General features: G+C 38.7%; 1 protein-coding gene across 3 annotated transcripts; it reads right to left on the reverse strand.

Moving 5' to 3' along the window:
- Positions 1-8,534: 8,534 nt before the first annotated feature.
- Positions 8,535-40,532, reverse strand: lrrtm4l2 (leucine rich repeat transmembrane neuronal 4 like 2). Of its 3 annotated transcripts, none has more exons than XM_084086796.1 (3): positions 40,265-40,532; positions 31,828-33,440; positions 8,535-8,632 (listed from the first exon to the last, which is right to left on the reverse strand). In XM_084086796.1, the coding sequence occupies exons 1-3, from the start codon at positions 40,266-40,268 to the stop codon at positions 8,582-8,584; spliced, it is 1,668 nt and encodes a 555-aa protein (XP_083942922.1). In that variant the 5' UTR covers positions 40,269-40,532; the 3' UTR covers positions 8,535-8,581. The 3 variants fall into 3 exon arrangements, with proteins under 3 accessions (XP_083942922.1, XP_083942921.1, XP_083942923.1); XM_084086795.1 differs by lacking the exon at positions 8,535-8,632 and adding an exon at positions 9,443-14,747; XM_084086797.1 differs by lacking the exon at positions 8,535-8,632 and adding an exon at positions 9,443-14,747 and having other exon boundaries at positions 31,779-33,440.
- Between the last annotated feature and the right edge of the window lie 31,557 nt (positions 40,533-72,089).

A 72,089-nucleotide genomic window follows, 5' to 3' on the forward strand; every position in this document is an offset into this window, starting at 1 on the left:
ATTGATAATAATAAAAAATGTTTCTTGAGCAGAAAATCATCATATTAGAATGATTTCTGAAGGATCATGTGACACTGAAGACTGGAGTAATGATGCTGAAAATTCATCTTTGATCACAGGCAGTGGCGTAGGTTTGATTTTGAAATTGGTGGGGACGGGGACATCAATATAAATATATTTTAAGTTTTGATCGAAATTATTGCTAAGGATATATCAGTGTCACTGGATATTGGTAGGGACACGTCCCTAGCGTCCCTACTAAATTCTACGCCCCTGATCACAGGAATAAAATACATTTTACTATACATTCAAATTAACGAACATTTCACAACTGTATTTTTGTTCAAATAAATGCAGCCTTGATGTTTTAATAGAAAGTATTTATTTTGAAAGTATTATTTCTCCTTCTTTCATAATGGAATATGTACTGTGTGTTGCTTCCATTGACTGAATTCACTTGTAGCAAAAACGTATGTGAGAACATGCCGTCTGTAAACTTAGTTAAAAATACTCAATCTAAAATATTCTTGTTATTGCCCATTTAACATGGTAACGTTAGCCACCCTAACTAGGTTCGTAGAATAATAAGAGGAAAAAGGAAAATGAGTGTACATAATATAAGGAATAAAGCAAACATATACAGTCCTGGATAGGTTTGTGATTGGCCTGTTTCTAAAAATAAATGGTACAAGACATTTATAAAGCTCAGGACCGAAAGCACACGACGCGTTGGAGGATAAGCCTGAAAAAGTTGCTCAAATGTCAGGGCTGATGTCAGTTGTAATGTTTGGTAAACGGCAGTGTGTCGCAGCACAGTCTTTGACACGTAAAAAGCTTTTGGAAAAGGGCATTATGGGCGACACCACCAATGACAGGAGCACCAGAAAAAAAAACAGCACTGAGGATGTTCTGTGCAAAATACTGAAGGAGGTGTTCACAGCAATGCCATTTCACAAAATAACCATTTTTCAGAACCTTTCAGTAAACCGTTTTTTAACGCAAAAAAACAACAACAACATTTTAATAATCTTTTTCCATTATAAAGAACCTTTTGCGCAATGGAAAGGTTCCACTGATGTGAAAGGTTCTTCATGGAACCATCAATGGTGATTAAGAACCTTTATTTTTAGAGTGCAAACAGTGAGACAGTGAGTTATAAGAGGCATTGTGATTAGTGTTGAACATTGACCGAAGGACCAGTGATTTTAAACTCTTTAACCTATATTTGCAAACCAATACTTATGACATAATTTCATAATAGATTGAGATATTTCCCCAAATCTTCCTGTGCGGGGGAGAAAAATCCACGAGAGGACACAATAAACATCATGCGCTGCAATTACCCGAGTTTCCCTTCAGGACACCAGAACTGTTTTCTGCGCAAATTTTCTCTCCTTTTCAATTGAAGGAGGGAAAGCTGTCAGACGAGAGTTTGGGAGGCAGATAATTGCATTGAGATGTGGATTCAGCAAGTTCCAGCCTCTATTAAACTGGATATCAGATAATGGTATGATAAATGAGCACTGATTTGATTTAGCCACAATACGTTCCGGCAGAAATGCTACATTTGATTTGGCCACAAAACTATTGTACAGCCATGCCTTTTAGTCATATAAGACTGTACTTCATAAACACAATGGATTTGATAAGCGTAATTGGAAACCGCATGCTTGGGTGCATGAAGAGTGGGTGCACATCGTTTGCATGCTGATATACTTAATTCTTTTTTCAAAGCTGCTATTTATCTTATTTTTGTCAAAACGCCTGAAACCGAACAGATTGTGAAAATCTGGTGATGTTCAAAAGCTTACTACCACACTACTATTTCTGCAGTATGTATAGGCGGCTGCATATATGAAAAAAAACACCTAACCCTAAAAAAATTCTAACAAAAGGTTTCGCAGCTGTTTTTTGTAGTATTAGGTGTCCTTAATAACATACTAAAGGTTTACCAAAGTTTGACCACTAGAAAGGTGTAATTTTCAAGATGGCGTCCAAGATGGGCAGGAAGCCCTTAAAATATCCTAACTCCTTCATTATTTGACCTAGCCAAGTAATCTTGGTGTCTAACCCCATGTTTTCTGGGTCTATGAATCCATTGGACTTGTCTAAATTGCACTGACATGATTACATACTTATGGAATACATGATTTTGTGAGATAACTGTAAGGTTTTATCTTTGTTTGGGGTGAACCAGAGATATAAACGATTTAGCCTATGTCATGTAACTCCTACTCAGTACGTGTTTTTGGACACATACCCTTTTTTTGCTAAAACACAGACTTGACATTCAATGTAAAAGTTATTGCACCCAAAAGTAACTTAAATTGGAGTTGTATAACATATAATCATTAACTTTGTATAATCATAAACAACTCTGAATTAGCCCGAACAGAGGCCTGTGTGTGAACTCTCTAAAATGGTCACTCATTTCAATTTGAATAAGGCAATACATATGTAATACATCCTCTATAGATGTTTTTGAGTATAAAGGTGGCATTATACTAAACCTCAGGTTAGATACGCCTTTGGGGGAAAGGCGTATCAGTATTGGGTCCTTCCATTTGGTCCAGCTTTGGCTCCGCGGACATTCTCCAAGTGCATGGATGCAGCTCTGGCCCCCTTGAGGCTCCAGGGCATCCGTCTACTAAATTATCTAGACGACTAGCTCATTCTGGCTCATTCCAGAGAGTTGGTGTTTCGTCACAGGGACGTCATTCTCCACCACCTCCGGTCTCTTGGTCTCAGGTTGAATGCTCAGAAGAATGTCTTAACTCCTTCTCAGCAGACCACTTTCCTGGGTGTCCAACTCGATTCTCTCTCAAAGTAGGCCCATCTGGCCCCTGCTTGAGTTTCCAGTCTCCGTGCATGCTTGGCCCTTTCAGGCTCGGCCATCATGTAGCGGTGGGCATATGTCGCAGGCTTCTGGGGCTCATGGCAGCAGCCTCTCCTGTGCTGCCCTTGGGTCTCCCTCATATGAGACCATTCCTGTGCTGGATGAAACTCAGGGGCATCCGCCCTTCTTGGCCTGCCTTCCGCCTGCTGAGAGTGTCGTGCAGTTGCCTTCACACTCTTTGGAGGTGGAAAGACTCCCCCTTTTTACTTCAGGGGGTCAAGATGGGTGTAGTTTGCCGTTGGCAGGTTGTCACGACGGACGCCTCTTTGACTTGTTGGGGTGCGGTCTTCGAGGGCAGACCGACGTACGATGTTTGGACGGGCGAGCTTCTCTCGTGGCACATAAATTGTAGGGCTGGGACAATAAATCGATTCATCGCGATTTGTGGATCGATTCCAATTTTTTCCGAATGCATCACGATTCTCTCTCGAATCGATTCTGAGCTTAGTTTTCAACAGCAGATGGCGCTCTAGGCTAGTTTATAACGGCACGCTCAAATGCTCACGAAGAAGAGCGCTCGTGCGTTCGGTTGAGTCTGAGAATATATTTGCACCTCAGAATGCTTTTATGACGTGAGATTAATCTATACAGCCTACTGCAAACACCCTTGTAATTCGCTTCAACCTTTTTGAACTTTATGAATGATTATTTTATAGAAGGTTCAAGTGGTGTGTGTGTAAGGAACTGGAAGCCAGCAGATTATGGCTGTTTCCAAAGCACGCAGTGCCATCTGTTGTTAAAAAATAAGCTCAGAATCGATTCAAGAGAGAATCGCAATGCATTCGGAAAAAATTGGAATCGATCCAGAATCATTTCTCGATTCACAATGCATCGATTTATTGTCCCAGCCCTAATAAATTGCCTCAAGTTGCAAGCTGTCTCTCTGGCCCTGGATCAATTTCTCCCGGCCCTGATGGTCTCATGTCATTGTCAGGACGGACAACATGGCAGTGGTGTCCCATGTAAATCGGCAGGGGGGCTCGTGGTCGCGCACCCTCGACAGGCATGCGCACCGCCTCCTCCTTTGGGCTCAAGACAGGTTTCTTTCGCTGAGAGCAGTTCACGTTCCAGGGGAGCTGAACATCGCAGCGGACTTTCTGTGGAGACAGAAGCTCAAGTCGGGGGAATGGATGTTGCACTGCTAAACAGTGGCTCTAATTTGGAGCATGTTTGGCGAGGCAGACCTCTTTGCGTCGCAGAGCTCGACACAGTGCCCCCTATGGTTTTCCCTGTCTCAGCTCATCCGACACCTCTGTGGATAGATGCCCTCGCTCATCCGTGGCTGGAGTTGAGACTGTATGTATTCCCTCCGGTCAAGCGAATCCCTGCAGTCCTTTGCAGAGTGAGGGAATGTGGGATCTGCCTCCTTCTGGTAGCCCCATTCTGGCCATCCCAGACATGGTTCTCGGAACTGAGCTCCCTGGTGGAGGAGTCCCCTTGGCAGATTCCTATCAGGAGAGATCTGCTGTCTCAGCTCCAGGGCAGGAATTGGCATCCTTGACTCGAGATATGGAGGCTGTGGGCGATAAGAGGCAATCGCTAGCGACAGTGGCGTCTGGTCTTCCCGCTGATGTTTGGGAGACCATTGATAACGCTCGTGCGCCTTCTACTAGACTGCTGTATTTCTCTAAGTGCAAAGTTTTTGAGTCTTGGTGTTCGGCTCATGCAGTGAAACCTGTCAGCTGCCCGGTCGGTTCAGTGCTGGAATTCCTGCAGGATAAATTTGTGGCTGGAGTGGCTGCAACTACCTTGAGAGTTTATGTCAGCTATCGCTGCCTATCGGGAGTCAGATGAGGTCCCCTTAGGTAAACACTGTCTGGTTTCCTCGTTTAAGCGTGGAGTTAGACACTTGAGGCCTGCACGTCCTATTAGTGTCCCCACCTGGGATTTATCAGTTGTTCTGGAGGGGCTATTAGAGCCTTCCTTTGAACCCTTGGATTCAGCTCCGGACCGGATTCTGACTCTCAAGGTGGCACTTTTGTTAGCGTTGGCCTCTCTCAAGCGCGTGGGGGATCTGCAGGCTCTTTCTGTGAGTGAGCCTTGTATGGAGTTTGCCCCAGGTCTTGTGAAGGTGTTTCTATGGCCTAGACCTGGTTATGTCACCAAAGTTTTGTCCACGTCATTCCGCTCTCAAGTTGCGCCACTGAGGTGGCGCCCGCGCCATCAGCCAATGAATTGGTGTGATTCTATACGGGTTCAGACAATCAGCACATGCCTTCACGTGGCTGCCCTGTTTTGACTAATTTGACAGTACCACACAGTTCTAATGAATTTATTCTTTATTGGAATCAAAAGAATGGTTATGAACAACAGAAACCTCCAACACTAGGCAAAACTATATGAGAAAGGAGAAATATGCAATTACTTAAGGCGAGACACGGCAGGCAAAAGCATAATTTTTTTTTTCACTGGTCAATTTTGAGCTTTTGGGATATTTGTCTTCAATAACATTGAAACAATCTTCAATCATACATGTGGCGAAAAAGAGTCTGAAATACACATTTAGGTCTTTATTTTACTACACTTTGTCTGTTTGCGTCTGTAGATTTCTCATAAATTCAACAAAAGTTGGTGTTCTAAATCATCCCGCTGCTCCGCGACTGCTGGAGCACCCTGCACCCTGTCATCACATACACCGTAATTTTTTTCCCATCTAATATGTGAACACAATGAACAAATTATTTTGAACCTGGCTTTATCCAATACTCAGATTTCGTTTTTTTTATGCAAATAAGCGCATATTTAATTAGATAATGCCTAATTTGCATATTTAAACATTAAATTACAGAAAACTTGTAATACATTTTTTTCTCATCTTAATGTAGACAATCAACTGGGAAAGTTTCATGGTGATATCTGCTAGTTAAAAATTTTACCCTATTCACCTGTAGTGTCTCGCCTTAAAGGGAAATTTGACTTATTTTTCGCATAAATATGCTTGTAACCAATTGCTTTAATATATAATTGTACTTGTAATCACTTATCTATCATGCAAATATGTTAATTAGAATATTACATGACCAAAACATGTATCAGGCACCAGTATTCCTGGTCTAGGAGGAATACAAAGGAGTAATGGTCATTTTAAGCATAGATATCATATATAAACGCTAGATGTCTTATGGCGCAGTCACTTCCGGCATCACCGTTCGGCCATCTTGTGTCAGTGCTCTGTGCATTAAGGTGAGTGATCAGCATGCACACAAATCCTCATATCTCGCTGAAATATTGACGGATTTACAAATGGTTTGGTTTCTTACAAACGTTATTAACGTGGCTATAATTCCGAATGCTTGAACATGTATGTTATAATTTTTCATATGTATGCAGTGTATGTATGTAGTGTCATAACTACATCTCTGACGTTTATAACAAACCAAACCGTTTGAAAATCGGTAGAAAATTGGGCAAGTTATGGTTATTTAAAAGTATTTGCACCATTAAACGAGTGAGCGAGCGCACTGCCACAAGATGGCCGCCACGTGCGGACGTCGACCTCCATTGGCCAGCAGCGCGCACGAGACATCTAGCCTTTATATATGATATCTATGATTTTAAGGGTCCTGGCGGCCGCCATTTTGAAAATGGGGCCTTTCTTGGAGTCAAACTTTGATAACTTTTAGTATGTTTTTAAGTACATCTGATACTACTGTAAACCACTGAGAAACCTTTTGTTAGAATTTTTTTGGGGTCAAGCCATATTTGCAGCTGACTAGTATTATTTTTCCAAAATGTGCAAAACAGAAGATCGCTGCACAGCATGCCATATCCCACAATACACTCATAGAAGAAATGGTTCTATATAGAACCTTTACGGGTTCCAATCAAGGGAATATAATTTTATGGGTTTAGCTTTGATTAATCCATTTTGATTTAATTCATTTTTTTAATTTTGATTACATTTTATGAATCAATCAGCTCGTGATCAGGAATTTAAATAAATTATTGCATAATCATTTCATAAGACATTTCTCCTTATACAGAACCAAAGGGTTTTCTAAAATTGAACCCCATCAAACCTGACAATGTTCAATGCGACGTTCCATTTCCAGTGTGACAAATGCATAGGAATAAGCATACAAATGCTTATTTCAGCCACAAATTCTTCTCGTCTGCTTATTTGATCAGACATTTTTTACACAAAATTGGATTTAAATATTTTTTCCTAATGAACACATGCAACTTAATAAGGCCCTTTGACAATGCACCACTTATCTCTATTTCAAATACAGCAATAGTAGTCCGTATTCTATCATTTTATTTAGCAAAATATCTCACCATTCACTCACCATTATATGTTTGGTCTAAAACGCAACTGCTTTCATGTTGTCGCAGGATATAGCAATTGTGAGTAAATTTTCTGTCATCTTTGCTGGACTGCGATATGAAGAGTGTACAAAGTAACACCTTTAGCTACAGTGCAAAGTGAATAGCACATAACGGTATAAACATGCGTATCTATCGGTTCAATATGCGTCACATGCCTAAACATGCCATCTCAGTGTGGACGGAAGGCCAAAAGGTGCATTTTCCAATAAAAACATGTTAGTGTGGACAAGGCCTGAAAGGAACTTCTGAACTGCACATGCAAAAGGAAAAACATTTACATAACCACTAGTAAAATCAATTCTTTAGGTGCATTTTACTCGCAAACAAAGACCACTTTCATTGTCACTGTCCCCCAAAAAAGAGCCATATAACTTAGTTTACATTATAAAAATTATCATTATGACCTGAGTTTCATCAGATCTCTTCTGACGATAACTGCAAGAGCAGGATTAAATGAGTGACACTTCATGTGAGGTGCTTGTACAAATGAAATCTTTCTGCAACAAAATGAAATGACTCAGCAGAGCAGGGCCCATCATCTTAGATGAAGCATGGGAGGTATTTAACTAATACACGACGGTTTAATTCCACCCTTCACTTCCGATGAGCACTGTAGAAACAATTTGTCTGCACAGCAAAATCATGCACAGGCAAATCATTTGCGTGAGCCGAATAATTAGTTTCTTGCTGCAAGAACGTAAAGGAAAGGCGATTCCTGTCTGTTCTGTTTATTCTTTTGTTGTTGTTGCAGCAAATACAATATTATGTATAAAATATACTTTTGATTGGTAGTTCATCATGGTGTCTTGAGCAGCAAATCATCATATTAGAATGATTTCTGAAGGATCATGTGACACTGAAGACTGGAGTAAAAAAACTTCAATAAATTGTAATAATATTACTGTTATCAAAAGAATGCATCAATGGTGAGCATAAGAGACTTTCAGAAACATTACAAAATCTTAATTATTCCAAACTTTTGACCGGTACTATATATTGGTGGGATGTGGCGTAGTAGATCTGCACTGGTGTCCATCCACCTGACCAATTGTGATCTTTTGTGATATAACAAAAGGTCAACACGTCCTCTATCACAAAACCATTACATCCTTTAGGTTCCTTTAAGGACACGTTGTGAGAACATTCACACGCAGCAGAAAGCAGCGCAGTGCACGACTTCATTACTGCTTAATCCACTAAGAAACTAAACCGCAAGCCCTGCAGATTAAGAGGAAGATGTTGGAATGACTGCAACTGTGTCACTCATATGTCTCTATAATGACACTCGTAATTAAAAGCGCATTAGTGTCCTCTCTTAAGGATGCGAGCCAGTGACAACGACAGCTTGGCAATCCATTATTCACACACCACTGCACCCGTAACTCCAGCCTCACCGTCAAGGAGAAACTAGAGAGAGAGAGCTCAAACTACTCGTTCTTGCTCTTGAACGGACACACAAAATTATGTCAAAATACCCGTCACGACAAGTATTCTCTCAGTTATGTCAGAGATACACAATTTCTTCTTTCCTTTGCTATTATGAAATACAGAATGGGACTGATTGGATGCCTGCCAGTCATTCTGATTAAACTTTAAATTAGGTCTACATATAAATACAGCATTTCAGGGACAGTGCCTTGATTACCAATTCACAATTCATTTATGCCACATCCATCCATCCATCCATCCATCCATCCATCCATCCATCCATCCATCCATCCATCCATCCATCCATCCATCCATCCATCCATCCATCCATCCATCCATCCATCCATCCATCCATCCATCCATCCATCCATCCATCCATCCATCCATCCATCCATCCATCCATCCATCCATCCATCCATCCATCCAACCTTTTTCTTTCTCATTTCAAATCTTTCTATGTAAATTATTGAATTTAAATAATAATTATTAATCATATATTTTTAATTCAATTATATGCATTCCAATTTTGTGTAAGTACACTTCATTCCCAAGATCTACAAACAGTATATGTGCATTTTAAGACATCTGGAGGGCAAAAATTGGGTGACAATATCTAAAACATATGGTCATAAATTTCACGAGATACAGCATTTTGGAATGACACAATTTAAATTATTATTTGTTTTATAAGCACAATTTGAAATAAGTGAAACGTTATTGACCTGCAGGATTCAAACCTGCAATATTTAAGTCAGCAGCTCATATTTTTAACATTGACAAATCACAGTCTTTCAGGAAAAGTATTACTTTTATTTTTCTAAAGAAAGAGAGCAACATACATACCGAGGATACAGATAAAAATACAAATATCAACATATCTTTTACCTCTGGTCCAGGAGTTAAGTCTATACACATGAACATGGCAAGCATTATGTTTTTTTTTTTTTGTGTGATATTTGTATGAAATGCACACTGCAAGGCACAGCCAGGTGCGGACTAAGATTACAGAAAATGATGAATGTACAAAAGCAGAGTTAGTCACAGTGTGCTCGATGTATCTTTGTAATGGGTTCTTAATGAAGGAATGTTCCAGGTCCAATAAGTAAAGTTACTGTATATGGATAACATCTGTGACATGCTGTTGATTACCAGAGAAAATCTTCACAACTTCGAACCTTCAGTTTGTATAAACGAGCACAAGGTGCATTTACCTTAATGCACTTACACTGGGCACTGAACAAGGATAAACTTTAATGTACACCATTTTTTAAAAGTATGATGACAAGACGTAAACATAATGTGTTACCTACTGTATGTATGTTATGTGTTAATGAGAGATAGTGTGATTAAAATCACGTACAGACCTTTTCTGTACAAAGTCATATCCAATATAAAACTCCTCAAACCTTCAGAATGATTTCCACTGTAAGTGCATCAATGTAAACCATTAAACTGGTCTCATGTTGTTAACCAAGGTCAATACTGCTGCTCCCTATGCACAAATTACACATTTCCAGGGAGCAAAATTCATTGTTTTAGCTATCTTGCTTTCCAAGATTATGTTATGAAAGAAAACATTGGATGAAAGTGGAAAGACGTCAGATTTTGTCACTATAGGCGACTTACAAAAGAAGAACCTCACAAGTAATTTGTCATAAACCTTTGTTTATTCTTCCTTTGGAACATAAAAGGAAATTAAAAAAAATTGTTTTTAATTTCCCACGAGTGAGAACTGGTGCTATTGAGCTCCAAAAAGGAAATCTGAAGAAAAAAAAAAAATCAAAGTCAATCCATACGAGGTATAGACTGGTATGTGTGCAATATCCCAACATTCAAAGTCCTCTCCGAAGGCTCGATGATAATGCACCATCCAAAAGCATCAGAGGAACTTGAATACAAAGTGCACAAATCATATTTTGGAGCAGCAGTTCCGATTTGAATGAGCCAGCTCGATATCTTACAGTTTTGATCTGGTTAAATTTAATCAATTGTACAAATCAATGTCTTTCTGTGGTTAAGATCATGTCACAGAAGCTATCGATAGACTTTAACTTGTCTTGAACCCGGAAATATTCCTTGAACTTACTTTCAAATGTCTCTTCTGTCAACGTGATCCTGTGAGTGTTGCATATGATACGGGTATGATATGATATACTGTTTTCCTTGAACTCATGCATGATGTTTCTGGTATTACAGTCGAGGAGGAGCAGTTTATCCTTTGCACAAACACTCACAAGCATAGATTCAGATTGTCAGTGCAATTAACCTCCAACCAACCCATATCTCTCCTGGTTTTAATGTCCATACTGGCTGGTACTGGCTTGCTTTTCATTGGGATCCCAAATCTAACACTACAAAGAGATTTTTCTATTTTGCATTTTTAGTTTAATTTGGTAAATGTTTTTCATTGCAAGTGACATTATCAGCATGACAAATTGAGTGGGAAGTTTAAATAAAAAGGTGATCTGATATATTAACATGGATTTAAGGTCAATGTCATTATCTTGCATTAATGACCTGGAAATAGGTGACCTGATGAAAGTAATGGACGAGTATGTTTTGTTTCCTTTGACTTAATTCCTATTGAAACAAGAAATCAGGATGGGACGTACTGAAGAGCTTCTCTCTCTTTTTTCCAGGATTTAATGGGGAAAATAATCCCAGGATTTCATTGTGAACTTTTGGACCTCCGAATATATTAGCAATAGGCAAAACTTTGGGTTAAGAGTCACTTACATAGGCTACATTGAAATACAAAACATCAACAAATGGAGTTTTCTGATGATGTTGGATTTCAAATTTCGAATAACAGTTTATAAAGACAAATCCATAAAATATAACATCACAGTGGTTCTATGTTTAAAAAAAGAACCTGAACAATAACAATGCTTTGAAAATCCTCATTTTCACACAAAACACCAACAAATGTCCTTAAATTACCTTAAAATGTGAGGGTTACTTGAGAAAGCAAAGCTAGGCAATTTGTCCATGACCCTGTTCCCACATGAGCTCTAAATAAAAATCTTCTCTGTCTGTCTACTTCAAATCAGTCATAATGGTACAGAACCTTGAACATGTTCATCTAAAAGACGCCTCTTAGAGAAGCAAATTGCATTAACTGCCCAGTTTTGCTTTAGAAACCTAAAATCATTGTACTTACTGAGAAGTGGATGGGTAGCAGAAATATGCATTCGTATTGAGCGATCAACATGTGAAAATCCTTAGAGAACTGAAAGATATTTAATCTGACCAAAAAGGAGACCAGTTCTTTTGTGGGAGGTATGAAGACACTATATCACGTTTTAGATCGAGACGCATGATCTGTTTTCAGTTTTTTTTGTTATTACTGACTTGAGGATTTCTGAAGAATCAATAAATCAGGGGAGAACCATTCTCCTTTTCTGAGATCTTTAAAAGATTTGGCTTGTTCTTCAAGAGGATGTTGAATGTTACTAAGTAAATTGCACAGAAACCCCCACCGTCAGACCATCCTGCCGGTGACATTGATAAATTGTGTGTTCTTGGCAGACGCAGTTCTGCCTAAGAGGATCTGATAACAGAAGAGTTTTAGGGTGGGCATTTCTCACTAAAGGACACATGATAGCACCTTTCAGTGGTTTGCTTTACATCTTTTCTCAGTGGAGTTTGCATAGGCAAACATAACTATCACTATTGCTCAGAATTAAGAGCGTTTTAGGGCGTGGCTCATCCATTTGTGGTTCATCCGCAGCATTTGTGCTTTGGACGTGATACCACAAATCATGCAGCTCGTTGAGGAGAGATGTTCTATTACTTTTCGAAGTGATCTGACTTATGGTTTCTGTCTGGCAAAACATTCCCACAGAAACAGAAGGACCCAAGCCTTCAATTTAGAGCTCAGAAAATCATAAAGACTTGCATGTGGGCCTTTTATGACAGTACAATAACCCAGAACACCATAGCAATGCACTAAAACCATTCAGTACACCTTAGCAACTGCATAGCAATGCCCTTGCTGGGCAGTTTTGCATGTGCAAGCATCACGTTTTCTCTAACTCAAATCCAGCTCTCTTTAGCCAATAACCTTGACCGATAACAATAACCGTTTGTTTTGCTTTGGCAGGTTTCATTCTCATTCAGCAAGTTACTTGCTAAAGACACTGCTATGTTAACCAAGTATGATGCATGCAAATATAATGATTATACAGCAATTAAGGGGACAGATGGATGTGCATGTGCATATGTGCATAATCCTTCCAGTGGCTTTCTGTCCATTTCCATTTATTCATTGATGTACTGGTTACACTTAGCTACATTAATATGTGTTTTTTTCCCACTCCTGTTGCAGAGACACATTTGTTACATGTGGCTTTTTTCAGCTAATACACTAGCATTTAAAAGTTTGGGGTCGGCAAAATTTGTCACATGATCCTTCAGAAATCATTCTGAATTGGTCCTGTACATCTCCTCATAGTTCAGAGAAGGGAAATACTAATGTGATGAATGTAGATGGTTGTAGTGTGGATTTGTGTCAGTGGTTCTCAACAGGACCCGGATTGAAAATCAAGTGGTGACCCGAAGTGATATCTAAATTGTTTATCGTACAAAAAGTAAAAAATGTCCTTAAATTCAAACTTTAAAATGTAGTAATATTTCCAAGAAATGCTAAGGCCTGACAGTATGCTAAATTATTACCATGACAAAAGCTAACAATTTAGTTTTCTAAAGTATGATGCTGTCACCAGACAAATAATTCATCATATAAAACACATTGTGGTCAATGCAAACCCTGCGAACCCGTATTTAACAAAGCCTAGGTCGCATTTTCTTTATGTTCAGTAGTTTTGTTCATGGTTTTTCATGTACCCTCTCCATTTTGGCTAGTAGATGAATTTGTGCCAAAATACTGTGCACACATTTATTTTGCTCTCTTGACAATGCATGATTATATTGTTAGCTGCATTTTATTATTTATTGTCTACGACCCTGATCAGAACAGATCTGCGTCCCATCAGTTTAGACCCACTGTTTTATGCTATGCCAAGTTTGCAGCACAAAATAATGACAGTTCTTTTTGTTGTAGAAAATGTCCAGTTTGTTGATGGGTTGATCAGTGGCTTTAGATGTCGGGCGACAAGAAGGAATCCAGATGCGAGTGTTTCAAAAATGTGAAGGTATCTCAGAGTTTTTAAAGTCGATCTCTCTTTGATTACTCTCGTAAGGATGATATGGTGCTCATACAAAAATAGTCAGGTAACTTTTCGGTCTGAACAAAGAGAAATTACTCCTAAACAAAAATTGGAAAGCATGGAAATTCCAGATTTAAACAGAACGGAAAAAGAAAACAAAGCACATCCACAACACACACACTATAGCCACAATTCAACTCTCTTGTGGTGAGTCCACGTTCAGCCAGGGTTGAAATCAAATCACAGTGGGAACTCGCGGTGAGGTTACAGTCCTTACAAACAGGCTTTTTTCATTATGTTTTCACAGCAGTCAACAACATCTTCTGTTTTGTTGTCCTCGTGGGTTGTGCTCAATTGAGCAATTACCGTCCACTGATCATGAGAGATGTTTCCAATGGATCGGCATGAATACGTCACTACACAACACAAAGGGATGAACAGGACGGGAGTTTGGAGGAAGTCGGACGGTAGGTGTCGATTCCGTGGGGAGAGCAGGCAGTAGCTTTCATACAGCAACAATGGCAGCGTCGAGAAACATTTTGCTGGTTCATTACGGATAGATTTGCCTTGCGTGCTTGCCAGCCCCATTGTGGGGGACGTTTATTGTTGGTCGAAGTGACTACCAAACCGGTTCGACTCGAGGACGGGGTGTCAAATTGATGCCGTATCCACTTGCTCAACTTTTGAAAGGGCCCCAAATTAGCGTTTGAGGATGTGTGCCGCCCATCCAGCCTAATTCTTTTCAGATTCCGCTCCTTTTGTGTTGGAAAATTCTCAGCGCTGAAGCAAAACCCAGGAAAGGCTTTATCTGAGCCACTGCAAATCATAATGGGCAGTGGTGTATTTTCTCAAGGGCCCCCTCAGTGAATTGTGGGGATGTCTCCCATCCAGGTCCCCGGTAGCGGTCTGGGATACGTGTATGCATTCTGTGAAAACAACCAAGAAGGAATTAGGTTTACACAACAAATATAGCATTGTAATGGGCACTTTTCCAGCACAATTGGAATGCACTAAGCATGTTGTTTACACCCAGACTCAATGCAGCCTGACAAATTAGCTTTCAAATGTGTTTAATTTGATAGCGTTCCCAAGATGATGTTTCTTGTGCAAACAATCCTTTGCTTTTAATCGAGCTATGCAGTCTTAGACTCTCATTGAGGAATCAATTAACTGTCACAACTATATATTTGGTATCTTTCTTCACGCAGCCAGGAACATTTTTAAAAAGCATGCCTTTTTCCAATTAACTTCTAAATGGCGTGTTCGCCAGCTGAACGGTTCACTTAATTCACATAAACATGTTTCACATCCGCTCATCTTCAAATAGAAAGTAACCTATGCTGTGTGGCGAACTGCTCTTCATGTTTAAAATAATAATTAAGCATTAAAACGGTCCCTTCTGGTAAAGAAGCCATGCATGCTTGGTCATTTTGCACTAAGTGTGAGTTATACATACAGATCATTTACAGTGGTTCCACGTCTGCTCAGAAAAGTGTAGGTTGTTTCCTACAATGTCCTTTCATCCAGCCAACAATCTTTTTGTGTAATCATGTGCCAAACGGGGGAGTTTACATGCTGTTTATATTTTGCAGTTGAATATATGATATTCATTCTGTGTGAAGGAACAAAATCAGTAGGGGTCTAATCTCTCAATCGCGGGGCTCCACAGAGTTGTAATTATTGAGCTTATGAATAAATCTTCTTTCATGTCTCACAAAGTTGAGCGAGTGGGATTTATTTTCCATGTTTATCCTGAGCTGTACATGGTGATGTAGCAAGCAAGAGCATGACTTTGTTTCTAGTGTTATATTGAATAAATAGGCAAATGAAAAAACAGTTATGTGCAGGAAACATACATGCATTATATGTTGACATGATCAAAACAACTTAGGAAAGTCAAAAGTTCAATTTTTTTTTTAATGACATTTTTACAAAACATTTTACAACAAAACTCTTTTCATAACTGGCATTGTCAAATCCAGTTAGTGTTACGGTGAGTCTGTTGACTGATTTATTTAGAGAGAACTATTATAAAGGCTGTATTAGCACTAGCTATCTAAAGGACATGATGTGGAGTATAAGTGTTGTGAACCAAATTCAAACTCTTATTGCTCATATAAGCACCACTGGAGTGTGTCAGGATATGTGTGTTTACTGCTCTGTGTGTGTGTTTTTTTTTTATCTTGAGTTTTGAGATTTCTTTGATTTGTTATAAATCACTCAGACCTCAGAGATAACGACTTAGCCAGGGACTCACTCATGTTCACCGTGGTGGGAGATGCTTCACTAATGGCTTTTTAATTTGCACCTCATCAGTCCTGCAATAGAGGTTTCCAGACAGGGAATGGATAGCGCTCACCTTATCATTGATTAGTCTTCCTCAGAGACTCTAAATGAGCCTGTCCATCAGAGGTACTCATTTCTATACAAAATAGCAATTATTATCATAATGCCAGCTCTGGATTGTTATAAATGCACCTAGCCTAACTGCCCTTTCCACACACGTCTGCACTCGTGCGTGTTAGCATGTGCATGTGTTTGTAAGCAAACTTGCCCTTGATTTATCAGCCCTTGAGGACAGCAGCTCCAAGAGAAGCGAGCCAAACACTGTGACACATAAACGTGCGCACATATAAATCTTGATGGCCACTCTACCTCCGCCTGTACAATAGAATCATGAGTCATGCGGTGAAGCAAATTAACTGATGGGCCACATAAATTCTTATGATGACAAATAAAAATGTCAACATCAACACTTGGCTAGGTTTGAACACATTTCATATTATATGGCAGATGGATGAAGTGAATCGAACAGTAGAGAGACAAAAAAAAGAAAAAAAAATCTTATCTTTCATAGCTCAAGAGTCTTATAGAATTTTTTTTTATGTATGTAATTGTTAGTCATTTTATATGTCGACATGCATCAGACGTTTCAATTCCTTAGGAAAATAAATTTACGTGTTGAATCCACATGTACCAGATGTGGCCCGGATTGGGGATGAAGAATCTTCATGCAGTTCTTTGCTACACAACGAGAGTTCATAATGGACAAATTTGACACCATTAAATTGGTAAATATGGTTCTTTCTTTCATGCTATTGCTCTTCATTTACTTTTCATTTACTTTCATGTGATATATTCCAAATCTTTTGAAGTCAAATGATAGCATGTGCAAGGAAAAGATTTATAATCTTCCCCTCTAAAACTCGGAAAATGGAGCCATATAATCTAAGCATCGTTTCGTTTCAGAAGACTTGATATAACGCACAAATCACACGGACTACTTCTATGGTTATTTTAAGGTATTATACAGCATGACACACGTAGAACATGTAAAAGAAAGAAAAAAAAAGATGTAAGAAAGTTCTTTTACTTTCCTCTCGGAATGAACGGGAGAGGATTTACAATAAAAGAGTCTGGGAAGAAGAATGCATGTGCATTCATACCTAATTTGTAACTAGTTTATTGTTTTACATTATACCAGTTTGAATCAGATCCCAGAGGTGATTGCATGTATGTGGACACGGCGTTTACACACCCACCCACAATATTCACTCATACTCCCATCAGGTAACATGGAAATGGGAAAAACCTGCGGAGTGAAAGGAGCATGTAGGTCATGCAACAATTTCGTTTTTGACGACTGTGATGGCAGTATGCAAATGCACACCCAGAGGAGCCAGAAAGGGTTTGGATCAGTATAATTGTCTCTATTACTAGCAGGAGAATGACTTTTATATGTCAAATGTTGGTAATTGCTAAAAAAAAAAAAAATAGACAAGCATCTGCTGGGAGAGATGGTGATATCTTCACAATACTGTGACATTCTCAGAGGGGAAATTTCAAGAGAAAGTTTAACTGCACTTTTAAGTTCCCCCTTTTATGAAAAAGGGCAACATGTGGAACAGCTTGTTAGCTGTGAATAACCGAATCAAGTTAAATAAGTTCTACAATTGCAGGCGTATTGATAACTGAGACATAATTTTGACCTTTTAAAGCTCTCTGCAGGAAAGACTCTTTTGCTTGCTGATTAGACTGCAATTTGGTTTCTTCAATGCTGTTTGGATTTTGGAAGCTGGCTATGTTTGAAAGGGCATACTAGCATTCTGTGCTGTTGGCACGCTACTGGAACTTCGATGCAATAACTTGAAAAATATCAATATTTGAAACCACAATTATTATTATTATTATTATTATTATACACAGGTTAGACAAACAAAGAAAGTTCAACATCGCTATTATGTACTGATAATATCTTAAACTTAAAATGCAAGCGTATTCAATTTGTATCCACTATAGTAAAGAACATTTATTGTTATTAAGTTTATAGAATTGCTTATATTATGTTTGATGAAAGCACAGAACAACTTTAAATCGATACAATTTTTTTTCTCCAAGTCCTGAAGTCGGTTGCCTCAAGTTTGAGTTTTTTAACTTCTTATCTTGTCACAGTGTTCAACATAGCATGCTTTTATACTTCACATTTTGGTAGGTTTTGTTGTGGTTTAAGAGCCCCTTCAATGGGCACATAAATAAAACCCCAAATGAAATATACTTCAAGCGAAATCGAAAAACAAACTGGTGTGATGTCATTTAGAAAGAAAGCTCTAAACAGTTTGCCAAAGCGAACTTCCCAGACAAGTTTGTTCTGGCTGGTAAACACAATCGAACTACCATTGGTCTGTGGCGATGATGTAATAGATAGCTCTGAGACTCCGCCTTCTTGGATGTGGAAATCTTCTCCGGTTCATTTCTTCTGTTTAGTCCATCGAGGTCAGACGTCAGCAAGTAAATTCACTGGTGGAGAGTCACTTTATAGTAGAAACTGAAGTTGTAATTCTAATTGAATATACACTGACACTGTTTTTTCATATTTGATGCTGTAAAGCTGCATGCTTTGAAACAATCTATTGTATAACATGCTATATAACTAAACGTGACGTGACATTACTGGACTATCGAATTGCGGAGCTCAGGCAAACATGTCCACATCACTATGATCAGTTGCTTTCTTAACTGCCGCTTTTTTACTAAATTCAATTTACAATTGAATTTACAGATTCATCTAAACGTCGCTTTCAGCAGCGTGGGTGGTGTCGGGATGTTCGCCAACAGAATATTGCTGGTCACGTATTTCAAACTTCTTTTCACCCCAATGCATAGAACAAAACAGAACTTTACCATGAGTATATCTGGCCTTAACCGGGTAATGTGTGTTTTAGCTCTACAGTAGTAGTTCTATGGTAGTAGTTCTAGTAGTAGATGAGTTTTATTTTTTTGTCATAAAATCCTTATTTCTTCTGTGGAACACAAAGGCACTTTGTCCTAGCTGCTCTTTTCATGCAATTCAAGTAAATGAGGACGAGGCATGTTGAACTTAAAAATGACAGTATGAGCACCACGCTGTCATTTGACTTCAAATGACTTGAAATGTAGTATATGGAAATGTAATGTATTTTTCCCATTTTTTGAGCTCGATAGCATCTGTTGAATGATGAATGGGTAGGCAAAGGTTCTCTTTAACAAAATGTATCTTTACTTATCAAAATGTAGGAGTTCAACAAGCATTTGTGAAAATGTCTCTATAAATAAGCTGAAAGAACTTAGTCGATTATAGGCCCTGAGAATATAAAGCAACAGCACATTATTATGTTCTACAGCATTCACTTTTATTGAATGGAAACATTCCAGTCATTCAGGGAAAAAAAAAATCATTTGTGTTCCATGGAAGAAAGAAAACTAAAAGAGAAAACTCTGAAGGAACTACAAATCTGAGAATTACCCTTCTGTTTAATTAGCCACTGGGTCGAAGGTTCAGACAAATTCTTCCTTTCTCTGATGAAGTCTCATCGCAGTGTGATATAAATAGCCTTCACATTCAGCTGCACAGTTTGTTTTTAATCTGCACCTTTAATCCAAGATGGATTCTGCTCTATGCTTCTCTGCTCACTTTAATTTCCTCTCTCACTCCTTAAAGAGTGTAGAGAGAGAGAGGAGACCATAAGGGCAGTAATGAAGCGATTGTGCCAATGGATTTCTTTAATAAGGGAGGACTACCTCTAACCTCTGAGCTCAACCGTCCCTCAAACTCTGCACCTCTGCAGACGCACTGTGTGTGTGTGTGTGTGTATGTGCATATGCCATCTTTAACTGATGGAGACATAATGGAGGAGGAGAAACAGAAATGGTTGCATTATGTCAGAAGGTCAAGAGAAGCGAGAGCTACAGCAAGTACAGAAACGTTGACGACTCAGCATTGATACAATGAGTGCATTGGCAAAAGATTTCCAGATTAGTGCATCAAACATTTGAAAGATACTCCTGTGTATTGTTTGAGACAGTTGTTGGAAATTGAACTAGATGTCCATGAAAAGAACTGCTTATTTCTAGGCTTGTTTCTGTGAAATAATCACTACTAATTACTTTTAGAAAAAAAAATAATAATAAAAAAAAAAAAATGACTGCACACATTTCTGTAGATTTCTTTAATGTTTTCTGTATAAGCACTCACGGGCCAGCACTGCTGTGCAATTACAGTGTTTAAATGATTGGTCTAGTATTGTGATATGAGTTATTTCAGATAAAACACCCCTAATTAGAACATATAAACAAAAAGAACTGTGGTTTGTCATCTTTATGGTCAGATAGTCTCTTCCTTCTACGTTTGTGGTTCCTGAGCAGAACCCCCCACAGGTCTCGATGTGACTAGGTGCAATTTGATGTGATCCTTTGGGAACAGTTTTGGGGGTAATGGCAGAACCTGATTTCACCAAGTGCAACGTGTTCCTGGATCAACAACTTTGTTGATCCTGGAACAATATTCCGATCAACCAATCGGATTTGAGGGGCAAGTTTACAGTTTAAGTCACGTTTAGGCTTATAACAAGGTGCTTCTACATCAGTGTTATTCATCTAACATTTGGTTATTCATCTAACCCTCTGATTTTAGGGATAAATTATGGGTGGGGTTAGGTTTAGGGGTAGGGATAGGGTTAGGATTACATTTTCTGACAGGAATGTTGTTCCAGGAGCAATAAAATATTTTAACCCAGGAACGCCATCTAACTCGGCAAAATCAGGACGTGTGTGGGTAACGCATTACAAGTCACGCATGTTACGTAATTAGATTTACCTTTTTCAAGTAGTAAAGTAACGCATTACTTTTAAATTTACAGCAAAATATCCAAGTTACTTTTTCTAATAAGTAACGCAAGTTACTTTGTTTTCCCATTTATTGACTGACAGCTCTCCTGTCCTGATGTTGAGAGAAATTGGGGCAAAGGTTCACGCCATGTTGTATAACCGTAATTACAAGATTCATGTCCTCATAGAGCTCGTAATTACAGTATGTAAGATGGGAATTTTCGGGGAGCTCCTACTTGTACCACGTGACCTCTGCAGATCCATTCAGGCATTGCTAGTGTTGCCATAGAACATAGAACAGCTCCAAATAGAACATCACGTTGTTATCTCGAGACTTCGGTAATTATGACATGGCGTGAATGCAGCGTAAGTGCAGAGGTGTTGTGTGCGGTGTGTAAACATGATGGATATTGTAGTTCTGAGCATTCATTAACTCATCTCACATGCACAAAAACAGATTCAGTATTCCTCAAAATGAAGAAAAACAATGAAATGCAAATTCAAAATATTACGCAAACCTGCTATAGTTAAATAATGCAAATATACTTCATGTATTTAATCTCACTTTATTAACTTTGCTGCTGACCTTTGATGATCCAATTAAACCATACGAATAAGCAAAAATGATTTGAGTTAAACATCACATTTGTGTTTTATTTTAATTGCTGAAGTAAAAGTGTTGAACATTCTTCTGTCATCCAGAATGGCAGCACCGCTGAAAGGTTTGTTTGAGCTGTTCATAAATTTGCATTTCCTGCAGCCTGAGGCTTATTCATTTCACTTTTGGTTTGAAAGGGCCTTTACATTTTTTCCTAGAACTTTTTCCATAAAAACTAAGTAACACAATTTATTACTTTTTTAGGGAGTAACATGCAAATACATTCTTTTGAGCTTTCTGTTCACTATTCATACATTGATATGTTTCTTGAGCAGCAAATCAGTATATTAGAATGATTTCTGAAGGATCATGTGACACTGAAGACTGGAGTAAGGATGCTGAAAATTCAGCTTTGATCAATAAATTACATTTTAAAATATATTCTAATACAAACAGTTATTTTAAATTGTTGTAACATTTCACAATATTACTGTTTTTACAGTATTTTTGATGAAATAAATGCAAACTTGGTAAGCAGAAGAGTCAATACTACTAAATACTACTTTTTTTCTTTGCAATAATATGCACTGAAAAAAAAATATTTTTTATGATCGATATTAGATTTTATAATGTTAAGAAAGTAAATAGAGTCAGTTTGGATATCATGTTGACTTAAAAATTGCTTTTGATCCGAGTGAAAACAAGGGGTGTGCATCTTATTGTCACGAAACTGCTCAGAGACACGAAGTAGGAGATCCAAATGCAGCTTTATTGGCTGGGGCAATCCAGAGGCGTAATCCAAAGTACAGGCTAGGGTCATACACAGGCAGGTAGTCAAAACAAAGAAACAAACAAAACAAACAAACAGGCAGGGACCAGAGGCAAGAGAGTAATCCAGGGAACAGGGCAAGATATCAAGAACCAAGAAACACGAAAACTAGGAGAATGCTCAGAAATGCAGTGTGACACAAACAAGACTTCGCGGTGAGTGAATGAATGAACATGGTATAAATAGACAGACTAACAGGATGAGACACAGGTGAATGCAATCAGTGAATGAGGTACAGGTGAATGTGATCAGTGATAATGAGTCCGGGCAGTGAGTTATGGGAAATGTAGTTTGTGAGTGATAGTCTTATGTGGAGTGCCCTCTGGTGGCTCTCAAGGGCACTCCAGCTGGTGACCGTTACATAGCCCCCCCTCTAAGGAGCGGATTCCAGACGCTCCTAACATTGTCCAGGAGGGAGGTGGAGCGGAGGCGGACCCGGGGGCGGGATGGAGGGCCAGGCCCGTGGAGCGGCAGAGGACCTGGAGACTGCGGCAGGATGGGAGGCCAGGGCGGATCAGGCTGTGCAGGCGACCAGGGCGGATCAGGCTGTGCAGGCGACCAGGGCGGATCAGGCTGTGCAGGCGACCAGGGCGGATCAGGCTGTGCAGGCGACCAGGGCGGATCAGGCTGTGCAGGCGACCAGGGCGGATCAGGCTGTGCAGGCGACCAGGGCGGAGCAGGCTGTGCAGGCGACCAGGGCGGAGCAGGCTGTGCAGGCGACCAGGGCGGAGCAGGCTGTGCAGGCGACCAGGGCGGAGCAGGCTGTGCAGGCGACCAGGGCGGAGCAGGCTGTGCAGGCGGCCAGGGCGGAGCAGGCTGTGCAGGCGGCCAGGGCGGAGCAGGCTGTTCAGGCGGCCGTGGCGGAGCAGGCAGTGCAGGCGGCCGGGGCGGAGCAGGCTGAGCAGGCGGCCGGGGCGGAGACGACCCTTCAGGCGGCCGGGGCGGAGACGACCCTTCAGGTGGATCCAGCGGTTCAGGAACATGAACGGGCTCAAGAACAGGAACAGGAACGGGCTCAGGGGATGCGGTGGCCATCTTGTCCGAAGACACAGGCGTGGAGTCGGCCATCTTGTCCGAAGACACAGGCGTGGAGTCGGCCATCTTGTCCGAAGACACAGGCGTGGAGTCGGCCATCTTGTCCGAAGACACAGGCGTGGAGTCGGCCATCTTGTCCGAAGACACAGGCGTGGAGTCGGCCATCTTGTCCGAAGACACAGGCGTGGAGTCGGCCATCTTGTCCGAGGACACAGGCGTGGAGTCGGCCATCTTGTCCGAGGACACAGGCGTGGAGTCGGCCATCTTGTCCGAGGACACAGGCGTGGAGTCGGCCATTTTGTCCGAAGACACAGGCGTGGAGTCGGCCATCTTGTCCGAGGACACAGGCGTGGAGTCGGCCATCTTGTCCGAGGACACAGGCGTGGAGTCGGCCATCTTGTCCGAGGACACAGGCGTGGAGTCGGCCATCTTGTCCGAGGACACAGGCGCAGGAAGAGGAACAGATTCAGGCTCAGGATCAGTATCAGATTCAGGCTCAGGAACAATTTCAGTCTCGGCGAGACGAGACTCTGGACGGGCAGACGTGACGTGAAGCTCTGGCTCGGCAGGACTGACGTGAAGCTCTGGCTCTGGCTCGGCAGGACTGACGTGAAGCTCTGGCTCTGGCTCGGCAGGACTGACGTGAAGCTCTGGCTCGGCAGGACTGACGTGAAGCTCTGGCTCGGCAGGACTGACGTGAAGCTCTGGCTCGGCAGGACTGACGTGAAGCTCTGGCTCTGGCTCGGCAGGACTGACGTGAAGCTCTGGCTCTGGCTCGGCAGGACTGACGTGAAGCTCTGGCTCTGGCTCGGCAGGACTGACGTGAAGCTCTGGCTCTGGCTCGGCAGGACTGACGTGAAGCTCTGGCTCGGCAGGACTGACGTGAAGCTCTGGCTCTGGCTCGGCAGGACTGACGTGAAGCTCTGGCTCTGGCTCGGCAGGACTGACGTGAAGCTCTGGCTCTGGCTCGGCAGGACTGACGTGAAGCTCTGGCTCTGGCTCGGCAGGACTGACGTGAAGCTCTGGCTCTGGCTCGGCAGGACTGACGTGAAGCTCTGGCTCTGGCTCGGCAGGACTGACGTGAAGCTCTGGCTCTGGCTCGGCAGGACTGACGTGAAGCTCTGGCTCTGGCTCGGCAGAAGCGACGTGAACAGTCTCTGGATCAGCAGAAGCGACGTGAACAGTCTCTGGATCAGCAGAAGCGACGTGAACAGTCTCTGGATCAGCAGAAGCGACGTGAACAGTCTCTGGATCAGCAGAAGCGACGTGAACAGTCTCTGGATCAGCAGAAGCGACGTGAACAGTCTCTGGATCAGCAGAAGCGACGTGAGGTGCGGGCTCAACCTCACCCACTATGAAGGGAGACCCACAAAATAGCAAAACAAAATCTATATATTGAGCCAGAGTCCATCTGGGGTCAACCTCGGGCAAATAAAAACTCACGTCCTGATCCAGTCCCATCCAAAAACAATCCTTGAGTTCCCTGTCGTCCAGTGGGGCCAGGTGGCAACAAGCCACAAACTCACCCACATAGTCCTCTATGGGGCGACCATCCTGGAAGATGGAGCAGAGTTTAGTTACTGGGTCCATGTTTGTCATTGCTGCTGGATCTGGGTGTGGCGAAGTCTTCTGTCACAAAACTGCTCAGAGACACGAAGTAGGAGATCCAAATGCAGCTTTATTGGCTGGGGCAATCCAGAGGCGTAATCCAAAGTACAGGCTAGGGTCATACACAGGCAGGTAGTCAAAACAAAGAAACAAACAAAACAAACAAACAGGCAGGGACCAGAGGCAAGAGAGTAATCCAGGGAACAGGGCAAGATATCAAGAACCAAGAAACACGAAAACTAGGAGAATGCTCAGAAATGCAGTGTGACACAAACAAGACTTCGCGGTGAGTGAATGAATGAACATGGTATAAATAGACAGACTAACAGGATGAGACACAGGTGAATGCAATCAGTGAATGAGGTACAGGTGAATGTGATCAGTGATAATGAGTCCGGGCAGTGAGTTATGGGAAATGTAGTTTGTGAGTGATAGTCTTATGTGGAGTGCCCTCTGGTGGCTCTCAAGGGCACTCCAGCTGGTGACCGTTACACTTATGCATAGAGCGTGAGTCTCAGGAGGGAGGATTGAAGAGCATTGTTGGATTATCTGTAATGTTTTCTCTCCTCACACGCATAATACGCAATATTCTGAGTTCATATGAATGGCTTCCTCAAGATATGACAACGCAGGTTGATATTTTTATGTGAAGCCATTAATATTCCTCAGAATTCAGCACATTTTATTTGACAGTTCTGAGTCACCAAACCCCACTGCAGATTTTACAGTATTACTTTTTAAATGTGTAATCTTGATACAGAAACCCTTTTTTTAATTCAGATTGATCTTTATGATTTGATTATTCACAGCTCATGAAACAAATCCCTCTTCACCTTGCAGCACAATCCCTTTCCCATGTAATGCACATATGCATAATATTAGTATCTTCACTCCGATCTGTCAGTCTGCAGGCTCCTGACACAAAACAAGCACTGCATTCTCCCTCGGAAAACGCCGCAGGCTCAGAAAAATGTGCCAACTGCAGTCTATTAATACACTTTGTCTTTTATCTCATCCATTTAGCCTGTTTTTTTAAGATTGCTAATAAACGTGATGTCTGTGTAAACATCGTTGGCTTATATTCATGGGAAGAGAGGCGTGCAGTTTAATTCTGAGTGCAAATTTCGAACAATTATTATTATTAGGCCTGTTTTGTTGCAGGAAATGGAGTCATCAGTTCATTGATAGTGTTGTTGCCTAAATGATCAGCATGAGCCACAATCACAATCAAAGTAGGCCTGTTCACACGGCTTCCCAGTTTTGATCAATATTGCTAGGATTTTAAAATAATTATTTTAAAATACAAACAGTGTTGGGTGTAATACATTACTAAGTAATTCATTACTGTAATGGAGTAAAGTAAGGAATTACTTTTGATCTTTCTGTAATGTAATTACAGTTACATCTGATGTATTAAATAATGTAGAAAAATTCTATATAATACAATAGCGTATACTATCAATATCAAAATTTAATGTCTGATGTTAAAATGTATGTTTTTAATGTTACCTTCTCCCTTGAAATACTTTGGTCAGTTCAATAATATTTTATGCATTTTTATATTATTTATTTGACAGAATTAAAAGAACATTTTCATGCCTATCTTTGTATTGTTCAACTGGTTGAGGTTGATAAGGGATTTAGAAAGTAATTAGAGATGCAATACTAGACAGTAATTAGTACAATAATCGACTTACACGGTTGAAGATGTAATTAGTAGCTAGTTATTAGGCTAATTCCTTTTTAGAGTAACTTACCTGACACTGTTTATAAATGATGTTTTGCATGAAGAAAATTATGTTTTTTTTTTTTTTGTATAAATCAGCCATTTCTTCCACCCATGTTCTCATTGTGGTAATGAAAAAAATGCACTGTATGTTATAAGATATTCACTCATTCCTGCAGAGACGTTTTGCTTTTTAGCGGTGTGTTGGGGTTCCGGTACACCAGCCATGTCAATGAAACGAATGAATGAAAATTAGCTTATCAATGCATATCTAAATTCGCGCCTACAGTATCTTTGTAGAACCTCAAAAAAAGAAACAAAAAAGATGCTACAGCCAATGACGACTCAACCTCCAAGGACAGTTTTTAATGTTTCATCAGATAATAACTACTCAAGATTTTGCTTTAGTATAATTTTCAGGACAATTAGGGCCGGATTTGGGATTTGGGACAACAGCTTAGATTTCGGGACGCCTGGTCACCGTACGACCTGCTGCGTATGTACCTTGAAAACGCGCTACCTGAAATTGCCCGAAGAGATGTGCATTCAGTCTAAAAAATAAGCTCAAAATTACAACTCCCAAGTTCACTTCACGGTTCTGGAGGCAAAGCATCCTTATCTGCAGCAGTAACAAGCAAGCAAGCATCCACTTATGAACCTTCAGCAGGGATCCGAAAATGAGCAATTTCATGCTGAGATTAGAAGTGTGAAGCCAAGGTGGAAGTGTCATTGAAATACTAGGAAAACAATCTCGATTAAAGGGTCACCAGAAGATTGGAGAAGAAGTACAGATTAAAATAGAGCTTGATGTACAGTGGTTATGCCAAGACATTTGCCTTTAAAATTCAAGATGCCTGTTCCACCATGTTGTCTTAATGAATCAAAACATAAAGGACCGACAGCTGGTTTTGAATTGCGAACTGTCAACCGTACGAGAGATCTACTGAAAAATTAGCACATGAACAGCATGAGAGTATGATGTTTACCCAAATGCAAAATTTATTCTGCCCATGGTGTTACATTTAACAATTACAGTACTGATCCTAAAATACTCAAGCCTCCTAAAAAACATACACAATTTTTGAATGGGTGAACAGAGAGATGAATGACTGATAATTCAGGTATAAGCTCTAAATGCCTTCAGCATGATGCATATGAGCATATGCCACACTGTATATTTCTATAATTTGGGAGCTTTTAAGGCTGGTGGGAAAATGATTGACATCTTTATGGAACTATCAAGCACAGTAAAATTCTCTGAATGTCACACATCAGCACTTTGGAGACAAGCCAGTATAGCATCACCATCATCATTATGGTGACAAGTTAAGGCAAAGGTTCTCAGCTGGTTTTGCTGCATTGGGCGTCAAGAATGGGATAGGAATAGGACAACGTTCAGTTTTTAGTTTCTAAATGTCTTCTGAATTGCAATGGATTTATGCTCTCTGCAGATATTTACCTTACAGTGTGTAATTTTAGTGTATTTGTGGTTTTCATGGATGAAGGCATTTCATGCATCTGCTCATTTTTGCATCTGTGTAATTTGGCTAGATTGTAATACACCGATGAAATAGCACAGAAATATAATTTTGATAGAATGGGAAGTGTTTTCTCCTTCCTTTTAATAAACCTATCTATTGCCCTGCCTTAACTATATGCACAATAATGTGGTTAGTTACTTTTACTGTAAATAGGGCTGTGCATCAATTTAAGCATGCTAATTAATACATTAAATTAATTGATTTGTGAAAAATCATCTAATGAAAATGATACCATTGAATTTCAAAAGTGGCTTTAGAAGTCAACATATCATTAAATAGACTGTTTTTCAATAATATAGAAACAAAGTATATCATTGACTTAGCCTAGGTAACACTTTATTTCAGTGGTCCATTTTTGACATCCTTCCAACTACATGTCAACTATCATAAGAGTATTAGTAGACCGCCTGGGTTAATATCTGCTAACGCTTTGTGACGGCCCCCCCAAAGACATTCTAATTACGTCAACTTATTCTACTAACCCGAACCCTAACACCTAACCCTAACCTAACAGTCTACTAATACTCTAATAAGAGTTAGTTGACATGTAGTTGCAAAGTTGTCAGTGGAGTGTCTAAAAGTGACAATCGAAATAAAGTGCAACCCTGACCTAAAGTCCTCAGCAATTATGTCTATAGCGGCTATTTATGTAGGATATAATAGAAGCATATGGGTCTGGTCTGACTGCAGACTCGCAAAAGCTAGACTGAGATACTTCAGGCTTGAATTTCCATGGTAAGAAAATCCCTTACTACGGAATTCACATGAGTATTAGGAGGCATGATAAATTGCATTACTTATTAATTATACTAAATGACCATGTTCAATTGAAAAGCCTATTTTTATCTTTTGCACTCCCTTTCTGTGACCCTATTCATACAGCCCATCAGTTGAGAACCACTGTGGTGCACAGCAGAAAAGTGTTTCAGCCTGAAAGATACAGTACCGTGAGGATTTGATAGAGCCAGCCAGTGCGATCCACAATTGCTGTGCTTTGTGTCAAATTACAATTACAAGGTAAAATTATAGGCCAGACATCTTCCCCATCAAAAATGTCATGCAGTTTTTGGTTAGGTTTTTAAAAGCTTTCCAAAATAATGAGAGATTAAACTAGAGCCAGGTCAATTTGACAAAAACACAGAAAAAAACGCTCATTAAATGTCAAAACTAACACGTGATGACCCGTTACAACACAGAGCTCCAAAGAAGTGATCAAATAAATGATGTAGCAGCCCCAAGCAGGAGTTGAAAGACTAGGCAATAATTGAAGGTGATGGAAAACATGAATATGTACATTGATTTCCAACAGCTGGTACTGGTAAAGGGCAAAGAATGTAGTCATGCAGCATAATGCATCTATAAAAACAAAAAAATAATGCTTTGTAAAATAAAGCTCCATAATTTAAGTACATAATTACTGAACGCTATTTCAGTTCCTTCTCGTTCCATGATAAACACAGGGCTGATAATAGTGACTCACAAGAATGCCATTGTGAGTGTTGTTTTGTGTCAAAAGGCTTAGTTTCTGTAAGGCTACTAAAGATGACAGAACTCTGCTGGGATTGTTAGCTATGAATTAGGTTTAATTGAGGGAGACCATCAAGAGAAAATTATAGAGTCAATTTAAAAGCACTCAAGGGTTGTAAAATTGAACAAACTACTATGGTGGTCAAAGGATGAACTTGTTTACAAGTTTTCAACTGTCAATGTACGAAACAAGGTAGCAGAACAGATTGTTCTATGAGCACATGCTCTAATAGTCACTTTGCCACGGCTCTAACCACTCCAGCATGAAGGGATAGCTCACTTAAAACCAGTGAGTCTTAGTTATATATTTATTTATTGGTTGGTTGGTTCAGGTGTTGTGATGTCTAGTAGTATAGTAGTATGACTTTCCATTTAAAGGGAGAGGTCATCTGATTACAAGATAAACAACAAGATTCAAAGTTAATATATACTGTATACTCTCTGACTTGATTGATCTGACTTCTAACATCCCTAACATCCCTCTTTCACTTTTGGCTCCTTGCTTGCAGATCAGGAGATTTTCTCATGATCAGATGCTGCTCGGTTACCTGTCACGATAAGACATATTTACATTTACATTTATGCATTTGGCAGACGCTTTTATCCAAAACGACTTGCATTGCATTTCAAGGTACACATTTACATTCTTATCTGTTCTTGCTTTCCCTGGGAATCGAACCCATGTCCTTGGTGTTGCAAGCACCAACACTCTACTGTTTGAGCAACAGGAAAGCCTGTAATTCTCATTTAAATCTCAGTGAGCAGCCTCAATCCTTTACTGTTGCTGTGAACCACCACTGATTTACTTTCATACTTTTCACTAATAGTGACTATCATCCTGTGCAGTGTTGATCATAAGGGGGGTGTGGACTGTTTACAGTATAAATCTTTGGAGGGGTCCAAAAGCCTCCCATCAATTCAAGCACTACCCAAAATGCTGAATGTTGCCATTATTTACTCTTTCTGAACATGTATGCTGTTATCTTTTCTGTAGAACATGCAAGGGGAATCTTTTGAAGTCTTTTTTTTTTCTTAATTCTTTCCCCGCCTTTCACGATTTTCGTAATTTGTGAGACAATGCTTCCCAGCCATTGACGGAAATGTCCAGCTTTCCGTGTTTTCACTGTAATGTGGTAGGGGGCGCTATTAGGCATCTTCTGAAAGAGTACTGAATCTTCTGATCAAACCACATGCGAAGAAGCAGCAAAAACAAGCAATATCATATGTAAGCAGATGCATGTGTAAAATAATGCAATCACCAACAGCATATAAATCAAAACTGCCTAATATTACCAAATGAAATGTCGACCCAGGACGAGGTATAGGACTGTGCAACCTTAGGGGGTGTTAATGGACTTGATCTACTCAATCTATGTTTTGATCATCGTTCTGAATCCGATCTGGATGTAGTCTTTGACAAACGTGATTTTCTCAGCTTTTTGCTCAAAACATTTTTTTTAAGCATGTGGGTCTGTTATTTCTTGTGATATATTGAATATTCAGATATTCATACAAGAAAATAATATTCTGGGGGCCATGAAACTTTTGTGAAGGGAAACACAGGGAACAGCCATAGTGGCAATGTCTGTCAAGCTCGAAAAATAGCAAAACCAAAATAGTTTTTCATATGACTAAAGCTTCAGAATATTTGGAATATAGTGCACGAGTCAGATGGACTGCATTTATGCTAATTTCATGAAGAGCAGCTTGACAGGCTATTCTTGTATGAAAAATCTTTGCGTTAAGATTCTCATTTGGGGAAAAACAATAACAACATGCATGTTTGAAATGACCTGGTGAATAAATAAAAAGATAATTTTAGTTTTTAGATGAACTATTCTATATCTTAGAATATACTACTCGTGCAGATATATGTGAGCATTTCAAAGTAACGACAGTGCAAAGAGAAGAAAGAATTATATGGGCAGTCATGCTCTTAAAAAAGTTTACCTCTGACTCCCCGGTGCAGAGAATGCGTTTTTTTAATGGTAGGTCATACCTCGCACTCTCTGGAGCCCGAGATGGTGCAGGTGCACGCCCCGTTAACCAAAGAGTCCATCGTCTCTGCATTGGCATGGTTGTAGCTCAGATAATACTCTTGCAGTTGTGAGTTGATGTTATGTTCAGGCTCTCGAGTCTTTTTCCTGCGCTTGCGTCGGATAGAGTGCTGCTGGAGTTGCCTCATGCTGTTAGGGTATCGTCGCCACGACACGTAAATCACTAATAGGATTAATGAGACAGAGAGAAATAGGGCAACGCTGCCAGCGATGATCTTGTGGAAGGTCATATGCTCAAACTCAGGTTCGGGGGTGAAGGGTAGGGTGCTAGGCGTCACTGTTAGAGGTGCTAGGACTTCTTTGTCAGACTGAACAGGGAATAAAACTTTTGGGGTGAGTCTTTGTATGTGAGTAACTTGGGAAAGCTGTCTAGTTGAGGTGCGTGGGGTTGTAGTGGTGGTTGTGGGTGGCTTTGTCACATAAAGAGTTGTCATAGTAGTAGTCAAAAGAAGTGTTAATTCCGTGGTCGGTTCTACAGTAAATATCTCCTCGCACACCGAGTTGTTCCTCACTGCCTCCATGACTCTTTCTCCCTGAAGAGATTTGGGAGTGCTGCAAATGATGCTGGCATCTCTAGTTCCCCTGAAGTTTCTCAGCCAAGACACCAGAGGGCAGATACTAGAGCTACAGTCCCATATGTTTCCTGCCAGGTTGATGGTGCTAATGGAGATCCATGATGAAACCACTTCCTGGGACACATTACTGATCTTGTTAGACTCCAGATTGAGAGTATGCAAATTGGGCAAACACCTAAAAATAGCAGGATCCAAAATTTGAATCTCGTTGCCTGATAGATCCAATTTTTGTAAGGTGTGCCAAGTCCAAGGCGAACCTTGGACGACAGTCCGTATGCGATTCCATTGCAGATAAAGAGCCTGTAGATTTAAGAGGCGTGGAAATAGGAAAAAGTTAATCCTGGAAAACTGATTGTGTTCAAGGTGAAGTTCTGTCAGCCTGAGCAGTCCCAGAAAGGTTGTACGAGTGATAGTCCGCAGGCGATTGTAACCTAAATCTAGAAACTCCAGGCTCCGACATTCCATAAACGTACGGACAGGGATGCTTTTGATGTTGTTTGATCGCAGGTGAAGATTCTGAAGCTTGCGAAGTCCATGGAAATGCCCTGGTGTCAAGTCCTGCAGCTGATTGTAGGACAGGTCAAGGTTGCGTAGGTTTGGGACAGTCTCAAAGGTGCCATTTTGCAACTGCACAATCTTGTTAGAGCTTAAGATTAGTTCCTTTAGCCGACGAAGTCCCTGGAAGGCCAGTCTATCCACTACGCTGATGGAATTGTGGTCCAGATAGAGCCAGACCAGCTGGTTGAGGTGAGCAAACTGGTAAGGTAGCAACAACAGGAGGCTGTTGTACCGCAGGGATAGACCCTGGCACCCTAGAGAGATGTTCTCCGGGACGTCTTGAAAGGCGCCAGACTCGCAGTAAACAATCTTGCCTTCGCAGCGGCAACTCACAGGGCACATCCGCTCCCCCTTGCTGAGCAGCAGGAGAACAGAAGCATGGAGAAGAAAACATGACAGGCGCCCTTCCCAGAGTAAGGGCCCTGCAGAGAGACACAGACAGAACACAGACAGACAACATTTGAGGTCAGTTTTAGTATTCACCCTAGAGAGCACAGGCTTGCAGGTGACTGAGTACATATGTGCGCAGCACATCCATTATGCACAGCCTCACCTTTATCATCAAGGAAAACGATTCATGACTGTGATGGATGGGGAACATCCTGCAGAGTGTGGCGAGTGTTTTCAAGCTATTAAGACATAATGCATGACATCTAAAAAAACGCACTGGGGACCCTCTAATTGAATACGAGGATTCGAGTGGATTTATCCATCATTTAGTGCTACACCTTTTAATGTACCCTGGTTTCAGACAAAATGGAAGCGAGTGGGAAGCGAAGAGAGTGTTTTAAATGAATGGAAATCAATGAGCTCCACTTATCAGAGCGGAACTAATCAGCATACGTCTAACTTACGCACAGAGCCGTCCGTCGTTGCTTGTACACCCCCTCAAAAGATTTAACTAATGTTGGTGATTAAAAATAGCATGCCTTCACAATCTATGTAGCTCAAAGCAGCCAAACACTGAATGCATCTTAGGCGCCATGCTAAATTAAGAGTGAGAGAAAGGCAACATCAGGGTCATCCGTCTCAAAGTTTGTTTGTATCATTAGCAAGGAACACATGACAAATAAGATTCCTGCTGTTCTGCTGCTTTGCGCTGATGCTTTAACAAGAAGAGATGTGCAACAGTAATGGGGCTTACCAAACGGTTTACACAGTAATCAATTTTATATAATAGTGTCCTATTGGGGCAGTAAATATGTTTTGTTCTGTGGCTAAAGGCCAGTCACCCATCTCCTGCTGACTAGTTACTGGAACAGAGATATGGTATTGAGAGCACATCACTTCCTTTAGCAGCAGAGATCATTAGCGACATGGTCTTAATGGATAAAGACCCCATAAGAATGTGGTAATTCTTCCAACATGAGACCGCACTGGCTAACATAGCTGCCTCAGAAGACAACATTTTTAAAATAATTATATGACCCATTAATACTGCACATTCTCTTAATTGGGGGCAAAAAAATTGATGAAACCTGCACTCTCACTAAGATATGGATAGGTTTTTCTCGAGGGTATTTCATGAGCAACTCGGTGGATTTGAAACATTTTCTCTAGCTTGTTATTAAATTGGTACAACAGGAAAAAAAACTTTAAAAAAAGACTGCATGTGAACCTATGCAATCAATCTCCAGGTCTGGCTGTTAAAGAAATCAATGAGCAAATTAAACCTATGAGAGTCATTAGAGGCTAAAGATTTGCAGAGCTGATTCGCTTAATGTTTTCCTCTCACTTAACTGTTTAAAATCAAGAGCAGATAAGGCTGTTTTTAAAAGCATAGCCACCCAATGTGTTCTTCATGGAGGGAGAGTTTTATCAAAGCTGTAGTGTGTGTTCCTGACTGTCCACATGCTACATTATTTGAATCCTGGTTGTAAAGGTATAGTTCACCCAAAAATGAAAATTATGTCATCATTTACTCATCCTCAAGTTGTTCCAAACCTGTATGAATTTCTTTCTTCTGCTGAACACAAAAGAAGATATTTTGAAGAATGTCGGATAACCAAACAGTCTATAAATAGAAGGAAAAAAAAGAAAAAAAACTATGGAAGTCAGTGGGGCCCATCAACTGTTTGGTTACTGACATTCTTCAAAAAATCTTCTTTTGTGTTCAGCAGAAGAAAAAAATTCATATACATACAGGTTTGGAACAACTTGAGGGTGATCAAATGATTTTCAGTGAACTATTCCTTTAACGAGCATGATTCCTTAAAAAAAAAAGTCATTTTGGCTTACGGCTTCCTGTTTCATTCTGAAATTCATCACATTACTTTTGGTAAAATTGTGTAGTAAGCACGGTTTCATCTTGTCTCTTCTTGTTGCTCCCTGTCCCTTACCTCACTCAATGTCTCACTATGGAGGCCATAGTTGTGATCTGATAGATGCACCAGATAACATGAATAATTTAATGTAGAACTGTGAACTTTTCACATGTGTCACCCCCACGTTTTAACAGACCTCTTTTTTTGGGAGCCCAAGGAAAACTAATTGACATTCAAGGACACTCATGTTCATGATTCTATGGTTCAGAAGGCCATTAACAGGGCTTTCGACATCAGGACGGGGAGAGAGGGTGAGAGAACGAGAGCTGCCATCTCCTTTGGCAAAAAGACAAGTTGATATTTCAAATGAATCCTGCACTGTTCCATTACCCTGACATGGAGAGTAATACACGGGCCAGACTCAGCAGGAGATGATTAAGAAGCAAGATGAATGCAGTGAGGGTTTGAGAAATAATGTAGCAGGGTAACAAAACAAATAAAGCAAATGTGTCAAACAAGCCACATTTATCCATTTCTTCAGGTACACAAGAGTACACATCTTTGGTGCTAGCAGAGACTGCCGTCTTTTTATCCAAAGAACAAACAACCACCAACACCGCCAGAAATGCAGCAGATGGAGAAAGGAGTTGCTCTATAGTATGTGTTGTGTTTAAACTATGGCTGTCAATTGAATTAGGTCAATTAACTGTATTTAATAAACTGAACTTGAATTAATGCATTATCATTTAGGAGATTTCCTCATCTTAAATTGATATATGCAATCAACTTGAAAATTATTAATTAAACGGCGTATAATGCAATTAATTCAATTAACATTATTAATAAATTGACAGCCCTGGTTTAAACTTTGAAGGATATTGCTTGATGTCATGCTTTGTGGTAGATTAACTTTCACTCAAGATTCAATTCCCAGCGCACAGAATGAGCCACCAACACTTTCCAATTGAGGTAAAGGTTTCCTTTTTTTCAGACTCTCAGTCCACAGGGACTGCCTTTCCCAATGGACTGCCCCTGCAGTGCTATTTATAATGTTTTTCCTCTCTGTCCTCAGTTTAATGTTCAAGGGAGTAGCTAATCCTAATTTGAGTCTATTTTGTGTCATCCGATCATAATCTGATTGGAATACAAGCCTTGTCAAGAGCCATAGGGGAGAACTAAACCTTGCCAGAGGAAAAGGTAAAAACATAATGTGGTTCTGAGAACTTCATTATTTTTGTCAGTGGCGATGCTGAAATGAACAAGCATTCAACCTCATCTGTTCTCTGTGCAGTTGCTAGCTCAACTGGTGCTAGCAACGTCAAGGTTAAGGGTTCAAATCCCAGGTAGAACATAGGTCGAATGTAAGGTAAATTACTTTTTTTTTTGTAATCAAAAACATGAAACCTTATTGACAAGCCATTTGTTTCCGTAGTGTGTTTGTATTTAAAAAAAACAATTATATATATTTAGTGAAACAGGATATCCAATGCCACTAAAACATGGGACTTGATTTTATCCATCAGAATTGATTCGATAGTTTAAAGTGGGCATTCAAAGCTGAATGGAGTTTGCAGTGGGATGTGGAGGACTACTCTCCTCCTGAAACACTCACTTTGGAGGAGGCTTTTGAGGACTGGAATGTGGAGGCGTGGAGGTCAAGTTTACTCTACAGAGCATCTCTGTTTATCCCAGTGGAAAAACTGCTGTTTCAAATCCATCATTATTTGCTTTCATTGTAAATAGGCAGCATTAACTAAAACATTAACTTAAAACTATGTATGCTTAACAATTTGACTATTGGTTATCATTATTTTAAGTCTAAGCCAAAAAGCCTAACCCTAATCATGGATGAATACTTCATTATATTAAAACTACTACTAATAAAAACAGGAAAGTATTAAATAAAGCATGTTTTAAGAGTATTGTGGCTGCATGTACAGTCGTGGCTATTTTAATACTATATTAAAGGTAGTTTGGTGTGCATGACTGGAATTTCTGAATATTCCTAATGTGGTTGGACTTGTGCCATATGGACAAAGCCCCTCTTTGCCCTGGAGTCCTTAAGATAATGCACTTTGTTAATAATATTAAATTAGATTAATCTTGATAGAGCATGCAGTTATCAGCTGGTATTTTCTCATAGTTATTCTGGCATACATTAAGTGTTTGCTCACATTAACATATCTGTGGTTTGAAAATGCATTATTCATGTCAACATACTTAATTTAACACTGTTTAGCTCTTAGATTTAAAATGGTCAAGTCATTTCTTCGTTTAGCATTATAGGATGATCTTCAGTTCCACACAATATGCCAAGTAGGGAATTCTCTGGTTTTCAGATGTAGTTTCTGTAGGAGAACTTCACATGCTCCTCTCATAGATGGCTGGAGTTCTTCCAGCATTTAGTTCAACTTAAAGGGTTAGTTCCCCCAAAAATGAAAATTCTGTCATCATTTATGTTGTTCCAGACCTGTAAGACTTTTGAAGATATTTCAATGAAATCAGAGCGATTTCTGTCCCTCCATTGACAGTCCACACAACTACAACATTACACTTCAAAAAGTTCATAAAGTGATTGTAAAACTAATCCATATGAATTGAGCAGTGTAGTCCAAATTTTCTGAAGAGACACGATTACATTATATGATGAACCGATTGTATTTAGGCTTTTATTCACATATTAACATTCAACAAATACATCAGATATGGTAAAGGGAAGCTTGCTTGCTTGATGTGAAAGAACCAATGAGGTTCATTCTCGTGTTACGCAGGACGTTTGAGCTTCAGCGAGAACCAATGAAGTTTATTCTCGTGTTACGCAGCACGTTTGAGCTTCTGCGAGAACCAATGAGGTTCATTCTCGTGTTACGCAGCACGTTTGAGAATCTGCAAGAACCAATGAGGTTCATTCTTGTGTTACGCAGCACGTTTGAGCTTCAGCAGGAACCAATGAGGTTCATTCTCGTGTTACGCAGCACGTTTGAGCTTCAGCAAGAACCAATGAGGTTCATTCTTGTGTTACGCAGCACGTTTGAGCTTCAGCAAGAACCAATGAGGTTCATTCTTGTGTTACGCAGCACGTTTGAGCTTCTGTAAGAACCAATGAGGTTCTCGTGCATCAAGCAAGTACGGCTGAGCTTCTGTTCTGATGATCAATATTTATAAGTGAATAAAAGCCTAAATTAAATCTGTTCATCACATAAAGCAATCGAGTCTCTTCAGAAAATTGCCATTCAATTCATGTGGATTAATTTTATGATCTCTTTATGAACTTGGTTGCATGAACTGTCAATGGAGGAACAGAAATTTCCATTCAAATATCTTCATTTGAGTTTCGAAGATGAATGAAAGCCTTACTGTTTTTGGAACGACATGATGGTGAGTAATTAATGAATTTTTATTTTATTTTTTATTATTATTTAATATCAGGTTTAACTCAAGCTGATCATGCCTTGGCTATTCAAATTGGTTTGAAGCAGGTTTATATTTAGAATTGACAATATAGATTATCCAAATGATTAAAGAATGTAATATAAAGAATGACATTCTGACCTTATCAGAATTCCCATATGTAACCCCTTCGGTTCATCTCGCTCCGCTTTGAGTAGGATTCGAACCGGCATTGGAGATGAGCGCGCTAACAAAAGCTGCGGTCTTTAGCGTCAGTTGCTAGTGCGCCTCTTGAGGCCAGGGGAGTGAGGTTTACTCACACAGCTCTAACGAGCTGGCCTCTGTTACACATACTTGGAATAATTTGTGGAACTAAATTTCGTATGTTAGAGTGTTGAGTGAGGCATCAATGCATCTGGGGACAAGCAGAACGTGGTTCTGTTTAGTAAGTGATCTATATTGATGACCAATGTCTGAGTAGCGTAACATGCTCCAGGATGTGCTCCTATACCTTATTCAGTAAAGAATCAGCAGTGTTCACAGATGGAGGCGCTCTCTAATGCATATCCTTAATTGATAACATGGCCACTGATTCAAATGATGATTGAGGTAATTGTGGATTTCAGTGTAAAGCACAAGGAAATTTACCATTATGAAGCCTAGCAACTGCTGAGTGCAGCCCAGAATGCAAATTACAAAGACAAGGTCTATCATGTTCCACTGGACTGCCAGGAAGAGACCAATTACAACACTGTAAAAAGCTTCCTTTCCACTTGACTCAGACCTATCATAAAGCATTTCTAAGCTTTTAATAGGGTCTGCCTAAAATTATTATTATGCTTGCTTGCAGCTTTAAAATAATTTTTTTGGGTTACAATGTATATGAATATATAATAAAACATGTCACCTTTCTGCCCTCAGATCAGTTTAAATGGTCCTGCAGTGTGACAATGCTTGTTCATAAAAAAAAAAAAAAAAAAAAAAAACAGTGATAGCAAAAAGGTACGGAGACCTTTTTCAACAATGTTGATAAACTAAATGTAGCAAATGCCACATCTACTGCTGCACTCGTTACTGTGGGCAACACGTACAGTTCTCAGTAAAGAAAAAAGTATTTGTTTTCTGTTGATCAATGTTCATTAAAAAAGGCTATATCAAAAACAAGAAAAAGATGCTTTTGTTATTCATAAAATTTCGCATGATAAAGCTCGCTCTGTACAAAGTCTCATATGTAAAAGTCCAGAAGCATTCACGCTTTTACATTTTAGCTCCATAATTCACTATAAATTACAAGGCGTTTGCGTTAATGCTTGTGTCTAGTGATGAATGACCATGAGGTGGAAAAGAACATGACTGAAATCGGGAATGGAGAAATTGATTGACCATCAAAATGCAGGCAAAACACACGCACAAATCCATAATCAATAAACGCGTCCGAAAACACACAATTATCTAATTTGCACCAGATGATTCAAGTTCAAGGATTTGCATGCGCCTCGAAAATGAAAGACTGTTTGTCATTACGCACTTAAATGCGAGAGCACGGTCATTTAGCAAACCAACAGAAATGTTTCTTTGCTTTATGTTCTTACCCATGGCACTGGTTCTGCTCCAGTTGCGCGTTTATAAGGCGATTCACTCCAGAAATCTCTCTGCGCTTTTTGGTGAAGCTGAAGTGCAACTCAATGAAAGCGTCAGTTTATTGAGCGCATTTGCGCGCGAGTCAAATTGACAATCATAACTACCAAAAACCGAGTTAATACCTCAGGTTACTGATTCCCACGAACATTAAATTGCATAAAATCACGAACGTGATGGTTAAAGCGAAAAAACAAAACGAAGGGAAGTTTCATCAGGTGACAAAAGGCATCACGATCCATACTGTAGATGTGAAGGGTTGCTGGATGCTGGAATCTTCCGAATGCGCGCAGCTTCAGCACCAGCGAGTCAGAGGGACGTGTTGCATCCACCGGTTGTTGCGCTGCGAGCGATTCAGGAGCGTCGCGGATGGACAGCAGCGATCACACGTCACACGTCTGGGGGTGGCTGTGGTTTACTGGTTCAGTGATTGAAGATCTGTGCTGATAGGCTGCATGTTCTCAACTCAACTCAAACAAGTGTTGATTCATCAATCTCGACTCTTTGCTTGCAGGCACTTTAAAGGATCTGTACATGTACGTTTTCATGCGTCAGTCTTATCCCATGTTGTGTTATAACCGGGTGAAATATAATTTGTTTAAATAAATATTAATTAGAATTTTATCACAACAATTGTATTTTAACAGAGGGGGTTCATTTCACTTGATGTCACAACTTAGATTTGAGTAGATGTTGATTTTGAACATGCCACTGGCACGCATGAAAAAATCTGGCAATTTATTAATACATTTTCTAAATTTCTCTTCATTTTCCTCTTTCTCTCTTTAAACACTCTTTTTTGAGAATATTTCAGTTGATATGATAGTTATATATTTTTCCTGTGGACATAATAGCACTTTCCATCCTGTTAGTCTTCTGTAAAATCCAGTTCAACAGCACGTATATCTACGGAAGCCCACTTTTGTCACATAAGTAAAATTAAAATAAAAATCATGTTGTTGTAAATCATAATTATTGAAAGTCGAAATGATGACTGAATCATAATTATTAAAATTGAAATTGACTTAAAAGTTAATAATTATGACAAGGTAGAAATTTAAAGGTAAAAAAGTCAATGTTTTATTTTTAATCTCATAATTATAGTTTAGCATGTCATAACTATGACTAAGTATATCATAATTTCATCTGTTTCATGTTATTTATTTGAAGTCATAATTTCTACTTTTCATCTAAAAAATATAACTTTTTTGTATGTCATAATTCTGAATGTTCATCTCATAAATATGACTTAGTATGTCAAAAGTTGACTTTTAATGCAATATTTATGATTTACCAAGGCACGATTACCCCCGTGCAGTGGGCTTCCATATATATCAGTATTAGCAATGGATCCGATTTTTTATCTGTGTTGTTTTGTGGTTTTAATTGTTTGTTTTTTCTCCTTTATTTTTATTCTCTTACTCTAAAACACATTTAGCAGATACATGCAGTAGATTTATCACTTGAGTCAAAAGCAACTAAAGTCTGAACTAAATAAAATGCAATATTTATAATTTATAAATGTCCTCCTGCCACCAACTAGCAAACCGTGATTTGACCAGGCTGTGACAAACTGATTATTTGAAAAGAGGGACATGGTCTTAGATGATTCCTGGCTTCTTGTTTCAGTAGAATAGAGAGAGATCATTACAGGAAAGAAAACTGAGTTTGTCAAACCATTTCATGGAGTAGTTAAAAGCCTGATCCCTCAATTGTCTCATCAAACAGTGAAAACTCAAAGTTTAAAATATCAAAGTTTTGATAGTAAGAAAGAGGAGACATTGATTGACATGTAAATGAGGTCTCATTGATACTACTCTTCCAATGCCATCTGTAAAGCAGGCAGAAGGACACTATTCAGGTTTTATATTAAGAGATGATATTCACAAAATGAGCTATATATCTGCATCAGATCTTTCTATGGATCAGCTATATATTTGCATCAGGTCTTTATGATATTTTATTGAAGCTGAAGAAGACTTTGGAATGGTTGCATGGACAGCTTTTATGATACCTTCATGGTGCTTTTGCCATTTTAAAGCTTGAATGAGTTCATCCCTATTCACATTTTATGGAAAAGAGTCATCTCTTTTTATTTTCCACCAAACAAAAAAGAAAGTAATGCGGGTTTGGAACGTGGGTGGGTAAATGGGTGACAGATCTTACCTCCAACAAAATCAGTCTGTGCACAATAAGCCCCATATATCTCACTGATTCCATGGAGGACACTATAAATATCAAAGTTTTATATGACCGTATGATTTTAAAGTTTGCCCTGCAGATGTTTAGGAAAGAAACCATCATTCATCGATGCAAAAGTGAGATAGTTTTATAACGATTTGGTGTGCCTTGAGGGCTGTTTTGACTATTTAATGCTTCATTGAAATCACCCTTTGAATAAATGAAAGTTGTTGGCAGACAGTAGGCGATGCTCTCGTGATCTCCAATTAAAGTCAAATGTAATTATGTTGTAATTCTCTCATCATCAGCCAAAGTCAGAAGTTGCTGTTGACTCACCAGCTAAACACAGATTAGCAGCTCCATCGGTTTGGACCGGGATCAGCTCCGATACAGAGCAATATGTGTTTAAAATGACTTTTTAAAGGTCATATTAGCATGACTCATATGATTACGATCTGTGATGTCTTTGTCCTGGCCCAACATGCGTGTTATATTTAATCAAGAACACTTATTCTCAACCCCCTGTGCTTCTTCATTAAACATTGAATTACCTCTGTGCAGTCGCAGAGATAATAATTAATGGATGTATATGATCAAATGATGGTTGAGTAACCTGCACATTTACAGTATTATCTGAGCTGTTAGATTTAAATGCTTGCTTGATTTCTAATTGACCATGAGAGGAGTTCTGTAAAGTTCAGTTAGAGAAAATTACATTACGTGGTCATTATCATTAGTGCATTATTTGTTCATTTTCCCCTCAGTTTCTTGCATATGCTGAACACACAGATGTGTGTTTGGAAGTGCTTTGAAATTCAAATGCTTGGAAGGGCTCTCGTCCAATCAGATACAAGAATAGTAACTAATTGTTGTATGTGTGTATGCGTTCACATAGCAATGCTCTGTCGATGTTGACAAAATTTCGAATTTAAAATTAAAATATTTATACCGGCCGCAGCACACACCATTTTGAATTGGAATGCCAAAGGGCATTTACAAACTTATTAATAAATAATATATTATTTAATAAATGTAATTAAATTAACACACACACACACGCACGCACGCACGCACGCACGCGCACACACACACACACACACACACACACACAGTAGTGTGCAGAAAGTGACAACGGTCCAAAGTAACAAAAAAAAGATGACATGTTTTCAGAACTCGAACAATGCAAAGAAAAAAAAAAGGAAGAAAGGAAGAGTTCACAATTTTCTTTCCCCATTTATATATAAATGTGTGTTTATGCATGTCATATATACAGTGTATATATATTTAGTAATTTAACTAATTTAACTTTGATGGTTATAAAGTCAGTTATATCTGAAAACAATGTGGATATTTGGCATACTTAAAGTCTGTTCAATGTAATTTGAAGAAATAATTGTCTAAACATCTAATCAGACAACATTTTTTGTGTGGCCAATTTACATTTTATTTTATTTAAATGCAAGGGAGCAATTTCCTAAATCCATTTTTTTTTTTTTTTCATTGACAGCTACATAACTGGCAATGTTGTTGTGAAGGTATTCTGTGTGTGTGTGTTTTTTTTTTTTAAATGTATATATATGTAAAATGTATATGTGTACAATGAATATATAAAAATGTAAAACCGCAGGGCTGATTTTCGGCTTTAGTCTGTAATTTTTTGTTTATTTTTTTGTCCTAACCTCACGTTAAAGGCACATATATGTGTGAATCACAAAATTAACAGGACATAATATGTCTTGGTATACTGAATCCCCAAAGAATCATTTTTTTAAATGTCAGGTTGTGTGAAAAATTCATCTCATACCAACAGCTGAGGTACACAGCAGTCTGTGTGTAGCTCAGTGAGCTCCCGGAGGACTCTTTGGAGGGGAAAGTCAAAGGACATCTAAAATAAGTTTATTTTCCTACTACTGAGTCACTGAAAACATTTAAAGGGTTTTTAGGATTTATCTGGTTGTTTATCATGAAGCATGACATTTTGAAGCAGTATCAATTACTTCTCAGTGAAGTTTTGTAAAGAGTCCAGCACCGATTTAACAGCCAAGCTACTTTTCATGCCATTTTTCATCTTTATGGCCACTCTTTTTTGAGCATGAAGAAAAGGCAGAGATGAGCTCTATACCTTTAACACGTTAAGCTGATATTGTAATCTGAAAGAATGCACTCTGACAGCTGTGCAGACCATAAGCCATAACTTTTATCCTGACGCTTCTGATCACATTAGCGCTGGAAAATTCAAGACCAAATCTAAAAAAACGACTTGCCCTGGCTTATGCAAGACTTTGCTTTGACCTCTGGGTAATTACTTAAATGAGCTATGTGCCAGTAAAACCACTAAAAAACTGTTCGCTTGCATAATTACTGCTGTCAATGCATGATTTATTCGGGTTTTATGGTTAAACGTTTTTTTTTTTTTCTTGACAATGACTGACATTGAGAATTGATTCTAAAAGCATTTAGTTCTTATTACCTGTGGCGACAGACTCGTGGACTTTATCCATGCACCTTTGGTATTTGCTGGAGTGTTAACACAATTTACTGTTTATTTCCCCCGTTCAATAAACCTCTTAAACATTTTTCAGTGTGTCTCTATAGAGTGAGCATGAATTAATAATCTGTGGCCCCTTAAAAATCTCTTTCATTCAGGAATAAGGTATCCTTGGAGAAAGATGTGACATTTATACATACTTTATTCTGCTTTATCAAGCGTCTTCATGTTATACTCTAAGGTTTTGTGTGTGTTTTGTGGTGTTTGTGTATTGACCTTTTAATGTCAAAAACAGTATTGTAAACGCCACCTCAGCTCCATAAGATTACTGAGGCTGACAGAATGCATAGCATTTAAAATGTATGATGTTATACAACCATAATGAAACCTCAAACCGTTAAATAGGAGAGGTCAGGGCCAGTTTTAACACAACATTTCTGTAACACAAAAGTTCTCTTATGCCTGAGAAGTGCATCTTTGGATGTTCTATAGCCTATCCATTTCTATATGTTGTTGGTTATGCCTTTTTTTTTTTTTTGCTTTTAATTTGATAGGACAATTGAGTAAAGACATGTAGTTATAGGAAAGGAGGGAGCGGACAAAGACCTAGAGTTGGGAATCAAATTTAGGTCGGCTAAAGTGATACTGTGTGATAATTATTGAAGTAATGAACATGTATTTTAGTATTTGCTTGAAGACTCTTCAGCTGTAAAAAGACATGTTTGTAATAAACATTTTTCATTGCATTTTCTTTTTTCATCCACTTGCAGTTTAATAAAATGCACTGGCGCATTGTTAACCTTAGATGAATAACATCTAGAACACAATTCTATGAAAATATTGTTATTTCATGACATTAAATGAGTGTGTTCACCCTAAAAATGTCAATTTTAATCATTTTCTCACCCTCATGTTGTTCTAAACCTAGCTGTATGGTTTTCTGTGGAACACACACGCACACATGCGCACACACACCGTCTTATATTCTCAGTATTAGTAGACTGTCTACTTAATATCTACAAACACTTTATTTTGATGCTCCCCAACAGACATTCTACTGACTATAAGTAACTTTGCAACTACATGTCAACCTATTCTACTAACCCAAACTTTAACCAAACAGTCTACTAATACTCTAATGACTGTTAGTTGACAGTTGTGAAGTTGCTTATAGTTCGTAGATTGTCTAAAGTGGACTATTGAAATAATGTGTAACCCAAAGACATTTCCCAAAATATCATCTTATCTTAACGACAATAGGGTAAATGAGTAAATGACAGAATTTTCAGTTTTGGATGAACCATTCCTTTTTGGGGGTAACTTGTGCCACAAAATCTGGGTGCAACAGTTGTCTGAAGACTTTTCTTGGCTGTATTTTAAGAACAGACTTTAATCACTGCATGAACATAATGGAAGTTGTTTCCATAGTGTTAATACACATTCTGAAAGTCTCTTCCAGCATAGACTGCTGGTGTATTTTAATGTGACACTTAAACTGACTCATACTTGCCATGAAATGACCCACTGGGAGTCCAACGAGAGCGCACTTTGTTCAAGATGGAGGAAAGCAATGCAAAAATGGAGAACAGTATCATAGCAATGTTCCAAAACTCCCCTCATGGACTTTCTGAATGCTGCTGGAGGTATAAGCTTTCGCTGCGTCCAGTTAATCAGAAGGAGCGCTCTCTGTCAGGTCTCATCTGAAAGTAATTAAGAAATGGTTCAGAAGACAGGCGAGCTGCTGATACTGCCGCAGGAATAGAGGGGAGAAGAGGGCCACGAGTCTGGAACGAGTGCGAGATGAGAAAGCTTTTAGTTCCTGGCAGACGTAAGGCGAGAGAGAATGGAGTCTTGTGGATCGATTGAGGACCTCATGTGGCACTTGTGTGCGTTTAGCAAGTTTTTTACTCTCTTGGTTTGTTCTAAAAAAACAGAAATGAGAGACGCCCTGTTCCAAATTTGCTTTTGTTCTGGTTTGCGGTTCACATCATGAAACCCTTAAAACATTCACCTAATCGATAATCTCTTTCAATCTCACTGAATGGGGAATAATGCTCAGAAAATGACAAGATGCAATTTATCAGCAAAACCGCTCTCTGACTGCACAACAGGCCGAGCTATTCTGAAATAAGTCGGCTTTTGTCTCAAAATGGCAAGGTAAATCAACTGCCATTGAGTTGCCAAGTTGTTTGGGCTACTTGGAATTACATGTTTTTATGGTCTGATAAATGAGTTCTTATTATTGAGACTTCATTCTACGGTTGATTCATTCACTCCATGTGAGATTTGGAAGAACTTTTATGCCAATGTTCATGATGTTGTTCTGCATTATGACCACACAGCCATGTTGTATATGACATTGATGTAGAATAAATCCCTGTAAATGAATACAAATTACAATTGCATTTCAATTGAATAAACTCTGAAATGCTGAACTATGGAAATGAGAGGAAAGCGTCATATTTCTCACTTTAGACAGCGCTCTGGGCTCAGTCCCAAAGAAAAGACATATTGCTTAGTTTATTGTGACACCTTAAGCATATTGTGCTGTCACTGAAAATAAATAATTTGTTCCGCCGTCCTCTCAGAAAAAATAAAAATAAAAAATCATATCAAAGTGGAAGACGTACAAACCATTTAACCAAAAGGAAAATTTTATTGCTTGGAGATTGCTCTTGCATAACTCAGGAGACATAATTGAGTTCTCAGCTTCATGTAAAATGTTTTTTCTCAAAACAGACCGTTGTTGACAAACAGAGTGTAGTGCTGTAAAATTAACTGAGAAATATGTGCGTTCATATTGATCTCTGACTTTCGATTGCAGACTTTGGCATATTGGAATATTTGAGCATATAGTTAAACTGTAAATGTTTGTAATTTTTACAGAAAAAGACCAGAAAAATGCTACGGTTTAAACCTTAATTGGTGTCACAAATCTGTTACGAACTGCTCCGAGACACGAGGGTAGAGGATCCAAAATCCAAAAGCAGCTTTTATTAAAGGGGTTATCCAGAATCGTAATCCAACAAGCAGAGGGTCAAACACAGGAAGACAGTCCAAACAAAACAAAACAAAACAAAACAAAACAAAACAAAACAAAACAAAACAAAACAAAACAAAACAGGCAGGGGTCAGATGCACAAGAGTAATCCACGGGACAGGCAAGAAATCCAAAAAAAACCAAGAGACAAGAAAACCAGGGAAAACGCTCAGAAGTGCAGTGCAACAACATACAAAACTTTGCAGTGAGTGAATGAGTGAACATGGTATAAATAGGCTGAGACTAACAGGGTAATGAGACACAGGTGAATGCAATCAGTGATGATGAGTCCGGGTAGTGAGTTATGGGAAATGTAGTTTGTGAGGGAGTGATAATAGTCTGATGTGGAGTGCCCTCTGGTGGCTCTAAAGGGCACTCTAGCTGGTGACCGTTACAATTGGCTACCGGTAAGTGCAACAATACATTATATGTATTTTTAAAGTACAATTACTGTCATATTGATGTTTTTTTAAAGTATAAACTATGAATTACCATAATATTTACAGTGAAAACAGTAAAAGGAGACTCCCAGATATGCACATCAAATATGATCGAATTGTATAATAAAAATAAATAAATAGTTTCTTCTTCATTTGTGTGTGTGTGTGTGTTTATTTTTATATATATTTTTTTAACAGTGTAAAAGATCTCTTCTAAAACTCTAGAGGAGACACGTGAGATTACTGGGGTCTTTTTCTCAAGAGAAACAACTGAAAAGCAGCCCTTTCAAAGAACCATAACTATAACGATAACTATATTATCCTCCTAATCAACAGACTATAACATTCTGTTTATTATAAGCTAGCAACGCACACAGTTATGGTGTCTTCTGCATTAAGTGTGCATGCTTTTTAAACTCGGCTGGATTGCCTGTCAATGTTTCTATCGTTCACCAGCTGGAAAAAAGATCATTCTGTAAGTGATTCCAAAAATATCATTCCTCTGGGTCGTTATCATTATGGTTGCTATTCTCAGAACAATAAAAACTTTATAGTTATACAGGTGCTGGTCATAAAATTAGAATATCATCAAAAAGTTGATTTATTTCAAGAATTCAACTTAACAGGTGAAACTAATATATTATATAGACTCATTACATGCAAAGTGAGATATTTCAAGCCTTTATTTGTTATAATTTTGATGATTATGGCTTATAGATTATGAAACCCACGAAATCAAAATCCCAGAAAATTATAATATTACATGAAATCACACAGTAATTACACAATAATACCATGGTCATTGAACCAGGTTTTGGTTCTTTTGGCAGTGTGGGCAGGTGCAAATCCTGCTGGAAAATGAAGTCAGCATCTCCATAAAGCTTGTCTGCTGAAGGAAGCATGAAGTGCTCTGGAAATGTCCTGGTAGACGGCTGCGTTGAGTGGACAGCACAGTGGACCAACACCAGCCGATGACATGGCTCCCCAAACCAACACACACTGTGGAAACTTCACACTGGACTTCAAGCATCTTGGATTGTGTGCCTCTCCATTCTTCCTCCAGACTCTGGGACCTTGGTTTCCAAATGAGATGCAAAATTTGCTCTCATCAGAAAAGAGGACTTTGGTCCACTGTGCTTTATTAAATCCAGAGTCAACGCAGCCGTCTACCAGGACATTTTCAGAGCACTTCATGCTTCCTTCATTTTCCAGCAGGATTTGCACCGGCCCACACTGCCAAAAGAACCAAAACCTGGTTCAATGACCATGGTATTACTGTGTAATTACTGTGTGATTTCATGTAATATTCTAATTTTCTGGGATTTTGATTTCGTGGGTTTCATAAGCTGTAAGCCATACTCATCAAAATTATAACAAATAAAGGCTTGAAATATCTCACTTTGCATGTAATGAGTCTATATAATATATTAGTTTCACCTGTTAAGTTGAATTCTTGAAATAAATCAACTTTTTGATGATATTCTAATTTTATGACCAGCATCTGTAGTTATCGTCTTTGGTGTGAACTGCCTTTGCTCTTCATTTGATGTTATTTCTGCTTAATAACCAATTGAGAAATGAAAGAGTTATTTGATGTGATTTGTTTTAAAGAATCAATGAAGCATTGACGACGACCTTTTTTCTTTCTTTTTTTCTTTTGTACAGAATTGGTTAGTTGGGACAAGAAAGAAATGTTGACCAGTCCACATTTAGAGTTTTTAAAATTATTCAGAAGTTTGTCTTGAGGCGTTCACAAGTTTAAAGTTTTGCAACGCATCTAAAAAGGAAGACATCAAACAAGTTCCTCAAAAATGTAGAGGAGAGAGTTGTCTGAGTCCACCAGCAGTGTGACATTGTTCTTCCCCCCTCAGGTTTTATTCTTAATCTCAGACCCACTTCAACCTTGAAATGCACCGGATTCAAAGTCTTTCTTTCACCGTCTCATACCGCGACTCTCAGTACTGACTCACCGACTTCTCCACATTTCCTCATTAGGCTCTCTTGACTCATCTCTAGCTGATATAACTTAAATATTAAGCTGAAACTTGTTTTAATGACATTTTGGATGACTTAAATGACCAGTCTCCTGTGGTTTCAGACAGGTGAGAGATTTTGAAGAGTGAAAGAATAAGGTTATGTTAGTTCAAACACCAGTGCTCATGATGCTATGCGGTTGCTAGGGTTTTTGGTTGTTGCTAGGTCAGTAGTATCCATCTATTGTAGTCTCTAGACTTGGCTTGACATTAACTTTTTTACCCACCAGCCACTTTGATATTGTTTTTTCAAAGTTACTAGCCACTCAGCATTTTCACTGGCCACAATTTTGACATTAATACCATGGGGAAAATCTGCCATATAGATTTTTTTATATTATCTTATAATTTGGCAGCAGGTATATTGGGCTCCTGTCACTTTAAGACCTAATGCATGGATCCATTACACTGTTACACAAGTGTTTTCTTTCTCAACTGTTTACCTACCTGACTGTGTTTACTTGAATACTCGCCAAGACCGGCATTTTTACACTATTTTGTGTGTATTTGACTGTTTAAGCGCAAAAAGCAGTGAAAAACAACTTAATTTAGTAGAGGTAGCTTTATGTGTGGGCACTTTGGATGTGAACGCAAAATCTGCAGGGATGAGTAAAATTATGCGCAATACACACAATCCCAAGCCGAAACTCAAGCCCTGTGACACCAACAATATTCATCCGGAGCAAAAGAAACGGTTGGTTTATCAACTCTCGGTCGGAACATAAAAAAAACTAAACAAAAAAAACCACAACTGGTATCATGTATCTATTCTGTCGAAAATTAGTATTGGAAGCGTTTCAGATATTTCAGTGTCCATACATATTGAAAAATCTATATTTTTGAGCACACTTTTGACAAAAATGTATATATTATATATAAATTTCATTGACATCAAGGGTATGATGTATTAACATCAAGCCGTCTATTATATGTAACTCGTATCCCTAATTTTTAAGGCATTTTTTGCTGTTTATTATCCACAAGCTGCATTTCTGATTGCTTAGAAAAGTAATAGCACACATCTTTATACGCTGCATGATTTGAGGAATAATGTCGCAGAAAAGATGTGGCATGAGTTATGAGCTTACGTTTAACAAGTTTAGGAGTTTAGAATAAACTCTTTTGCTGAGCCAATGTGTGATTTTACGTTTTTTTGGCCTATTGGTGAGCAAAAGTCAGGTCAAGGAACTTTTATTTTTAAAGCTCTTTATACAATACAAAGCAGCTTCATAAAGAGGAAAATAATGATCAATGATGCAAACTTTTTCATACAAACAGTTCACTGCAGTTGAATTGAACACTTTTGGCAGTAAAACCCCAACAACTTTTACAGATGCAGATTATTGATTAATAAAAACGTACTTTCATGCATTTCCTTGCACACTTTAACCATAGTGCATGATTTGTAAGCTAATACATTTTTGATGCTGGTATCACATATCCAGCTCCATATGTATGGCTTTTCATCTGGTACAGCATTGCACTTGCGATTAAAAGAGTCGTTATCCACATTTTCCTCCGGCCCATGAGGCTTTGCATGAATTATGGGAGTAACTTCCGTTAAACTGTAAACAATCCGCAAAAAGGTTCGCTCTTTGAATGCAATAATAAGCACTCTCAAAAACTAATGAGATGACATTATTCTACTCGTCTCATCCTTCAACTAATTAAAATTAAACGTTTAAAAGAATTAAAAAATTACAACATACCATTCTTTATTCTTTATTCTTTATTCTTTATTTTTCAAGGATAACCCCTTGAGATGCACCATCTCATTTTCGAGGGGGTCCTTTACATTACAAAGAAACCAGCAACAAAATGGAAAATCATAATTAAAGTAAATACTACACAAGACTATAAAAAACATTTAAATACAGTAACATTCGTACACACACACACACACTAACAATGCTCCCACAAACCTAATCCCCCCATTTTTAGCCCATACCATAATCGAAGAAATCAATGAGCCATCTGCGAACATGCAAATACAAAAACAAGTTATAAATATGCTTACACACTTCACTATACGCATACAGGTACATAAATGCAAACATGTACAATATAAACAAAAATAAAATTAAAATTAAAAGAAAGAGAGATTAGAAACAGGAACACGGTGTTTGAAAATAAGTAAGAAGAGATGATTTGAAAACATATAAAGTAGTTATAGATCTGAGCGAGCAGGGAAGATTGTTCCAGTCTGATGGAGCTTTAAATTTGAACGCACGACGACCTACTTCTTTGCAAATTCTGGGTACATAAAAGAAGAGCTGATCCGTATGCCTTAAATTGTACTGTGTATTAAAAGAATGAATAACCATGAATAACCATGAATAACCCCATAAAAGATTGATTATTTCCGCAGCAATACGGACTTATTAAATTTCACTGTAGTACTGTACGTTGCCACAATCAAAATGTTCATTAACTGGAACATTGAGTGATAATATTTCAAAGTGATTTCCGTCATTTTGACAGATTTACCTAATTTAGAAACATTCTAGTAAACATTGCTAATAGGGATTAGAAGTGATAAGGAGAGACAATTACATTTTAAAGCATCCGTGTGAAAACAAACCTGGAACAACACGTGAGGATTTGGGGAGTAATCGAGAGATTCTTAGTGTGCTCCAGTGAATTTTTCATGAGATATATATTGTAAATTAAATTGGGAGAGCAGACCACAAATGTGCAGTATATGTTGTATTTTTTCATACAGTGGAATACAAATGTCAGAAAACAGAACATGAAGGAATTTTTTTACAGCTCATTCTGTCAAACTGATGGATAAGGATTATTAATAGCACAACCTTATGATTTGAAATTATTATTTCAGTCTTTTTGAGCCGAACTTCCCTAAACTGGAAGTGCCTCCCATAATCTAAAATGCAATCGGCTCGTTGGGAAAAAAGGGGGATAAAAAAAAAATTCAAGAACATCAAGAGGCAAGCTAAAATGTCATGGTTTCTCCAGCATATGTGTTTTTATCTCACATTTGCTTCTGTTAACGCTGGTTAAGTTTAGGGTATGGTTTAGTGCAGTTTGTACATCAACACGATAGAGCTTTAACCTTTTCATAAATCTTTTGTGCTTAAAATGGAAAAGTTTTACCTTTGTGTTTTTCACGTACAGGTCCCCGTTCACACGCATCCGTGAAAAAAGACTAAAACCGCTGCATTATTCATGCCAGGCCAGTAGTTGGCGATGTCACTTTGTAAAAAACAAACAAAAACACCTATAGACTGCACATACGTTTCCACAAATTTGCGTTTTTGTAGTTTACACAGAGACAATAACAGTATAATTTTCAAAAACATGCGCTTTGAAACCCGTTTTCAAAAGTTTGCATTTTCAGGCCCCCAAAATGCCATCGCCGTGTAAATGAGCGGCAAAAACGGATCAAAACTTTTACGTTTTTAGTTGAAAATGGTGTCGTGTGAACGGCCCCTCAGTGCCAATTTGAAAATGTCACAGACCTTGCATGAAGAACGTAATTTTGGCTAATGGATTGTAACCTGTAATTTTTTTCGAAGTTGCGCAAACCTGGAAGTACTGTAAAGCTAACATAATTTGAATAGAAAATCTTTATACAGCTTATGTGAGTCTATATTTTGTTGAGGTTGTAAATGGCAAACCGTTTGTTCAGAACAACACAGTATTTGCTAACCTTTCCGTGAATGTCTCTGTCAATATACGACTCATTAATGCATTCACAGGGACTCTGGCATTGCCCTTGTGTTGTGGTGCTACTCGTCCCTGCGGGGAAGGGGAGAACCTTTTGAAAACATTGCATGGATATTGTGAAACGAGTGGATGACAGCCTCACTTAATGTGTCATGTCCTTTATGAGAGCACAGTACAGCAACACTCCGGCGTGTTTGTTTGTGTGGCGTGAACAAATTAATAAGTTATGTTCTAGCATGCAGCTCTTGCAATTGTATTCATAATATGAAAACAGTACAATAGCTCATCCCATCAACCGCACACTTGCAGCTGAAATGATGTTTTTTCTGATGTCTGGACTACGCTGAAATGACTGATAGTGACTATCAAATGCTCTTCATCTGTTTGTCATCTTTTATTTAAATTGATGAACTGAAGCGTTCTTCATAAGGAGTGAGCGATGCTCAAGGATATATATATATACACTGGCAGCTAATTCTAGCTGTCAATAAAATCAGAAAGCCTGGTCTGAGTATGTAGTGTCTCTGAAAACATTTTTTGATTATTGTTTCGAGTGTAAACACTGTAACTGCCTCAGACTTGCATTGTATTGAAGCCATGTCTGGAGACTAGACTGTTCTGGAGGTTTGGAATGCGCTTCACCTTGCAGCCGCATACAACACACTAGAATCTTTGTTTGTCAGTATTGCATGGGAAAACACCACTTAAATTTGAGTTGTTCAAGTTCGTTTGATGCAGCCAGTGGCGCAGAAATGGCACACTTCACCTTCAGCGATAGATTTCATAAAATTGATGTATCGAATTCAATGTGATTCTCTTGTTTTTCCTCTTTGAGGTTACCACCGGGAGCAAGATGTCAAACGTCTTTAGAAAGAGCATGTGCAGATCTCAGGGCTTTTCACAGTTCTGTTGTATTTGCGGCTCCTCTTCGGCTCACTGCCGCCCACCCACATATGAGACACTCACTCTCTAGCTCACTCAGAATCTCCACTGAAAGCAAAAAAATGGAGGTATGGGAACTGAACTCAAAGCCTTTGTGGACTTTTTTTGGTCATTTCTTCCAGGGTATACGTTGCCGGTCTTGGCGGTTTCATCTTTGTTGTTTGACCTTTAAGAGAAGGTTAACATGAGTGGTGCTCTGTGTATGAAGTGAACGTGTAAGTAAAACCAAATCCTCATGTCCTGCAGTCTCTCAGACACGTGTTACATGTCATGGCTATAGATACAGCTCTTTTTTCATGTAGCTATAATACATAATGTGACAGCGTGCTGAACCATGGCTTTACCCTACAGATTATAATGTGATTTGCACTGCCAGAACTGTGTAACAGTGTAAACCTACAGTGTTAATGTCATCCTTGATGAAAAATAACAAAGCATAACTTTGTGGTTATAACCTACATAAAGGCCATGTGTTACATTGGTTTTCACGTTGTGGCTAAGAATACACAAACAAATGGCGCCTCTCTCTCTCTCTCTCTCTCTCTCTCTCTCTATATATATATATATATATATAATACAATAAAGTAACATATTACTATATTATTTTATATTATATTAAGTCTTGTGTGTGTATATATACATACACATACACATACACATATAAAATATTATGGTAGTGGTTCAGGTTTTAAAATAAAGTACATTACAGATTGATCCACCATTATTTACCTCCTCTGCATCTTGCTGACATAGTGTGCATTATGAAAATACTAATTATGAAAATACTGTCCTAAATTCAAGCGAGTCGCGATTAGCAACCTAGAACCGTCCCGGAGCAACTAACTACCCCTCCGAAAGGTCAGGTAATGAATTAATGATAAAGCGGAGCTGAGTGAACAGGACTGGTTGTGCGGTCACAAAACACACGCACTGCTAAAATGATGCCATAAAGCAGAATAGTTTGAGAGTTTGGCCATTTGCACACAGTTATTGAGCTTTGAAATCTTCCTCATAAATCCACAAGCGGAGGGAGGCCGGTGTTTTAATTTTGAGTCTCAATAGGAGCTTTGCCCTGTGGCATCGCTTAAGCCTTCTATGGGTGGCACAACGTGCCAGAAATTCCCAATCATGCCAGAGTCAAGGAGATTAATGAGGTGGCATTGTATAGTTGTCTACTGTAGTTTTTGACGATTTTTTTTTACCCTTTCTCTGACCCTTAGAGTGAAACAGACACCTTAAAGGCACAGCAGCAGAAAACGCCATGCATGAATGCTGTCTTTGCATGTGAAATGAAATGAAGTAACAGATTCACACAACAATTAGCACTGAAATGTTTTCTGATTTGCTCTCTGCACTAAATGTAGCTGCTTCAAGTGTGTATATTCTTAAATAAGATCTATTCTGCTATTGAATAATCTATTAGAGTTTGGTTATTTGTCCGTTATTATCACTTTATTCACCATGTACATTTTCATGTATTAGGAATTTCTCTTGGTGTGAGATGATACATTTAATGCATGAAGCTCAGACAACACAATTACAAATATATTGCACCTGATATACAAACCACAACAACAACAATAACAATAACAAAAACTGCTATCTTTAATAGTTAAAGGAGCTACATGTAAGAATTTTCATATATTAATCACTTATTTATTACCAATGTGTGAACAGCTTGTAACATAACTTAAAAAAATAGACCTTCCCCGACTTTCTAGGTTGTCTATGAAGGCCTGTATACTGATTTTTATGTGAAGGACACGGGCCGGTTTTGCCAGGAAAATCCAAATGATGTGAAGGTTACGCGCTCTCCTGAGAGACTCAATTCTGTTCAATGACACATGAAACAAATGTTTATACAATGTTCAGGATAATGCCGGAAGAGCTGTTCTGTACTGTCATGTCAATGTGTCACGCATTAAAGGTCCCATGACATGGATTATTTTATTATTTTATAATGTTTCCTGGGGTGCACTTATAATGTTAGTATGTTTTTTAGATCAAAATTTGAATGCTCTGTTTGAAGGGGCGTGTCAGCTGTAAGATTTCAGTGTAAACGCCCACTGCTGTGATTGGCTGCTGTGAGACTTCAGTGTAAACGCCCACTGCTGTGATTGGCTGCTGTGAGACTTCAGAGTAAACGCCCACTGCTGTAATTGGCTGACATGCTTGCATATGAAATAGCTAGCATTACATGTGGAACTCTCTCGAAAACTTTTACTATTACAGCTATTATACGTTTTTACTATTGCAGCTATCGAGATTAACGAATCGTGAGAAGTTTTTAAAGTATTTAGATCTATTCCCGTCACATAAAAGGTTGCAGTGATGAGCATTGAGCAGATGACAGTCTGTTGATCGAGTGAATAAAGATCTTATCATTGCAACGCAGTTTCTGCACTCTCACTAATGATTTCACCAATGCAAACATAATGGAAATACAGTAATAGCTTCGTTGTGCAGTGTAACAGCGTCATTGATTTCATAACGAGTTTTGGCAAGTGTCCAGATAAACTCACGCTGTGTGATTGACAGCTTGTGCGATTGGAAAGGGATTGTTCTTTGATCGCTTTCTGTATTTTAATCACAGTTTAAAGATTATTTTCATCCTACTAAAATAAACGACGTGAAGTTGATCGTTTAATCACTGGCTTGATTTACTGATGCATAAACAGTATTGAATGATTTTGAGAGAAAGATTATCTGTCTGAACTTGAACAATTACACATCAGAAATTCAGAGGCTCAGATGAAGGAACTAAAAAAATACTTTTGTGTTCATTTGTACATCCAAACACTGAGCAACTGCAATGCTTCACTCGTTTGCAAGCCATGATGTCTCTTGAGGAAAAAACAATATCGCGCTCGCGTAGCTCATATTCTCATGGGTGGGCAAAGCAGAGAAAGGGGAGGTAACCTTTCCCCTTATGACGACATAATGGGAAGGTTCCAGATTCTCCCGTCCGAGCTTTCGTTTTCGCAAAGGCGGCGCAGGATACCCAGGGCTTGGTTTACACCAGGGTTCACCAATCTCGGTCCTGGAGGGCCGCTGTCCCTGCAGAGATTAGCTCCAACCAGCTCCAACACACCTGTTTGAAAGTTTCTAGTATGCCTATTGAGACCTTGATTAGCTGGTTCAGGTGTGTTTAATTGGAGTTGGAGCTAAACTCTGCAGGACAGCGGCCCTCCAGGACCGAGATTCGTGAACCCTGGTTTACACCTATCGCCATTTCTAGCCACAGGGGGACCATAGGCAGGCTAGGGGAATTCATATTAATGTTAAAAAACCTCATAAAGTGCAATTTTCATGCCATGAGACCTTTAAACGAATAGCGAATAGCCCCTTTAATCTATCCATCTGTCTGACATCAGAACATTGCATTAAATGTGCCATTTTTGCAGCTACTTTCAATGCTTTTGATCAGAACATTTTATTTTTGATATGGCTCCATTAACAGTCTCCAATAAATGTGGACAGCAAAATTAGTCCATGCTGGCAGGAGATGCAGCATCTTTGCGTACGCAGTTCTTGTGTGTGTGTGTGTGTGTGTGTGTGTGTGTGTGTGTGTGTGTGTGTGTGTGAGTGAGCAGAATCTGGGCCGTATCTGAGGGCTTCTGCATGCTGATGTAATGAATAGATGCATTTGTTAGCCAATGTGAACAAGCTCAGTGTTCCTCCTCGTACCCGGAGTCTCTCACAGGGGGTGTATTTTCACATTCAGTGCATGGCTGTAAAACCCATTACAGCAGCTCCCGAACGATTTACCCTCTGATCAGAAACGTTCTAAGGTTTAAATGAACCGAAGTAAGCAGATATGCTGCGGTAACTATCATTTATTTTCTCAAATTTGCTAAATCAAAAAGGTTTAGCACTTTGCTATAAGGTTTCTAGGGTGGTTTTTAAGTGTTTGCTCACTAGACTAGGTGAACAGTGCCCACCTTCAAGTATCTATGATAATCTGGACAATATTTAGGCCCTCAGGGATAAAAACGTTAGCCTAATCACTTTAAAATAGCAAAAATAGCATCTCTTCTTTGTCCTGCTTTGACCTTGAATTGCATGTGATTCAAATGCAACACAATGTCTCGTATCTCACCTTGCTGTACTAACTCACAGACAATTCCATATATTTCTGTCTAGCTGTAAATCCACACTGTATGAATCAAAATCTGTAGAAAAAGCAAAAAGGTACTGCTCAAGAAACATTCCTTATTATCAATGTTAAAAACAGTCGTACCGCTTAATATTTTTGTGGAAAACGTGATACTTATTTTCTTAATGAATATTCCTTAATGAATAGAAAGTTCAAAAGCAAAGCACTTATTTGAAATCATTTTATTTGATCACTTTTGATCAATGTATTGCATCCTGGCTGAATAAAAGTATGGGCCTACTAAAAAAAATCTCACGGACCCAAACTTTTGAACCGCAAACTGTGTAATACCAAAATCGTAAGAGTGGAAATGGCAACTGGGTGCAATCCAGAGTGTGTTAAGCATTCAGAACTGAATCGCTATTAAGTCTTAAGTGCATTCCGAGAAATGTTCCAGCTATTGAAGTGCCTTGGATTACTTAAATGAACATTTTCTGTGATTTCAGAGTTTTAAAGAGTAAAAGAGGTTAGCTTCCAGCAACTGATTTTGCACAATAGCCTACAGATATTTAATTTACTGCTAAATGTTTTTTAGTTATTGGAGTGATGGAAGGTGTTAGAGTCAGAGTTAACAGCAGTAACTCAAAAAACTAGATTTTTACATTTTCTGAAGAATATCTGAGTGGTGCTTACCTGTGCAAAACTCACCACCGCAATGCTAGGGTGCTGTGGGTGGTTGCTGAGGCAATGCTACTGTACATGGTTGCTTCTGAGATCTTTTTAGTGTGTTGCTACTGTATGTGGTTGCTTGGGAGGTTACTTATTAGACCAAGTCAAAAGAGTCTGTGTGATATTCTGCTCAGGTCCCTCCTTCAATATAAGTCTGTAGGGTTTTAATACTGGCATGTCTATTCATGCAGGCATTTGATTCCCGAGAAAAGCCTTGTCCTCTTGTGTTGTCAGCTGTAGATCATATTATAAATGAATTCCACTGAAGGATGATGCCATCCAACACACTGGGTGGGTGTTTAATGAGAATATATTAATTGATATAGAGTGATTCACTGATTAGCTTAAAACCTTTATAAGATGATGAATCTGTGGATGAAAATAGCATTGGCTATGTGACTAAAAAATGGCATGGAGTTTTGCACTACTGTTGGAAACTTTATTCCTTCATCGAAGCAAGACCAGGAGATGTTGGGATATTGTTCAAGCAGAAGTTATTCTTTATTGAGGACTTCGCTGAGCGTTGCTGCAGTCATCCAACAGTCTAATCTAAAGTAACTTTACATGGTATCTTATAGGCATTTTAGGAGGAGGGACTTTGAGGTGGAGAAAAATTCAAACAAAGCATGCAAATGTAGGGATGATTTGATTCTATCAAGTGAAAACCGGTTAGGCAGGTTATCTGGCTTGCTCAAGAGAAACAGGCCCAATCAGCATAACACTATCATTCAAATTGCATAGACGCTAATCCCATCAGTCTGAGTGAAACTGGGACTCCAAGAGCCATTAAAGACAATAAGGAGAAAACAGGAATTGCAACTTTGCTGAGCAGAATCATTCGTGTGATATCATCATCTTAACCTTAAAAGCTAAATACAATACTATTCACCGTGATGTTACAGTATGTAAGGAAGCATATCTGAAATAGATTCTTAAATTTGTAATCCTTCACTACTCATATTTTCTTCCGAAAACTAAAAAATCTAGCATAGTGTTTATAACTATACCCCCCCCCCCCCCCCCCCCCACCCCTTTTTTAATTTTTTTTTATTAAACAGACAGATCTGAACAGTGCTTTTTAGGCATTGTTTCATAAGCTTTACTTTGAAAACCCCCTTTCATGATTTAGAGCTCATATGTTCGCCTCTTGGCACCGCATATTTCATGTCACCGAGATCATCATTGTGTCTTGAATAATATTCCGATTATGGGACTTGAGCTTGACCATGAGCTTGTCCCTCTGGCTAAAGTCCTGCTCGGCTTCCTGAATTTGATCATTCCATTTCTTTGAGGTTTCCTTCCTCCAGGTAAAGCCTACAAGTCTGTGGGATCCCTTTAAGAGAAACATTTAAGAAAAATGCTTTAGGTTCGGACAATTATGGACTATAATATAATATACGGACTATTTCATAAAGAAGGTTGTGCAAATTCCCTTCCAAATTTCTGTAGACAATTATGTGGCACAAACAGAGATGCCAGTCTTCAGGGTGGAATTTAGACTTTTAAATCATGTGTTTGTAAATAATACAGCAGCGTAATTCTTTGTGATAGATTGCTCTGTTGGAATGCATTGCCAAAAATGATGTATAACCCCATTACAAGACTCAGCCTGCGTCAAACATCTTTACAGACACAAACATGGAATATTCGAATATGAAGGTTTTACTTGTTGAGCTTGTTTGTGAGATTTGAATAACATGAATAATTTATTTCATTGTCATAGTGAAAAAGAAATACGTGAGGCTCTGATCTCTGACGAACTGGGAGCTGAGATTGTTTGCATGATTTTATCCTGAGCATAAGTTCACAATGTTATTCTAGATGGATATTCTAGATGGATTATTTGGATAACTAGATGGATATTTCATGATTTTGATTTATAAAAAAAGATATAACTCAAGTATAGATGGAGACTGTTAAGTGCATGCATGTTCTGATTTAAAATGCCATCTGACAGAAGTCTTCCTTTTGATTTCAGAATCTAATGTCTATGTACCACGTCTATGACATGCTTTCAATGGCCACGGCAATAATTTCGACTCAAGCCAGCAAATTCCGCCCACAGGAATTATGTCAGTTATGCATGCGAAGAACTTCATCCACCTGTCAACCAGCGCACACAAAATCATCACAAAATGGCACCTTTTCACATCCTAGAAATGAATTTTTGGATTGGATCTGTTTTGTATGAACCAATTCATATAATAGGCTATCTTACAATTTTGCCAAATAGTTATACAAATGTTCAATGTACAAATACAAAAATCAAATCGTATTACCTCTAGCATAGCATGCAGTACATACACACTGACATTAGAAATTCTTTAGCACTGCAGGTACGGATCTCAGTGAAACAGATTCACATTTTTTAGTTACTCTATATGATATGCTGCTTTATTGCCCCAACTATAGGGTCTTTCCAAGCGTGCTGAAACTGTACGAGCTATAAAGCCAAGAGGATCCTTGAAATGCTTTACAAGGCTTCATGGCGCATTTGCAGAGCAAATATAAAAATAACGTACTGATTAAAAAAAGGTCGTGACTCATTGAGAATCCATCAAATCTTGAGTTTAATGTCCTGTAAATGCTTGTTATAGTGCCATAATACTGTCCTTCATGACTGCAGCTTTAAAACACCAACTGATCTTTGCAAACAATTCATAATTCATTTCATAATTCTCGCTTTCATTATTACCAGCTTGTACATTTAAATTTAATTTATTCTTTAAAAGAGAGAATTACTTGCTATCATGCATGAGATAAATAGGCCCACTGCACTAATACAGTTAGAGGGATAGTTTACCCCCAAAATGAAAATTCAAATCCATTTACTCTTTCTTCTGTGGAAAAAAGAAAATTAATTTTTGGGTGAACTATCCTTTTAATTTCTCATTTAGTTACTAGAAAGTGGATTTTTACCTTGTGTACAATACTACAGGTTAAATAATCCTATAAAATGACATTGAAAGACGGACTCGAGTCACATCTAGATACCAGGACAGTTGCATAAACAGCTTAGACTAATCTTACAAGTTAGTCATCTAATTGTTTTCTTTAAGACTGTTCATACCTTTTAAGTCATAAATCATAGATTGGTCTAATGTGGTGATCTGAAAAGAAAGACCGATTACCCTTGGCTAATTTCCATTTGGTCAGACTAGTTGTAAAGACACAGTCCTAACATGGTGGTAAGGCTGCACGATCAATTGTTAAAAGATGTCGATCCAAGAAACACCCACACAATCATAATCCTAAATGACAATGATTCACCTGTGTCTATTAAACCTCTTACAAAATCACAGTGGAGCGTTCAGATCTGCGTTGGCGCTGCCGCTGATACAAAGAGAACAGTTAGGTATTAAACAGCTTCACAAACAGTCCTTTCAACCACACAGTCATTATTTCTGTGTTACAAGTATTCAGATTATCACAGAAGTACTGAGATAAATGTTTATAGTTTGGATACTAACACTGATGTTAATGGTAGTGATCAAAATAGAGCAAATCACCTTTTGAAAGTAACTTGGCGCTTCAAAAAACGATTGTATCGACTGCATCATTACACCAGTAGGTGGCAATAAGTAACTTCAAAAATGTATTTGTTATAAAATCATTCGTTCAAGAAATTCGTTTGAAAAAATGCTGATTCATCCAGTAATTAAACAAGTGAAGTATTTATGAGTATGAATCATTCATTCAAACCGATTTGCTGCAAATAACATTTGGTCAGAACCTCTAGTAAATCACATGTTATTTTGAGTATTTATCTGTTCAGAATCGTGGGAGAATTGCAATCTCTATTTGAAGTGATTGAAAGTGATTCTCAATTTCTCCAGAGTCGTGCAGCTCTACATGGTGGCTGTGTTAATGCAACTGTCCGCCTGTCAGAATATCACCGAGACATAAGGGTGGACTCTTTTAACATAGCAACCACACAAAACTCCCCAGCAAACACATAGCAACATGCTTAAAACACTTTCACAATTTCTTTAGTAAATCTAAAAATCCTTCAATTATGTTCTAATTTAGGACAATATTAGACACCTGAAACCGTATTAGAGGACGGATACACCATCTCTGTTACATTTAACAAGCCAGCAACTCAACTTGCTGTCAGTTTATCTGTTTCCAGCACATCTCCTCAACGCCTAAAAATAATTTCAGCCAAGACACTTTCACTACAATCCAAGACTCACGATGGCACGCAAGACAGCGGACTGCACTGTGCCACACTGTTATTTATAAAAAGGAATGGGGGTTCCATCATTTCGTTCAAGTCATGTAAATAGGTTTAGGCCTAACACCAGCCATCTCTTGAGTCATCACTAGGAGTCAGTGAGATAACCGTAGCATGCTTGTGTGTGTGAGAAAGAGAAAGCCCTTTCCACTAATGCTAATTTAAGGTCCCGAAACAGTGACAGGCTTGTTGTTCATTATTCCACATGCCTGCCTGGCTGTGTTCACCAAAGCACATGGGGCAGAGGCAGTGCCAATGGAGACAGCTCAGCTCAGCTCAGCTCAGCAGCGGGCGGCACCAGGCTGGCGTGTCAAAGCAGAGTGACTCATGCTTCTCATGCGCCGCTCTCTGCGTGCCTCTTACCTGTGTCATATCAGCAAGACTGATGGGTTTTTCCTGAAGTCTGACCCATTCTCATCAGTGACTCCATGTTCTACAAGGCCCTGAGTATAAGGGTCGAAAGATAATAGGGTACGAAAGTCATCTCGGGTGGCCGTAAACATTCACTGCCCAATCACGTTTGACCATGCGCTCGTAATGATACCCATATTTCACTGGTGTCAGCCGGTAGCATTTATTTGGCCGATGATTGCAAGCCTTCACCTTCCTTCCCTCTGCATTTGACGGTCTTTTACTTGTTACGCGTGAGGAATAAATATATGGTACTTCATGAGACCACAATCAATGCTTGAAATCGATACTGCCAATGCTGTTCACTTTTTATGAGAAGGAAATTGATGTTGACGGCAGTGATTTCTCCACTAAGGTTGTATTAGAGAACTGGGGAAAATAACCCTCTGCTTCTTACGGACCAAAAAAAAAAAAGGTGTCAAGGAAAAGGATAAAATGGATTGCAGTTATGTAAATGCATGGCTCATCACACCTTAACTTTCAGTTGCTATTTAAATGTACAGATAACATTCAGAAGAATGCTTTGGTCACTGGCTTATGTGTTGCAAGAGTTTCTGAATACAAGCAATTTAATGAGAAAATGCCTACCTTTTTTTAATGTATAAGCACTTGAGTGTTGAACCTAAACGTCTAACCTCATGGATTTGTTCCTTTCACAGGGCCTTGATGCATAAAGGACTTACTGTAGGATTTAGCATTTGAATATAGTCTGTGAATAGAATAATATCTGAAATCCTTCAGTTTAATTAACACCATGCTTTTCTAAATTAAACCTCAATGTCAAGTAGTGTGAAGCTCTAAACTCATTGCATTACCTCTTTGCTATCTCAACATGTTTGTATCGCCATTTGCAGGACATGAATTAAGTAGGTAATTACAGCAAATACAACCCTACCTCCTTTTTTGCTCTACTGTGACTTGGGAAAGCGAAGTGTTTGTCAAGACTAATCACATCTCGGCACACGGCAGTCTTTGAAGATCTGTTATGCAGGGAGATTTTGGTGAACAGCTGAGAGCACAGCTGTGTTGTTCACTGACTTCAGGTCTGTTGACCTGCTATCTGAAGAAGCTGGCAGACGACTCTCCGTCCTCTGATGGAGTGCTTGAGAGGGGTTGAACTGGACAGCTTATCACTGTGGAGAGTTTCTGCAGGTGTGGGGCTTTCAGAACTGAAAAATCCTTCCTAAAAATAAAATGATTTACCTTTTTTTTTAAACCATTATTAGACTAAATGGGGGGGGGGGGGGGGTCTGAAATAAGACATGTAGTTAACACAAGTATCAATATATTCATTTTATTTTTTACGACATAAAATACATTAGTAATACAACACTCATGATTTTATTTTTTGAGCTTTTATGTGTCTTGTTAATGGAAGTGGCAACATTATTTCAATAATCCATTTGATACATTCTAGAAGTAACTTTGCAACTACATGTCAACTAGCAGTCATTAGAGTATTAGTAGACTGTCTGCTTAATATCTGATAACACTTTATTTTGATGGTCCTCCAATAGACATTTTACTGACTATGAGTGACTTTTACAAGTGCATGTCGACTTATTCTACTAACCCTAAACCCTTACAGTCTACTAATACTTTAATGCGAGTTAGTTGGCATGCAGTTGCAAATTAATAGGAGTTAGTTACTTGTAGTTTAGTTGAATGTCTAGTGGAATGTCGAAATACAGTGTAATCTTCCTTATCCTTATACAAAAACACAGAAATGTCAATTCAGATTAGGTTCAGAGGTTCATAAATTGGTATTGTGCCTCACACTGCATAAAGGTATTGCAGCATTTGGAGTCTCTATGATAACATATGGAATCATCCTACCTTGTTAAACAAAGTTGTGGTTGTGTTCTTTTTTCATGATGATTTATTCAGCAGCCCTGTCTGACAACTATTCTTAAACATTAACTGGAGGAGTTCTGAGACTCGTATTGGAAAATAAACTCTTGGATATAATCAAATAAACCTTGCAAAACCTCATCGGAAACTCTGACAGCAAGCAAACTCATTTGATTTTCTCTTGACAGTTGAATTGTGAAATATGTTCTGTTTTTCGAGCCCAAGACGCTGATCTGTCATGCATCAAAGCATAGATTAGTTAAATGCCTTTAGCATCTAAAATGTTGACGTTTATTATGCACTCATTTGACGCTTGCTAAAGCAACCATCATTTACTATTGCTCATACTAACCATTAAGTATCACACTTTGATGCACACTGTTTATGCTGCATGTGGAGATGAATGATACCTCAGATTTTAGGGCTTGATGAGGAGAGGTGTGCTGTTACTTTTTTTTTTTTTTTTAAGTGATCAGACTTACAATACAGACTTACAGTGAGGAAAATAAGTATTTGAACACCCTGCTATTTTGCAAGTTCTCCCACTTAGAAATCATGGAGGGGTCTGAAATTGTCATCGTAGGTGCATGTCCACTGTGAGAGACATAATCTAAAAAAAAAAATCCAGAAATCACAATGTATGATTTTTTCACTAGTTATTTGTATGATACAGCTGCAAATAAGTATTTGAACACCTGAGAAAATCAATGTTAATATTTGGTACAGTAGCCTTTGTTTGCAATTACAGAGGTCAAACGTTTCCTGTAGTTTTTCACCAGGTTTGCACACACTGCAGGAGGGATTTTGGCCCACTCCTCCACACAGATCTTCTCTAGATCAGTCAGGTTTCTGGGCTGTCGCTGAGAAACACGGAGTTTGAGCTCCCTCCAAAGATTCTCTATTGGGTTTAGGTCTGGAGACTGGCTAGGCCACTCCAGAACCTTGATATGCTTCTTACAGAGCCACTCCTTGGTTATCCTGGCTGTGTGCTTCGGGTCATTGTCATGTTGGAAGACCCAGCCTCGACCCATCTTCAATGCTCTAACTGAGGGAAGGAGGTTGTTCCCCAAAATCTCGCAATACATGGCCCCGGTCATCCTCTCCTTAATACAGTGCAGTCGCCCTGTCCCATGTGCAGAAAAACACCCCCAAAGCATGATGCTACCACCCCCATGCTTCACAGTAGGGATGGTGTTCTTGGGATGGTACTCATCATTCTTCTTCCTCCAAACACGTTTAGTGGAATTATGACCAAAAAGTTCTATTTTGGTCTCATCTGACCACATGACTTTCTCCCATGACTCCTCTGGATCATCCAAATGGTCATTGGCAAACTTAAGACGGGCCTTGACATGTGCTGGTTTAAGCAGGGGAACCTTCCGTGCCATGCATGATTTCAAACCATGACGTCTTGGTGTATTACCAACAGTAACCTTGGAAACGGTGGTCCCAGCTCTTTTCAGGTCATTGACCAGCTCCTCCATGTAGTTTCGGGCTGATTTCTCACCTTTCTTAGGATCATTGAGACCCCACGAGGTGAGATCTTGCATGGAGCCCCAGTCCGAGGGAGATTGACAGTCATGTTTAGCTTCTTCCATTTTCTAATGATTGCTCCAACAGTGGACCTTTTTTCACCAAGCTGCTTGGCAATTTCCCCGTAGCCCTTTCCAGCCTTGTGGAGGTGTACAATTTTGTCTCTAGTGTCTTTGGACAGCTCTTTGGTCTTGGCCATGTTAGTAGTTGGATTCTTACTGATTGTATGGGGTGGACAGGTGTCTTTATGCAGCTAACGACCTCAAACAGGTGCATCTAATTTAGGATAATAAATGGAGTGGAGGTGGACATTTTAAAGGCAGACTAACAGGTCTTTGAGGGTCATAATTCTAGCTGATAGACAGGTGTTCAAATACTTATTTGCAGCTGTATCATACAAATAAATAGTTAAAAAATCATATATTGTGATTTCTGGATTTTTTTTTTTTGATTATGTCTCTCACAGTGGACATGCACCTACGATGACAATTTCAGACCCCTCCATGATTTCCAAGTGATTTCCTCACTGTATACTTCAGAATCAATGAAAAAAAACAAAACAAATAGGATTATTCCATTGGCTTTTGGATCATTGCAGAAAATAAGTTTATGATTCTTACACATTTTTTTTCATCAAGATAATCTTCACAAATTAACAACTTTTTAAGATGAAGTCATATTTTAAGATTAAGCCTAGTCTTAGACTAAAATGCATGTTTGAGCAGTTTTAACTCTAAGCAACTTGCACTGACATCTTAAGATATGTCAGTGCCATTGTTTTGTCTCAAGATGCACACCGGTAATGTTTTTTTTTTCTTCTTTTTTTCTATGGCACGTTTATAAAAGCAACTTAAATGTCCTAATTAATTTAATGCCTAATCCTGTCTTATTCTATGGCTTGTCTGTGAAATCAGGCCTTTGAAGCTTAAGTACAAATCGGCATGCTAAAGTTAGACTACAATAAAATAATTAAACCAGAGTCGCACTAAGATTCTGTAGGATTGAAAATAATCCAAGATATCTGAAATGAACAAAGACATTTGCTTTACTGTTTTCCACACCCTCTTTCTACCACAAGGACCATTTGGAGTTCCTAAAGGCTGGTGATCAAGGCCTGTAGGCCAATATGTGTGTACTTTGGGGGTCAATGAACTGTCACACCTTTAGTACAATGGGGGAAGTTGTAATTATCTGATTGGTCAGCTTGAATGTCTCACATTTGGGTTTTAGTCACATGGTCAGGGAAAGCATAAAAGAAGATTGTAACTCTTGCTCTTTCTCTTTTATGCTCTGGCTCTCTTATTCTCTGGGTCCCTTTCTTGGGGCTCTCTTGGGGCAAAGCCTCCTCTTTTCTCTTACTCCCTTCTCTCTCTCTCTCTCTCTCTCTCTCTCTCTCTCTCTCTCTCTCTCTCTCTCTCTCTCTCTCTCTCTCTCTCTCTCTCTCTTCTCTCTCTCTCTCTCTCTCTCTCTCTCTCTCTCTCTCTCTCTCTCTCTCTCTCTCTCTCTCTCTCTCTCTCTCTCTCTCTCTCTCTCTCTCTCTCTCTCTCTCTCATTGCTGGGTACAATTAATGGTATAAGTTTTTCATTCATCTATTTTGTAACTATGTTAAGTGTAACCATAACCATATTTTGTCATTTAACCTTTTCAATTACAAACAATGTGCTTAATAGTTTTGATTTGGTATTAACTTTGAAGTGCTACATATTGCAATACAATATTGTCACTCTCTATTGAAATGCTCTCTCACATATTAAGCTATTGTAACTGCGCTTATTTCCGTCGTTGGTATAAGTATCAGTGGGTGGTAATAGACGAGAAATGTACAGTTTTCTACCATCTTGCTAATAACATTTCTTTAGTCATTTGGCAGTCTTGCAGCTTGAACCCCTGCAAGAAAATCCACCCTTACAATTCCAGCAACTCTTTCAATCTATAAAATCCTACCTTGTTAAACAATGTTACGTACGGTCTAGTTTTGTGGTGAAATGGCTTGGAAGCGTATGTTGATGACATCCCTATATCTAATTATGTGAAGTTTCAACCTAACTATCTTTACATTCTATAGCAGATGGTAGGTTGTGAATCCTCCGTGTAGGTGTATGAGATAAATACTATGAAAACAGACTGGATCTTACAAAGGGACCAATCTTAGGATGTGAAAATGAGTTAAGTGAGAATATTTTTGTGAGCTTTAAGCACACATCTTTATAATTAAGTTAACATTATACACTTTTTATGCTTTCTTAAGTTAAGGTTAGACACTGGCACAAAATATTGACTTTAGGAATTACTTGTTCAACATGACATTAAAACTTGACTTTCTTAACCCCCTGGGGTCGGCGGTCACGCCAGCTCACTTTTTTTCTTATCAGTGCAAAAGAGACTCAAAATACTCTGTTGATTTTGATCTTACACATAAGTGTTAGACATCATTCAAAACTGTTAAATGTCTTCTTTAATTTTTTACACTCATAATAAAAACTAAATGTTGTGTTTTTCATAAAATAAAGAAATTAAACATGATGCGCATTCTGCCGTCTCTCTCAATGTGAAGTTCATTCTGAAACGTGACAGAAAATGAACTGTAACTTAGTGAATGTTTATCACACAGACTTGAGACATGTCTTTACAAAGATTGAAGTCTCTTTTTTAAAATTATGTAAAGTATATCAAAAACAAATATTCTCTGTTTAAGTAATCTGTAGGAAAGCAACGACATGTACAGTTTCTTCAGTCTGTGCTCATTAACTCTAAAGTGACATGTTCTTGATCTTATTGTGCATGATTCATGCTTTTAATTAATTCTGGTAGTAAATAAAAGACCAATATGACAAATTTCTAAACTCTAATCTAAACTAATCATGGGTTCTGGATTCTGAGGTGTTTTTTGGAGATGTTTTGACATGCTCTGACCTTTAATTGATTTAACTTTTGTGAGACACTTTTTTTTTTTTCGTGATTTAAAGGAAAATGACTGCATATTAAGGCTTTTCCAACCCGTAGTTTTGTCCTCTAAGATCATGCATGATTGGCAGCACAATTATCCAATTCCTTTAAGATTTGGTCACTGCCGTGTACTCAGGGTAGTCTTTTTTTCTTTTTTCTTGCAAATCTAATCACTTAGAATAGATGGATATGACACATCTCTCCTCAACAAGCCAAATAATTGGAGGTATGATTCATGTCAGTAGCGTAAACGGTGAAGGATAAATGTAATACTTTGCATTAGGGGTTTAGAACAAATCTCATTCTCTTCTATGAGCAATAGTAAGAATGATGTTAGCCTTAGAACAATGTCAGTCTTCCTTAAAGTAATGTCGTACAAGTCCTCAAAAGTGTGTAGTAGTATTATAGTAATTGTTCCATCCTTCAAGTACACTGTAAAAATAAAAGGTGCCTGGAGGAACCTTTTGGGGTTCTTCACTTTGCCACACCGACGGAACCGTCTGTAGATCCTCTAGGCACCCTTTAAAAAGGGGCGGTTCTCTGAGGAACCACACAAGTTTCCTGAGGAACTCTTATATTAGGCACTGTGTGGAACCACTTTGGGTGCCTCCAGGAACCAAATTTCATTTTTTTAAAATATTTAATTTCATGTTGTTACTATGGTTACCTTTGACTTCTATTATAATAAACAAATTGAACCAAATACAAAATAAGAATTGTTTATTACATATTTGATATTAAAGGGGTGGTTCGGGATTTTTGACATCGGACCTCATTTTTAAGTCAGCCTGGTTGTTATTCATCAGTGGAGACATTTTTTTTTTTTAATTATCCAGTCCTTATATTTGGATAGTTAGCCGATGCTAGGCTAGCGCGAGTCAATGGTATATGTTAGCCAGCCATTAAAAAACGTTTTACCCACTCCACAGTGCACCAAACGCAAATCAATTATAACACTAGACTATCGATGTATATGTCCGTTGAGAGAATAATGTTAGAAATCAAACGACAATTTGTGAGGCATTCTGTTCTGTGTTTACTTTTTGCCGCATTACTAACCGGAGCAAAGTAAAATTCCGCAGCTGCTGAGAAACTAGTTCCTTTGGGATCATTGAGATGAAAGGTAAGTTTGATTTCTAACATTATTCTCTCAATGGACATTTG

This window comes from Abramis brama, assembly GCF_963993115.1.
Source record: "Abramis brama genome assembly, chromosome: 16".
Taxonomy (NCBI): Eukaryota; Metazoa; Chordata; class Actinopteri; order Cypriniformes; family Leuciscidae; genus Abramis; species Abramis brama.

Bases quoted from the DNA above. Each gene is read 5' to 3' on its own strand.
- lrrtm4l2 (XM_084086795.1), bottom strand. The intron at 14,748-31,827 runs GTATGACCTACC...TTGTTTTCACAG, and splicing joins CGGGCTCCAGAGAGTGCGAG to AATGCATACACGTATCCCAG.